The sequence below is a fragment of the Cibotium barometz genome, chromosome 21 (genome assembly GCF_041138505.1).
Source record: "Cibotium barometz isolate CiBa-2024 chromosome 21, ASM4113850v1, whole genome shotgun sequence".
NCBI lineage: Eukaryota > Viridiplantae > Streptophyta > Polypodiopsida > Cyatheales > Cibotiaceae > Cibotium > Cibotium barometz.
The window spans coordinates 30,118,580-30,190,668 of NC_141066.1; the positions used below are offsets into that span (position 1 = coordinate 30,118,580).

Genomic DNA, 72,089 nt, shown 5'->3' on the forward strand with positions numbered 1-72,089 from the left:
TATGCCACAGAGAGTCATATGTGATAAAGAGACTCAAGGGAAGCTCATGAAAGAATTTCATGAGAGTCTCTGGGCTGGACATCGAAGTGTGTGGGCCACCTTTATCAAAATATTCTTGTGATATGGCCCTTGTGAGTAGAGAGGTGGTGGTCTACGTGAGTGGAGCGATGGTGGTCGTCTACAGGCGCATACCAAAAGCATGGTGAGATACCAGTGGCTGACCGGTCAAGGAGGAAATAGAGGCTGCGTGGTTGTGTTTTTTTTGTGTGTGAGTGATGCGTCGGGGCGGGAGAATTCTGCAGTCCACGTACAGTTTTCGCCATCTTTTTTTTTATATGGAAGGGCGACGTTTTGGAGCCAAATGCCAAACTAGACCTTGAGTAAGGTTTCTTTTATGTTTGGACAAGTTCATGATGCTTATTTTGGATTAATCTCCTTGCTCAAAGGATCCACATTCAAGCTGAAATTTTTGTCATAAGCATCCACGTTTTTCTTCAACAAGAAATATTCTTCAACAATTTTCAAGCCTTCAAGCCATGGGATAATGTTATTTGTTGTGATGGTTTTGGAAATCATGTGACGATGTATATATATGCCATATGCTATCTTTTGCTTTGTGATTTGCTGGAATCTGTAAGGCAGGTATTCATGAAATCAAGAGATACCTTGAAATGATGGAGTTGGGAATATATGAAAAATGTGATGTGAATGGTCATTGGTCACATGTATATGAAAATCATTTGTAGATTGTGTTATGCCTACATGTGATTGGTTTGAGGCATTTGGAAAAAGAGTCAGAAGATCTATGCTTGATCTGGCCTTACTCTTGACACACAATTTATGTGCAATCATCAAGCTGAATGTGGGAATAAACTAAAGTGAATTGGCACATGTACATGTCAACAACAATGGTGATGTCTTATGCTCCTTGAAGAGCTATCTGTTTTGTTTCCTTGCTGGGATTTTGGAAGCTACGCTCACAGCCAGAAATCTCGCACTTCCCCAACGATACCGCACACGTCACGACACCGTGCTGGGGCCACGAATTTAACATAAACCCACCCACACCCATGCGTGCTTCCCCTTGGAGAGGGAGGGCTTGAACCCACAACCTCAGGACTACCTCCGGTCCTTAATCAATCAGTACGATTCTTTGTTTTTTGTTTGTTTGAGATAACTTGAATTGAACAACAACTCGGTGCCTCACGGTTTCGTCCGAGGTCAGGACTACCTCCGGTCCTTAATCAATCAGTACGATTCTTTGTTTTTTTTTGTTTGAGATAACTTGAATTGAACAACAACTGGGTGCGTCACTGTTTCGTCCGAGGAGATCCGATCTCGCACGACACCTGCACTGTCAGTTTGATAATTAACTCGCAACTCTCATCACAATAAACGAAACTGGCATCTCGATTCTCTATATAAGAACTAGTACCTAGCCTAGCTTCAACCCTGCACGAGCGCACACTTGGCCATTCCATTTAAGAATCGCAGTTAATATTGCCATCAATCAATCAGTACGATAGGAACACTAAGCTCCCCTTAATCAATCAGAACGATCCTTTCTTTCTTTTTTGTTCGAGATAACTTCGATAGGAACACTAAGCGTGCTGCGTGTCTCCTTGATCAATCAGTACGATTCTTTGTTTTTTTTTTGTTTGAGATAACTTGAATTGAACAACAACTCGGTGCCTCACGGTTTCGTCCGAGGAGATCCGATCCCGCACGACACCTGCACTGTCAGTTTGATAATTAACTCGCAACTCTCATCACAATAAACGCCTGCACTGATGTCAATTTGATCATCATTAACGCGCAACTCTCATCACAATAAACGAAACTGGCATCTCGATTCTCTATATAAGAACTAGTACCTAGCCTAGCTTCGACTCCCCCAGGCGCAGTGCCTCCTCAACATCGCACATTGCCTAGTTATTATCACACATCGCACATTGCCTAGTTATATAATATCAACAAGCAGTTATTATTTGCCGGCATGGCTAATCAAGCTGCGTCTGGGATATCGCGGGGGTTTAAGCCCCATGCACTTGTAATCGGAGGAGGGGTGAGTGGACTTACCACGGCCAAGGTCTTGCTCGAGAAGGGCTACAAGGTCTCCGTGATCGCCCATGAATATGCATCCATAAAGAAACCAATTACCTCCCAGATAGCAGGGGCCCTTTGGGAGTGGCCACCAGCTGTTTGCGGTAGATCAGAGGACGCCCCTGCTCCCTCCAGTTTTGAAATAATCACGCTGGTAGAAATCCAATTCTAACTTTACGCTTTACATGGCGCTGTTGCAGGCTCGCACAACACCGACCAGCAAAGTCTCGAAAGGTCGCAAGGTTGGTGCATGAAATCTTTCCACGAGTTCGAGAAAATGGAGAAGGACGCCACTCCCGGCGTCCGCATGTGCATGGCCAACTTCTTCTTCCAAGAGAGCATCGATGGTAACGACCTCGAAAACAGGAAGCGAGAAGGGATGAAGAAGCATGCCGTGCTGGAGTACAGGAAGTCTCTCGATATTGTGGAAGAGCTTGGCGTCAAGGAAGAATATGGGATTAAGGACGCGTATCAATACAAGGCGCCTGTTATTGACACTGATCAGTACATGGGCTGGCTGACCGAAGATGTGTCAAACAATGAGAATGCCCGTCTTTTCCAGCTGCTGAAGCCCTTGCGAAAAGAGCTGAGGGAAATGGAAAAAGGCTTGCTATCTCTGTACAAGGCGGACCTGATAATTAGGGCCTGGTCGCATTATGGATTTCATCCAGCCATCTAGCTCAAACAACCGGTGCCCCTTCCGGTTACCCCTCACCAGTACTGGTGCAGTTAATGCATTGATTTGACGTTGAAAAGCTGGATTTGACAGTTAAATAGCTGGATTTGACAGTTAAATAGCTGAACGAACTGCTTAAGTAGAGGGTAGGGATTTCGAGCAACTCAAATGGCTGGGCGGCTGCTCTGAAGCTGTCTTTTCACGTGCAATCATTTCACCTTTCTACTGCACCCAAATCACATCATTACCGGAAGGGGCACCGGTTGGTGGAGCTAGATAGCTGGATGAAATCCATAATGCGACCAGGCCCTTAACTGCACGGGCCTGGGGTCGAGAGAATTGGCAAAGGATGATTGTGTCTACGCACTTCGCGGAGCCGTTCTTCGGCGTGTGGCCGACGTCCTCGACGAGAAGATCAAAGGGAAAGAGGACGGCAACCTTCCTCAGGCGATGTGGCCGACGTCCTCGACGTAAAGATGCAACCGACATGGTATTCATCGTTCCTCGCAACGACAATATCGTGATTGTGGGTGGTATCACGGAGCCAAATCAAACGTCACTGGACATAGATGAGGTACTACGTCATAGTGTACTGGTTTTCCTTATAAGCTCCATGTTTGCGTGTGTTGCAGCCGTGCATTTATATAATCACTACTGCAGAAGACGAGCGCTAATTACAATATATTGTCAGAAAAATCATGCTCCTGTGAAAGATATGTGGGAAAGAAACGTCATGTTTTACCCTAAACTGGAGAAGACACCTCCTGATAACCTATACCCAATCGCAGTTGGACTTCGGCCTGCTCGACGCGGTGGCGTGCGGCTTGAGCACGAGGGTGGCACTCGCAATATTCACAACTACGGACATGGTGGTTCAGGTATATTATATTTATTAGTCAAATATAGTGTATATTAGTGATTCATACCGTAATTTCGAGCCCCTTCAACGTTCGTCATGTAAAGCCCCTAAGATTCAAGCTGACAGTCTGTTGCTTCCGCGATTTCAATCGGCTCTCTGATTTCCGAGGTCAGTTAGTGGCCATTTCAATCTCAACCCGCCGTGTAGCTGTGGTCTGTAGGCAATTACGTCCATGGATAAATCCCAACCACATTTTCGGATGCATTTGAAGAAGAAAGCGTGATTCATAATTTCCTATGCTAAGGTCATCACATTTTTTAACTCACATTTGGCTGCCAGGTTTCAGTTTCTCCTTCGGATGTGCAAATGAAGTTGCAGAGTTAGCAGATAACATCACCAGCAACAACGGTGGATAGCTACCATTCATTCTAGTACCTTGCATCCTTATATCGCCGGACTTGATGAATATTTGATCAATATGGTTTTGCCTTGCAGGGAATTACATCACGGAAAAGCTAAAGGCCATCGGTCAAGAATTGGAGGTGAGTAGTTTTTATATTAAAGATGTCGACACTGGGCTATGAATGTGATTTCTGGAGTCTGTGATTTTTTGACAGACACGATTCATAACGTGATTAACTTGCATTGCTGACCATGCACAGAATCTCAATAATAACCGGAAAAAGGAGTCCCTAAGGACCTAGGGTCTCCAGAGGGCATGAGCTATACAGCAATCAAAATTAAAAGATTGTCGTCATACTATCAGCTAGAAAATCTTTTCGAGGAGAATTAATTATCATGAGACTGAATCATCCACTTAAGAAGCCCCATATGTATTATATTTGATAGTTTTGTTATATGTATTATATTTGATAGTTTTGTTATTTGGTAATCTTGACACTACTATTAATAACACATGCTTTATATAGCTGGACATGGTGCTGTCTCTTTAAAATAATATCAATGCATAGATTCTCTTGGCACATGTTAGATTTTGTATGTTACCATCTAGTTATGTTAGCAGTCATCTCCTGTCATCTCCTGTCTGTACCATATTACTCAGCAGGGAGTGAAGGCCATTGTTGTGGGTGTGCCCACCCGTGTATGAGTTTTCTCTATTTTTCCCATTGTCCATTTTTCCCATGTATGATATAGTCTATGGTTATGTTAGCAGTCTGTACCATATTACTCAGTAGGGAGTGAGGGCCAATCGCCAGTGTATGAGTTTTATCAATTTCTCCCATTGTCCATTTTCCTAGTTGTGGGGGTGCTATTTTTCCTAGTTATAAAAGATGTCGATGTTGGGCTATGAATGTGATTTCTGCAGTAAGTGATTTTCTGACAGACACGATTCATAACGTGATTATCTTGCATTGCTGACAATGCACAGAATCTCAATAATAACCGGAAAAAAGGAGTCCCTAAGGTCTACAGAGGGCATGAGCTATAGCAATCAAAATTAAAAGATTGTCGTCATAATATCAGCTAGAAAATCTTTTCAAGGAGAATTAATTATCATGAGACTGAATCATCCGCTTAAGAAACCCCATATGTATTATATTTGATAGTTTTGTTATTTGGTAATTTTGACACTACTATTAATAACCCATGCTTTATATTGTTGGACATGATGCTGTCTCTTTAAAATATTATGAATGCATAGATTCTCTTGGCACATGTTAGATTTTGTATGTTACCCTCTATGTTATGTTAGCAGTCATCGCTTGTTTGTACCATATTACTCAGTAGGAAGTGAGGGCCATTGTTGTGGGTCTGTCCGCCCATGTAGAAGTTTTCTCCATTTTTCCCATTGTCCATTTTCCTAGTTATGGGGGTGTTATTTTTCCTTGTCAACCTATAGGTGTGGTTGGTAAGGTGGAGCCCGTTACTTTTTTTGTTGGTGGCCGACTTGTATTTTTGTTGGCTGCGCTGTGGTGGGCTTTCCAGAACCATATGGTTGATGTCTTGCCACATGTTGACAACAAGCAGGGACATTGTAGTTCTTGCATTCGTGGGAAGCAGTATAGGGAGTCTTTTCCGAAACATGCTACTAGGCTAGCTTTGAAACTTGTGGAGTTGGTACACAACACTGACTTGTGTAAACCTATGCAAACCCCATATTTGGGAGGATCCTTATATTTCATAATGCTTGTGGATGATTGTAACAAGTTTACATGGGTGTATTTTCTTTCACAAAAGGACCAAATCTTTGCTCAGTTCAAGGATTGGTATGTTTTGGTGGAAAAGGAATCTAGATTGCAAGTGAAGACTATTCGAGCTTACAAAGGAGGGGGGTTTTTTGCTAATGCTTTTGTGCGGAGCATGGCATGAAGTGGGAGTTGGCCAATATAGGGTCACCTTCTTCAAAGAATGGAGTGGTTGAGCGTAAGAACAGGACTATGGTGGAGATGGTGAGAACGATGTTGGAGCATCATGATCTTCCTCGTCCACTTTAGGAGAGACTGTGGCTACAGTTGTCCATATCCTCAACCGATCTCCAACGACTTCAGTGCCTACGATGCGTCCATTTGAGACTTATTTTGGTAGGAAACCAAGTGCCTCCCATTTTCGTGTTTTTGGAAGTGATGCCTATATTCACATAGCAAAGAAGCAAAGAGGAAAGCTTGACTCAAAGTCCCAGAAGCTTGTTTTTGTGAGATATAACTCTCCAAAGGCTACAAGTTATACAACCCGTAGTAGAATGAGGTTGTTGTCTCAGCAAAGATGTCTTTGATGAGCATGTTCCAACTTCCACTGTTGAGGAGCCACCACTTCTTGGAGAACTAGATGAGTATGAGAATAATTCCCACGCTATTATTCCAGCTAGCCATTCTCAATCAGTTGTAGAGGTTGAGCCTAAGGTTGGTCACAGCAACATGCAGGAAGCTTCGCGTTCTGTTCGGGTACCAAAGTGATTGTTGGATATCATTCGGGAGTCAAGTGTTACAGAGTATCCCTCCGAGTGCATCACGGAGGATGGACCTCGGAGATCACATAGAGTTCATGATAAAAGTTAGTTAGAGGAGCTTTTACAAGTGAACGATGCATTGATGTCTTGTATCATTCGGGACAAAGAGCCTACTTAAATTAAGGAAGCTCTTTCCCAGGAGACTTGAAGGAAAGCCATGCAAGTGGAACTTGAAGCCATAGAGAAGAATAGAACTTGGGAGTTGGTACCAAGGCCATCAAAACGATAAGTCATTGGTGTCAAGTGGGTCTACAAGACCAAGTATACATCTGATGGGTCCGTAGATAAGCACATGATCAGACTTGTGGCTAAGGGCTATGCTCAGCGGCCTAGCATTGATTATATGGACACTTTTGCCCCAACAACTAGGATGACTATGATTCGGACAATTCTTGCCGTTTTCTCTTGTCAGTAGTGGCCGGTGTATCAGATGGATGTGAAATCTGTGTTCCTGAATGGTGACTTGTAAGAGGAGGTATATGTTGAGAAACTTCTAGGCTTTGAGGTTTCAAGATCAAAAGGTATGGTTTAGAGGTTACGAAAGATCTTATATGGTCTTAAACAAGTTCCCAGGGCTTGAAACCAGAAGATTGATTCTTTCTTTCTTAGAAAGGAGTTCCGTTGCAAATCCAAACTTGTATCTCTTTTGGAAATGTGGTATGGTCACCTTGATTATTCTCTATGCGGATGATCTCATTCTCACTAATGGTCATATGGAGCACATCGTTGTGATAAAGGCTACCTTGTCATAGGAGTTTGAGATGACGGGTTTAGGCTTACTTCATTTCTTTTTGGGATTGGAGATTTGGTAGACCCAGAGGGGGTTCTTTGTTTCTCAACAACGATATGTTCATGAGTTGTTAGAGACCTTTGGGTTGGAGAACCGCAAGCCTACTTTATCTCCTATGGACCTGAATACCAAACATATTGTACATGATCCTTGTGAGCAAGTTGATGCCTCCTTGTATCAAAAACTTGTCGATTCATTGATTTGGTTGCTGATCACCAGATTGGACTTGAGTTTTTCAGTGGGATTGTTGAGCTCATTTATGCATACACCTTTAAAGACTCATTGGAACACAAGTTTACGGATCTTGCGGTATTTGCAAGGTACAAAGGATCTTGGACTCTTTTATAACACTCGAGGAGAAACGAAGGACCGAGTCAGTCTTCGAGGTTGGAGTGACTCTGATTGGGGAGATCTAGACATGAGAACAAAGGTTACTTCTTGGGAAGATTGGGTTTCCACAAAAGGACCCCACGATCATCCAGTGCAACAACCAGAGTTGTATAGCTATTTCTCGGAACCCGTTCTTCCATGCCCAAACCAAGCACATAGAGATACAATATCACTGTTCATACAAAGATTTTGGCTGGTGACATCTTGCTAGTCCTTTGTTCGACAGAGGAGGACAATGCAAGGGACCTCTTCACAAAGCCTTTACCTTAGCAGATGCTCCGTTAGCACTCCAACTCACTGGGGTTGGCTCCACATCCAAGAGCTGAGAGGGGATGTTAGCATTCATCTCTTGTCTGTACCATATTACTATGTAGGGAGTGGGCCATTGTTGTGGGTGTGCCCGCCTGTGTATGAGTTTTCTCCATTTTTTTCAGTGTCCATTTTCCTAGTTGTTAGGGTGCTATTTTTCCCTCTCAGCCTGTAGGTGTGGCTAGTCAGGTCGAGCTAATTACTTTTTTTGTTGGCTGACTTGTATTTTCTATTAGCCGACTTTTATTTTTGCTAGCAGACTAGATATTCTCCAATCGTGGACTCTTCAAGGACTTTCAACCTGCTTTTGTATTGGCCGACCAACAACCCCAACCCATATATATGTGGGCCTTGTTCCTCCACTTGTTTTTGTACCAAATTCAGGTGTGTATAATAGAGTTTATACAGCCTTCTCCTCTCTTGCATTTCTGTACTTTCTAATCTCAATATTTTGTCTCATTTCCTCTACTCATTTTGACATGTTATTCCTTCTCCAGCATTGTTTGGCTTTGAAGATGTGATTTATATTATCTACTTGTTTTTCTCTGAGAGAAGAATCTACATTACATTATTAATGGGTAAAAACGCATTCATAAAGTTGAAGGCGAACGAGTTCTTAGCAAAGGAGATTAAGAAATAACATTTAAGGCTTGTAGCCTCCATAGATACCCTTTGAAAGGTCATTAGCATTATTTATGATTAGTATGTTTCAATTCACTATTACTTATGCTATTCTAACAATCAATCTTATTTCTAGAAAGAAAATTTATAGGTATTCTTTATTTATTTATTTATTTATATTTTTTTGTGTTTGATAGTGTGTGAGTTAGTTTCTCATGCTTCAAGTCTCTTCCTCTTATTGTATTTTTGTTCGATCTTTGGTGAGCCATGTACTTTCTATGCACTTTTTGTGTACCTTTTTCAAGCATCTTCCTTGTATATATTTTACATATTGTTTTTGCACACCTGTAAGAAAGCATATCTTAAAACACAACAATCTTTCAAAATCAATGAAGTGTGTTATCACCATCTATTTATTCCCACTCTATCATATCAAACCCACTTTTCAGATAAGGCAATTTTCCTCCATCCTCCTCTTGCTAGGACGCAGTGTCCTTAACTCTTCTCCCCGCAGCGGGCCACCCACCCCCCTCGTGTGAAGAGACTTACAGCAGCCCTTCTCCCCTTCAGCAAAACGTTTTTGTGTTAAGGACATCTCACAACCCCCCCATTTGTGTGGACTTTAGCAAGAGGTTTTTGCCTTGAGAGGGTTCATGCACTGTGGTCTTTTGCTCATACGGTGAGCAAACGATCTCAGAATTGAGATCTGACTAGAGCATTTTGACCTGCGACAGCGAGCCCTACAAGACGACGTCCAAGATGGCCCCTTCTCGAAAACGTTAGAATATTACCTCGAGAGGAGCGCACAATAATGAGATTAGAGAAGATGCTCCCGATGATGCGGCTCCAACCCTCCCTTTACAAGCTCCTCAAGAAAATGGTGGCCAGGTTAGCTTGGTTATCTTTTAAAGAAGAGTTTTTTTAAAGTATTAGTGTTAATAAATGTGTATCTTTTTCTTTTAATAATGACATAAAATTATATGAAGTTACGAATTGAGTGATGTTGTATTCAATGAATTGCATTGAAATTGTTATCTTTAAAGAGTGCAAGTTTTTCCTGGCTTCGATGCTAACTCCGTTCTGTGCTTGTGTAGCCGGGCGGCATCGTTAGCAAAGCCCAGGAATGGCCCAAGATATCCCTCATACCATTGGGAGAATAAGGTTCGCCGATTGAGGCAAGAGATTATGATGTTGTCTAGTTCTGAGGGCCCAGGCTAGTGCAGTGAATAAGCCCACCCTAGTGTGCAAACTGTTGAAATATACAAGTGAATAGGGTGTGTGCGGGAAACAAGCCCTTGGTTAGAGGCTGTAAAAGAGAATGTGTAAATGTGAAAGAACTGAAAAGGTGAGAAGAATCTACTCGGAGAGAATAAAGGGTAGCATGAGAAGATTTAGGAAGTGTGGAGATATTCTGGGAGAGGTGGAGAGAATCAAGCAAAAGAGGTGGAGTGAATCAAGGAAGCTGGTTTTTTATTATCCATGCGTACATTAAGCTATTTGTTAATTACTCACTAATCACATCTTAATTATCATCTAATCACTTTATTAATGATGTTGATTCTAGTATTTGATCCACCATAGCTCATCACGTTGCTGTAATTTTAACATGGTATCAAAGCCAAGCCTAGAATTCATCAAGTTTATGAGCCCATTATCTAGTTAACTAGGATTAGTAGATAATTAGAAAATAATCAAAATAATTACCTAGTTAACTAGGATTAGTAGATAATTAGAAAATAATCAAAATTTTAGTTATTTTTCAACTAGCCTCTGTACCCCCAGCTGGTGGAGGAGCTCTATCTCCTTGCACACTCAACATTAGGCCAAACCCTTCTAGCCACAAACAGCCATGATCCCCACAATTCAGCCCATCAAGACAAAACGTCAAACCGCGATGTAGAACTCCGGAAATTGGCTGATTAGTGGGCACCTTTTTTTTGCAGCAAATCAAAGATCTCTACTTCATCAAATCAAATCAGCCTAATTTCTCTTAGCCTCAGGGATTTTCAAGCATGCTCTACAAGATGGTGAAGTCAAAAATTGATTTGATCAAGTCTACAGTGAGATCCAAGCTCTTCATCAAATCTGCAGGTGACTTTGGTAAAACAGAGATTAAGCATTCAATGTTTGGTCAAATCTTGTGTTTCTTGGCTTAATCCTCTACTAGCCTAATTGCTATTGATGGCCTTGAAAGCATTTGAGCTCATTTGAATCTAAGGCCCCAGATCTGGACTCCTCGCATACTCTATTTTTTGCACACAAAACAGAGGATTAATTTGCTAATCAATGATTAATCAATGCTAATCACTGTATTTTGATGCAATTGAGGGTTCAAATTAACCATTAGGTATCTAATACAGATTCCTATAACTTCAGATTGCAATTCGGAGTTGGTTTGATACCCCAACCATTCCGTACAAATTGGTTACCCTTGATTTAATGTAATTTCTGGTAAAAATATGCTAATAAATTTATGGTAATCATCATTTTGCATTTAACCCTTAGTTAATGCCTGTAAATCTCACTCAAATTCAAGATTATTCACAACCAGAGTTGCATTTGGGAATGTACATAAGAATGAATGCTATACGCATTATATATTGGGCACATTGCATTAGTGTAAAAATGGGATCAGACACTGCCCTTGTCCAGAATAAGGCAAGAGGTAAGACCTCCCGCATAGATTTGGATTTGCATTGCATAATGACACAAGATAAACATCAAAAACCCAAAGGAACTGTCCGCAAAACATTTAAACATGCTGCTCACATGGAGCAAGAAGACCTGACGGACAAGCTCATGGCCCCAACCATGAAAGAAGAAGAACATCTCTTTCCAAGAAGAGGATCCACACTGAGAAGAAGATCTAAAGGAAGCATTGAAGGAAGACATGGACACAAGAAGAGAAGCTGCCACAAGAAGACTGAAAGAAGAGAAAGACATGGACGCGTGGAGAGAAACTGCCACGACAAGAAGACTGAAGACCAGAGAAGATGTGAGGCTCCAAAGAGTGAGGAGCCATGTGAAAATCTCAGAGAGAGAGAGAGAGAGAGAGAGACCCCACAACCCAATGTAACCTGCCCCAACAAAGTAAAACCACCTCTGAGCCACCGATGATGTAGGCCACATGGTAGATGTATGTGTGAGCACTTTAGTCAAGGTCGCAGGCACTTGTGGTAGCCTTGGACACATAGAGAGAGAGAGTGTCAACAAGGACTATGAGTTTAGGGACTTGAGGCACTGGTCGGGGACTATCAAGTAAGAGAGAAACTTGGTACAGGGTCCAGGTGTGCTAAGTTAACTTGAGGGGAGGTGTGCTAAACACTAGTCGCGGACTATCAAGTAAGAGGGAAACTTAGTATAGGGTCCAGGTGTTCTAGGAGTACTCACTTGAGGGGAGGTGTTGAAATATACAAGTGAATAGGGTGTGTGCGAGAACAAGCCCTTGGTTAGAGGCTATAAAAGAGAATGTGTAAATGTGAAAGAACCTGTGAAAAGATGAGAAGAATCTACTCGGAGAGAATAAAGGATAGCATGAGAAGATTTAGGAAGTGTGGAGATATTCTGGGAGAGGTGGAGAGAATCAAGCAAAAGAGGTGGAGTGAATCAAGGAGAAATCAGTGGGATTAGATGCTTGGATGTAAACTCTATAAATTGAGGCATTGGCCTAATGAGAATTTGTTGGTTTTTTATTATCCATGCCTACATTAAGCTATTTGTTAATTACTCACTAATCACTTCTTAAAGAGGTGGAGTGAATCAAGGAGAAATCAGTGGGATTAGATGCTTGGATGTAAACTCTATAAATTGAGGCATTGGCCTAATGAGAATTTGTTGGTTTTTGATTATCCATGCCTACATTAAACTATTTGTTAATTACTCACTAATCACATCTTAATTATCATCTAATCACTTTGTTAATGATGTTGATTCTAGTATTTGATGCACCATAGCTCATCACATTGCTGTAATTTTAACACAAACATCCCTCTGAGGAGCGGGAGGATCGAGCGATGGAGCCCGAGAGGGCGACAGGCCGGCTTCAGTCCTCACCACCAGCAGCAACGAGACCGACGATGAGGTGTATGGTCCCGTAGGGTTTTGCCCAGCATGTAGAGGCTGGAAGGCCGAATTCTAGATCATCGGCAGTATAAAGAAAAAGAATAAGAGAGCCAGTCTGGCTTATATGGAATTCATTCATGTATAAACTTTCTTTTATAAATCTTGTCTTTGGCATTATCGTATTATGGAAAAAGACTGTTTTAACAAATCTTGTGAAAAGGGCCTTGATTAAGGAACATGTTTATTTATGTTAACAGTGTGGTAGGATTAATTAGAAAACAAATTGACACGTGAGTAGGGTGGAAAGTGGGAGGATGGAATGCCCTGACGGCACCATCCTATGGACGGGTGGACCCGATTAGTCGGGTAGCTTTCCAATAGATTAAGTGAAAGCCCTACGCTAGATAAATAGGTTCTTGGGTAACTCTATTCTAGAAGACTAGGCCAGTGGTGGCTGTGCCTTGCATGGATGAGGAAAAAAGCATTGCCTCTAAAAATCAAGTCTAGTAGTTGCCCAATTTATGATTAATTACCCTATGGGTGATTTGATTTTTAGAAGATCACGCTTCCCCTGCGGGATAGGACTAGGTCTTACCTATGAATCGTATCCTTGAATCTCTACATGGTCAAGGTGTCGATGAATAGGAAATTTTCTCCAAGTTAAGACTTAGTGGACTATCTTAAGTGTTTCCCCTATTTTAGAAGGGGTCGGAACCTTACAATTGGTATCGGAGCCGATCTTAGCTCCTAGGATTTGCCATTTAAGAACTGTTTTGCAATGAATGTTTTACCTAACATAATGCTAATTAATAAAAACATCCTACTAAAGAAACAAGTTGAATTGATGTTTGAATGATTGTAGAAAGAGGAAGATGCCTACTCGAAGTTTCTAGTTTTCCAATGCATCTTCGAGACTGCTAGTCACTCCTCAAATTTCGAGTTCCGTGACACCATGGTGCACATACTAGAGAAGATGTTCCTCCCTCATTTCTCTCGTATTGAAAGAGGATGGGGTAGAGATTTTTGGAGTCGTGGGCCGAGATATTTCTTCATCCGAGCAGATCGAATTGGGAACCTTACCACCGACCTAAAGCGGATTCGTTAGATGGAAAAGTTGAAGATGATCCGTTTATTTTGGTTCGTCGGTACCCCCAGGGCCGACACCTCTGTGACTATAGATGGGATTTGCATACCTCAGGATCGCTGGGTGTATGTACTATTGTACATTTGTAACAAGTATATATGATGTTGGTGGGATGTAAATTTGCCTGCACACACACACACACATGCACACCAAGAATTAAGTTTGTTTATATCACATAGCCTCCAATTGACCATCAAACATAGAAACTTTAACAAAGAAAGAATATTCAATGTAACTTTAAGTTGTAAGAAAGACTAGGTGATAGAATTAAAAAGATCACCATCTATATTGAATCAAAATTCTTGAACAATGGGTGAACCATAAATCTAAAAGCTTAAGAAAGCCTTACAATCTGAATAATGATTGAACTATGAGTATCAAGGCCAATCTTCCCCCTCTGAAGTGCAAGCATCTCCTCCTTGGTGATCTTCTTGTAGTGACCATCAAGGAGCAAAATATCTTGGAATTTTTGCAACCTCCTGAGGGCATTCATGTCATTCTTGTTGATATATCATAGGAGATCGCATGGACCATGCAGATACTCAGAGTCCTAGACTACAAAATCAACTAGGAGTTATTTATCAACTCCTTGCTCTACCTACCCCATGTCTGCTTCACTATAATTTACTAAAGCAACCAAGAAATAGTCTTCACGAATATTAAAATGATGCATAATGTCTGTTAATAATATATAATCACATTGGTCTGCCATAGTAAAGCTAGGCAAAGAAGGAAGTGACAAGTCCCCCTGTTCATTCTCATTAGGTGGACTGGCTTCCAATGGGATTAAACTGATAGGTGCTGCTGCATCGACACCGACAAGGGATGTACTAGTGAGAAATGTTTCCTTTTCGGCATCTACCCTCTCCTCTACTGGATCAATAGCCACCTCTTCTTAAAATCCATCATCCTCGATTTGCACTTGACTGCTTGGTAAATCCGTTTTGTGGGGCTCAAAGTCTTCTCAGTAAGGAGATGCAAAAAACAAAGAAATCCATAATTGTATCAAAGAAGGTAACACTTCTTTGAGTGTAATGGGCATTTCTCCTTTACTCTACTGCCACAGTTGGGGATCTTTTCAAGACAACGATTAAGCCTTCTTTTCATGGCAAATTAGATGGATGAACATATTGTTCACCACCATCAGACATCGTGATGTTGCCTGAAACTATCTATTCATAACCTTGTTCCCGATCACCGACGAGAACAATCCTATAAATCTTGATAATGTTCTCAAAAAAAGGAAATTCTACATTGAACACTAAAGATGATTTAGGATCACGGTGGTGGGCATGTGTATTGTAGGAACATATACAGTTTTCTGCGCAAGACTCTTCCATCTCGTCATCCAATTCCAAGAGAACGTCCAACTCATTTGCCAACATGCCTAAAGAAACATTTCAATGGATTAGGACAAGCACTCTTAATATACAAGGGGTCAGTACCAAACGATAAGGGGCTTAGGCAATGCATGCAAGAACCTTGTCGCTTTGGTACTGACCACAAAACAAAAGAAAACAAAAAGGGGTCAGTATCAAGCGATTATGAGCTTACGCGATGCCCTGAAGTTGTGGGAGACATTACCTACTGGGTCAAAGATTCACTTTGATGAGAAAGATCATTAGAGCTTAAAGTGGATCGGATCCATATCGCTTGGTACTAACTTCCCTTGGGACATGTTGCTCTCACGAGGTTAATACCAAGCGACAAAGAGTCTCGTTTGGCATCCTAGGCCCCATATCTCTTGGTATTGACCATCTTTTATGACGCGAGTCTCTTATCTCACGGGGTCAGTACCAAGTGACGCAAGTCTCGTTGGCATCCTTCAGGCCCCATATCGCTTGGTACTGACCCCTTGCAGTCATTTTGCTCATAGGGTCAATACCAAGCGATAAGAGGCTCGTTGGCATCCTCTTGCAGGCCCCATATTGCTTGGTACTGACTTCCCTTTGGGTCATGTTGGTCATGGACTATACAATAAGATCTTGTTAGATAGCGGGGGTCACTACCAAGAGATTAGTTTTTATGAGCAGACATCCCGCTTGTCTGTTATCGCTTGGTACTGGCTCTGAATAATTTTTCGGTTGTCAGACCAAGCGAACTGCCCAAAGGGTAGATACAAGTGAAAGATTTACAAAGTCGTTTCAAGTGTGCAAGGTAGGAGGAGAAGATATCAAGCACACACGGCAATTCTGTGAGAGCTTTGAGAGATTGAGCAACATATAAAACCTGCAATATCCAAGTTACCATTTCAGAGGCTTGTGCATGAAATTTGTGAACATTGGAGTGCTAGCATGTGATGGCAAGCATTTGCAATTTTGTGTCTCTAGGAAATTACTGAAGATTGGCTCATTGAGTTTTTTGAAGATGCATATTTCCTTGCTCATTGCCCATGCCCATAGACTTACAATAATTCCTAGGGATTTCGATACACTACGTAGATTGAGGTATAGATATGACCATTTATTAGCACCTATTTCTATTTGTGATCATCGCATGCTGGAGATCCTTACAGTCCCGCCCCTCCATCCTCGTGCAAGGCCAATTAAGAACACCCATGCTGGTCACGATAGGGACACCCACTCTCGGACTCAAAGAAGAGCAAAAGCACAAGACCAACCGCAGCAAGATGCCGCACAACTAGAACCTCAGACACAACCAGAATCGGAGGCACAACCAATATCATAATGGTATAAAACATTGGTATCATATAGCCATCCCAAGTTCTCCTTCCGGTATTTACTCAATATCATACCAGTGTTCAACCGATATAATATCGGTGGCTAGAAAATTTTCTAAATACAAAGTACATTAGAGGAGACCATAATCTTAAGCCAGTATGATAGCAGTGTTTAACCGATAGCTGGTCTTTTTCCCCTATTGGTGGTAGTGTTAGTTGTATACAACTATCATTCCACAACCGGTATCATATTGGTTTGGGAGCAGTATGATACTGGTGAAAAGCCTGTTAAGCTTGTTTTTGCTATAGCCTAAGTGTATACATCTTATTTTCCATCAAGTATCTTACTAGTTTAACACCAATCTCTTATTGGTTTTACACCGGTTTTCTTGGATTTGTTTATTACCACCCCACGTCGAAAATCATTTAGAACCATGTCCTACCTTGTGAGGGAGGATGGTTTCTTTTTATTTGCTAGATTTTCTAGTCCTAAACATACCAAGTAGTCCAAGAGCTATGGGTTGACTGACCGAAAATCTAACAGTCAGACAATACACATAGACACATGATAAAAGAAGGAAACAACGCACATGTATACAAGGATGATAGAATCATAGAAGAGTAGGGAATTTGGCATTTTTTGTATACTGATTGGAAATATCTAATCTAGTATCTCAATCTATACTAAAGGAATATGTAATTTAAAAGCACACCAAATCAGCACAAGTGTTGGAGCACGGGTTGTTGTTGTTACCTGAGATTGATCGAGAAGGTGTGTCGGATGCTTCACATAAGATTTTCTACCAAGGTGCTTGCGACATACATCCTTTTTGTTGGGTGAAACACGAGTATGGCTTAACCAAAAATTGAAAACAAGCTCTTTCACCTCATCACTGATTATGCCTACTGCATAGGCTTGTCGTCGATGGCATGAAGATAACGGGAAAATACCATCAGTAGAGGTTTGCAAACGCTCTCTAGCTCCATAGAAATTACATCTTTGTATGTTCAACTGCCTTGAAGCATCTGCAATGTTAAGAGAGGATGTATTTGTGCCGGTGCCATTCATTGCACCATGACTTGTATTGTGCTCTGGTTCTTCTTATACCTTATACTTCATCCTTGCACGTTGTTCTTGCTTCCTTTGTGCATGATAATCCTTGATTGCATTGGCAGAAAACTTTATGTGTCACTAGAAACCCTCTACATAGGCTAAACGTCTACATTTGTCTCTAAATGCTCTACTCTATCCTTATGCTTGTGTAGCCATCATATGTGACCCGGTGTGAAAACGGATTAGGAGGAGTTAAAAATGTTATGGCCCATTTTCGATCCCAAACACATTCACAAGAGGAAGAAAGAAGAAAACTCAACATATCATGGGAATCTTACCACTATGCCACAATGGATCTTATTTTAGAGAGTCTATATCATATTCCTCTTGATCTGTTGTCACACTAGCTTGGCTGTAGTTCCTTGGGTAGCCACACACTCCTATCTCACACCTATGGCTACACAAACATAAGGATATATACAAAGCTATAAGTGTTCACACATACTTAAATTGTGGCCAATTAGCTCATAAGTGGCCAATTTCGTATATAATGCATTATATCAAAAATATATAAATGAAATAAATTGGTAAGGGAGTCATCCTAGCTTGCTTCCACCATAGGCTCTTGAAGAGAGAATCACCATGAGACCATTACAATGCATGTCCAAGTTGTATATTTGGGCATCATTGCTTTATAGTAGCTTGATTGTATATCCTTTTGGTGTGTCTATCTTTGCTCTTCGATGTAGAATATTGATGGTGACATCAGTTAATCTTAAAATGGGTTAACATTTTCCCCTTCCTAATGTTGATTATGTCCTCGTGATCAAGTAGAAGACTTTGTTATGGGGAGAATTGAGAAGCTTGATGGTGTTGAGTGAATGCCCCCAATACTTGATACTGAGTAAGTTTTCAATGGGTCTTGGGCATTCAATTGATTAAGAAGCTTATTAGTACTAAGTGCTTAATGGGTATTGAGCATTCACTCAGTTGAGAAGCTTAATGGTGTTGACTTTCAATACTAAGTGAATATTCAATGTTAGTGCTCCTCCAAGGGGAAGTCTTGTTAGAAAATGAAGAAGTTAGTGATGGGGGATTCTGGAGGAACATAGACATAATAATTCGAATGAGTTTGAATCTCAATTTCTAATTGGATACATTAAATCAATGTAAGATAATAGCTTCATTTCTATATGATTATTTGACGAGGACCTGCCCTTGTCATTCTTCTGGATGCTTTCTCAGCTATAGTATTGTTGTCCCAGTTGAATGATGCAATCAGTTTGTCATTTTGGACCAAGTCGTGGGTTAGCCGACATGGTTGACCTACATCTATGTCAACCTTGGGTACTATATATAGACTATTTTGGCCATCTTAGTTATCGAGTTCATTACATTCAAGCACTCTTGTAAGCAAGATATCCTCCATCTCGAATCTATCTAGATTGCCATTAAAGCTCCTTACCCAAAGCACAAGGGTGGGTAGTCGACATCATTATTTTGTAATCAAGTTTTTACAAGCGGTAATATTGTTTACTCTTCACTTCTTTCTGCAATTTAGTGTGTTGTATTGTGTCAATCTAGCTTCCACTATACTATGTATTTTCACATGGTATCAAATGATAGGCTCTAGGCAAAGCTTGTCTTTGGCAGTTAAGGCAAATTTGGAGAGATGGCCCAACCTGCAAATAACGTAGGTAGTTGCCCGTGCCTACCCTCCATCTTTTGGTGATGGGAAGTTGGATGGGAATAAATTTTACTCTTTGGAAGTTCAATATTAGGTCCATTCTTGATTCATATGAGTTGTGGGAAACTGTAACAAGTGTTGATACAAAGTCGGGTCCTACTCCGGATCCAGCATCTACACCACTACAAACCATACCGCCTGATTCTAGTGTGGAGAAAAAGGAATGCAAATACGTTATGCACAAACATCACCATCATTGATGATGACCTTGATTGAACACACTACCATAGCTTTTGAAGCATAGCTAGTTCTAACGAACCAACATGAGATGAGAAATCAGACAAGTATTCAAAACCTTAAGGATCAGCTTTTGCATCAAAAAGACATTTTGAGAGAAGCAGTAGAGAAATTCATAGGGCATACATGAAGAATCTATAACATCAGATAGCAATGGTGGGGATCATTAAGACTAGTGAAGAACTGGCACGCGGTACATCAAAGTGTTGTCCTCAAGTATGATAGTTTTGTGACCTCACTCACTAAGCATGCAGGTGCGTAACCTGCCTCTTACTTTTGAGGAGTTCACAACGCAATGCTAGTGGAGGAGGAGATGCGCTTTAAATCCAAAGATGGTAGTGATGTGGCATTCTTCACAAATGCAAAGAAAGACAAGGGGAAGGCCTCTGGTAATAACCCCAATGCTTTCTGAAAAGACGAAGAAATCTAAGGCAAAGCGTTTCTTTTACAACAAGCCGAGTCACATGGTCAAATCATGTAGATAAATAAGAAAAATGGCACTTTGAAGCCTTGGAAGAAGTTCGAGAGCAGTGCTGAAGCGGAAGCTGAGCTGTTTACAACAATAGAAAAAGTATGTACAAAAGCAAAACATTCCTCAGTATCCATGGATCATTTGACAGTGGAGCATCCCGACATATGACCACTCAAAAGGGCTAGTATACATCCTTCAAGTCACATCCTAGTATCAGTCGAAAATGATGTCAAATCCCCAGCCATGGATTTAGGTACCATTTCTTTTTTTTTCTAGTAATGGTGATACTAAGAAGTTCTTCGATGTCCTTTATGTGCTAGCTATGGGTTCAGGTACCATTTCTTTTGTTTTTAGTAATGGTGATACGAAGAAGTTGTCCAATGTCCTTTATGTGCTAGTCTTAGACATCAAGATGAATATTGAATGCCACCTATGCATGCATGAGGTGGAGCCACACATGCATGGAAAATACCTTGATCAAGAGGAATATTGAACGCCACCTATGCATGCATGACGTGGAGCCACACATGCATGGAAAATACCTCGATCAAGGTATTTCTTATTATCACCTATGCATCATGCATGCACATGCATTTGGGCAATACCTTGAACAAGGTATTTGCCCTAAGTTTGAGCTTATTACCTTTATCAAACTATTACACATTGTACATTTTGAAGTCTTTTCAAAAGGGTTGTTGCCTAAGCCACCATGAAAGATGAAAGCTTCTTTACCTTTAAAACTGAAACCAAAAATCCTTACCTTTAAAAGTTTATGCATAGACACCCATGCCTTGTGGAAGCATGCTTAGATTAATGCTATTCAAAATGCTAATTAATATAATGATTAACACTAATTACATGAGTTTATTACTTAACTACAAATACACAAGATAAGGTAAAATGATTTGATCTACAAGACAAGGCAAAATGATTTAATCTACATGAATGAATATACACAATAAAAAAAGGAAAACAGAAAGGTTGCATCCTACTATGCCTTAATGCTACTAATGCAAGAACAAAAGGTCACATGCTACCCCAATACTTGCACATAAATGAGATCTGCACATTGGAGTTCTTATTCATCCAATTCTTGCGTCTGCTTTCCTGGCTTGGACTTTTGAGGTTTGGCACCCAATGTCTGAATGACGACAATGAACCACCATTTTTTAGGTTCCTAGTGTTGGTTGTTGGTTGTTCAACCATAACTTTTCAAATCCAAAAATATTAGCATAAAAGTATTAAACATCTTCATATTGTGCCCAATAGATGTCTCACCTATGGGCCACTTCTAGATACCTATTGGGCTATTAAATATGCTCTAACCCAATCCAACTCTACCTTTGAACTTGTTAACGTAAGAATCATGCCCATGTATGTGGCACTCACAACCGGTAATGCACATGGCATCGCTTTATGCTTATCTTGGAGCATGAGGTAACATGGTTCACCTTTGGTTCACTTTCAATCAAGTCTAACTATAGGATCAGCTTGCTCCCTTCTAACTTTCTCGACAATCACTACATAACTGTTTCTTTTCTCATTCCCCACTAAAGTGACCTTAGAGAATGCAAATTCATGAACCTCATAAAATAATAAGTATTTTAAAGAGAGAAAAGAGCATCTCATATTCAAGATCTTGAAAATTTATTTAAGACTCTTGGTGTTCCCACCAACCATGGGACCTACTATTTCTCAAAAGTTATTTCTTGCACTTGTGTTGACTTTCTAGAAACTGACAATAGCACCTCTTCTTGTTCTTCCACTAGATAACTTCACAGCTTTGAAGCTCTCCATCTTGTGACGAAACCCCCATTGCTGGGAAGCTCCCTCCTCTACTTAGTTTCAACCATTAAAAAGCTGCCAACAAGTCCCCCCCATGCCTTCAGGTAAGTAGCGTCGTGTTATTCCTCATCCTGCCTATATCGAGCTTTGTATTCTTCATCAAAATTTTGATTAAGCTACTAAATCTCACTAATCACATGACTTAATTACTTAATTGAAAATACACAAACAACAAGGCATAATGAAATAATCTACTATATTTTTTTATAAATGAATATATACAAGGAAATAAGCAGTTTTGCAAGAGATCTGGCTACATCCTACTATGCATTAAACCTATGGATGCATGAACAAGTCAATACTTGTGCATGGCTCGGATCTACACATTGGGTGTGAGGACTTCTGAGCCTATTAGTGATTTATAAGACATGATTAAAGATATAACACTGAAAGTAAGATGCTTAGAACAGAAAGCTATGTGTTATTGCATTGGGACATGAGGCCTTGTTAAATAGCACCTGAAGAGGTACAAATGAAGAGGCACATCCTTGATGAAAGGGTGTGACTTTTGAATGAATAGTTGTGTCCTTTCGACATAAAGATGTGTCCTTTGGAGGATACTTCCGAAAGCAACTCACGGTGCTCGCTGAAGCTCCCGCCCCCTCCCTGCTCGCGTTGCCTGCACATCTGCGCCCTTCGCCTCCCTGCCTGCTCGCCCCCTCGCCTCCCTGCCTGCTCGCCCCCTCGCCTCCCCTCGCTCCTCGCGCCTTCCCTTTCCCCCCCCGCCTGCCTTCGCTGCTGCGCCCCCTCCCTCGCTGCATTGCCCGCCGCCTCCATTAGCCCCCCCCGCCTACCTTCACTGCTGTGCCCCCTCCCCAGCTGCTCTGCCCGCCGCCTTCCTCACCTTCGCGCCCCCCCCTTCCTTCGCACCTTCCTCCCCTCTGCAGCGTCCCGTCCCCCCCCTCCGCCAGCTCGCTCTCCTCCCCTCCCTCTTGCGCGTAGCTCCCGCTCCCCCCCCTTGGGTTTCTCCTTCGTCTTTCCCCCCCCCCTCCTTTTTCTTGCTTCCGCCCCCAGGGGGTTTGGTTTTCTTTTTTTTCTCCGTCTTCCGCCTCTCTGTGTGCAGCTCATTTCTAGCAGGATCTCCGCCTTCGTCGCTCGCAGCTTTAGACTCTGATGGAGGCTCCTCCCGCCCCGCCTCAGAGGGACTCATCCGCAGCCCCCTCGCCTGCTCCTGAGGACACCCCCATCAGGCTTTCTCTTTCGCCAGAAGAGGAAGCGAGCCTCACCGCAGAGGTGGAACGCCTCCAGGCTCATTCCACCATCTGCCGTATAGTCGGCACTCACCCCAGCAGCAGAGGGGAGATCCGGGATCTTCTTCAGGCCCGCCTTCTTGCAGATGTGGGCAAGATCCTGGACGTACAGCTACTAGGCCGTGGACATTACCAGATCGAGTTCGAGGCCGCCCAGAGCGTTGCCAAGGTCCTTGCCATGAGTCCCCTTGACATCAAGGGTGCTCGGGCTTTCTTCAGACCTTGGCAGCATGGATTTGACCCAGCAGCGATGGCGGAGCAGGGAGAGCGCCTTTTCCATGTTACAGTTTGCTTCCCTGGACTCCGTCGGGAGTATCTTCCGCTCCTCTCTAGGCTAGGAGCATTGGTGGGCTCGGTACTAGAGACTGGCCCCTCAGCAGCTTCAGTGGTGGCCAGAGCAGCTGGGCTACTTTCGGTCAGAGTGTTGGTGTCTGACATCTCCTCCCTTCCTAAGGTCATTCAGCTACCTAGGATAGGGGGGGATGGATAGATCAGAGAATGGAGTTCTCGGGGCTCCCGAATCAGTGCTTCATTTGCAGGCAGGTCGGCCATCTGGCCAAGGCCTACCCTCGCAGGAGACCTCGACCCTCACCACAGCAGCAGGACACTGATGGCCCACCCACAGATGCGGCTCGGCAGACTGCCTCCGGGACACCTGCTCAGGCCATAGAGACCTCGGAGTGGCAGCCTCGACAGGGGCACCGCCGAGGGAGACAGCCACAGCAGCACGCCCAGAGACCGCTGCAGACAGCAGCAGCCACAGTCTCAGCCTCACTGGGTTCCCGTGAGGAACAGTTTTTCTCCCCTCCAGGAGGAGACCCCCACGAGCGACGATTGAGGACCAGGAGATGCCAGCACCCCCTCCTTCACCCCCCCACCCCCGCCCCCTCCCTCCGCCTCGCTTCCACCATCGCCTCCTCCCATCCCCACTCCGGTTTCGGCAGCAGCTCCCTCTCCACCCCCCTCGCCCCCCCTCTCCCCCTCCGCCCGCCTCACCTTCCCGGGAGGCCCTCGCAGTCCCCTAGCGTTCACCTGCAATCCCGAGGGCGCTGAGTACCGACCTCGCTCGAGCATCACAGAGGAGACCTACCATGCCGATTCGGGCTTCACGGATTTCATCTATCCGCAGTCGGCTGAGTCGCCTCGGCATTAGACAGCGCTCGGAGGCTTTTGATTATGCCTTCACACGGCTTTTTGGAGCAGAGGGCCCCCATGAGCCAGCACCCATCCGAGTTCATGTAGTGATACCTTTGGCCCGCGGGGAGGAGGCACTAGATTCAGCGGTGGCCTTCTCGTTCCCTCTATGTGGCCCTTGCGACCGGAAGTGGACTCTAGAGCTCGCTCTCAGCACTTTGAAGACTCAGGCAGTTGAGTTTTCTCATCATATGAGCGATCTAGAGGTGACAGATGTGATAGGCCGACTATGGGAGTTGGCTCATTTTTTCTTGGATCTCGGGAGTGTGGATACCTCAGGGATTCGTCATTTGGTCGTTCGCATAGTGGCAGACTTAGCACGCGACCCTGGATATGTGTGTATACACGAGGTTGCTCTGTCAGAGCGGGAGGCAGTCGCCATGGGCCACAGCCACTGGCGCCTGATCCGTGATTCTTGCAGTACACCGGGTGGGCAGATTCGCAGCCGCTCGGATGGGGACTACTCTCCATCCAAGCCGCTTGCGAAGACCCGCCGTACGGCTGAGACAGCATCCACCTCAGCAGGGCATCCATGAGGATCATCTCATGGAATGTACAGGGCCTTGGCGGAGCACATTTTATACGCTATCGTGGTTGCTTGAGGCAAGAGCTTCAGAGATGCCTGGTTGGTGGCAGCATTGATATTTTGATGATGCAGGAGCACCACTTGGGTGAGAGGAGGATCCGGAGATATGGTTCGGTGATGCCTGGTAGATGGGACACTTTTTGGTCTGCAGGGTTTGGTCCTTTGGGTGGACAGGGAGGAGTATGCATGGTCATTGCAGATGTATGGCGGCAGGCCATTGTGGATCGAGGGATCATTGTGCCTGGTAGAGCACAGTATGTCATTCTGAGAATGCATGATGAGCTATTGGGCATGCTCAACGTCTATGCACCCAATCATGCTAGTGCCAGAGCAGAGTTCTGGACCTAGGTTACGGATGCATTGCCAGAGGCCGCACATTGGTGTGTCGGGGGAGACTTCAACATGCTTGAGGACCCAGCCGATAGGGTGGGAGGCAGTCATGTTACAGTGCACGGCACGGAGCTTGCAGCTTGGGACCGGTTTTGCATGTCACTAAGGATCACTGATGCATGGCAGCATGGGACTTTCTCCCGGTCTCAAGACAGTTTTAGTTTCTCTCGGTCGGATCGCCGGCGGCACAAGGAGGGACTAATCTATCACGGATTGATCGCTTCTATGTGGGCGACTGGTTAGGGGAGCGAGGGGGCTCCGTCGGCATTCTTGCTGGCACCTCATTTTCAGATCATGCGCCAGTTATCTTGACATTGGAGGAGAGGACACAGGAGCCTAGCTTGCAGTTGAGGATCCCAGAGAGGGTACTTACAGATCCCAGTCTCGTTGAGGACATTGAGAGGATCTGGCAGGATAGTCAGTGTTCTGACCAGGATGCAGCGGGCCAGTGTGCCCAGGGACTCATCGAGATTAGCTCTTTTCTGCACGCTACAGCTTTGACACGGCTGGGAGAGATTCGCGAGCGGGAGCATCAGCTGAGACGCAGCCTTGCTTCGCTACAGCGCCTTCAGGAGCAGCAACCTGCATGTGAGTGGGTGGTGAGCCAGGCACACCAGGAGGTTAGAGAGGCAGAGGAGCAGAGACATGAGTTTTACTATCGTCGTCAGGCCTCTCAGTGGACGCAGCTTGGTGATAGAGTGACTGGAGAGTTTTTTGAGATCACTGGACCCCACCATGCGCGAGCAGGAGTCCGTCAACTTGGTAGACCGGATGGATCGGTAGCTACTGAGCTCGGGGAGATCAGAGCCATTGCCACTGCATTCTATAGAGACCTGCTTTCAGCGGAGCCAGCCACTGAGGATCGAGATGCTTGCAGACAGACTGTGTGGGCCCATGTGCAGAGGAGGGTCACAGACCGTATGCGTACAGTTCTAGGAGTGCCTCTGTCAGAGATTGAGCTTGCCGAGGCCTTGAGGGTCCTGCCGCGACATAGTTGCCCAGGGGAGGACGGACTGACGCCGGCCTTTTTTATGCGCTATTGGGACCTTTTGGGGCCAGGCCTCCGCAGGGGCTTTCAGTATGTTTTGGACACTGGGGTGATGCCACAGAGCTTTTCAGAGGGCTTGATCTATCTTATCCCCAAGGGGGAGGGAGTATCAGATGATATTCAGCATTGGAGGCCTATTACGATCCTCAATACTATCTACAAGGTCTTAGCAAAGGCCTTGAGTTTGAGTAGGACACATGCATGGTCTTAGTAGCATCTGCAGCATCATCCCCATCAATCCACTTTAAAATAAGTAGCATCAATATCATCTACAAAAGTATCAACAAAGCACAAAGGAGCATCTTGTAGCTCACCTTGATCACATTCAGCACCCACAATATCCACAGAACCCCTTGCCACTTCTAAAATACATTCAGATGCCTACTTCATATCACCATCTTCCTCTAGCTCCTTCTCTGAAAACACAAAGTCAGAATCCTTCAAACCTATGCCTGCTTCCCGCATATGAACATCAATAGTCACCCCAAAGACTCCAGGAGCATCAACACATGCATCCTCCGTTACTAACTCAAATAGACTTTGATCCAAATCTATCTCCTCATCTAATCCATTCAAAGACTCTATCACTTCCATAATAGCTCCAGCCATATTCACATCTTCAAACCGACTCAGGGGTTGCTCTTAATTCCAATCAACTCCTAGAATCCCCAGCACAATCATATTCAAATTCCCTACCTGATCAGTCAGCCTTTGTACCTCTTGATGCAGACCCTCCTGCCTTCTACATGACTCGACAAACCTGGGAGTTTCCACACAACTTTCACTCTGTACATGCATAACCATGGGCAAGGCTTTCACCTCAGACCTGCTTGCTTTCCTCTCCTTTCTTGCCAGCTACTCCTTCCTCACTCTCTTTCTCCACTGCTCAGTTGGTGATCCTGACTGCCCTATCATATTTGTCAGGATCTTTCAGCTCCACTTTCACCCTAATGCTCTCATGCAACACACCAATGAACCTGTCTTTTTTTAGAAAATCAGGTGGCACCTAATTCTCACCCAAAGCTTTTAGAAGATTTCTCCAAACAGCCTCAAACCTGCCAACCAAATCAAACATGTCTTCATCCCCTCCCTGATTCGGCTTATGAAGCTCTCTCCATAACTCTTCTGGGCTGTCAGTTCTCCCATACTTCCTCTTCAAAGCTCTCTTCAACCTGTCCTAGCTTTCCCTGTCAACATCCATGGCCTCAAATTCAAACCATTCCCTAGCTTCATCTTCTAACAACAAGTCTACCATCCTCAACTTATAGGCATCATCATCTCTGCCATTGCCCAAAGCCACCAATTCAATCCTTCTAAGAAACTAAGCAACATTCTCATTCTTCTCACCTTTGAACACATCATATCCAAAACCAGCCATAGGTCCTGAGTCAGTCAACAAGTAAATTCTAACTTGCTAAACAAAGCCTTTAACATGAGCCTTTTGATCCTCAGTGGGGGCATCACTGAGACCCCTCCCTACGGGAGGATCAACTTATGTAGCAACGACTCTCAGCAACGGATATCTTGGCTCTTGCAACGATGAAGAATGCAGCGAAATGCGATATGTCGTGTGAATTGCAGAATTCCGCGAATCATCGAGTCTTTGAACGCAACTTGCGCCCGCGGCTCGTCCAAGGGCATGCTTGCCTGAGCGTCCTCACGACCCCCACGCCCCCGCCCCCTGCCTCCTCCTGGGAGCGGGGGGCCCACGGCGGAGCTAGCCATCCGTACGCACGTCCCCCTCCCGTCCCACGGGGCGACGGCGGGGCGACCGTGTCGCGATCGGCTGAAATGCATCGATGGTACCGCGTGGCGAGGTGCCGCAAGGGTGGTCCGCTCCCCCGCTCCCCCTCCCCCTCCCCCCTGCGTGCCGGCGGGAGGATCGGCATTTATGCTTACTTTGATGCTTATGCACACACTCTTATTCTATTTAGCAGAGTTCTTCAGAGATGATGTGCCATGTTCATGGATTTGAGCTCAAGGTGTCATGCTTTTAAGGGTACATCAGCATGTAGCAGATGTTAGAGCTTCATCGACATATCTTTTTGATGGGCAGTGTTCTACCCCGCGTCTACTTTGTGCTAGTGGAGTGTTGACATACTTGTGAAGACATGTTTTATGTTTTCATTTTATATTATCATGGGTGGATGGCATTGTATTCGATGGGTTCCCAGCCCTAGCATGTTGCCATAAAATGGTTGCACTATACTTGCACTAGATACATGTTATGTGCATGACACTGGCATGGCCCTATACTTGTGGGCACGAGTCGTTGGATTGGGAATCCGACCCACTGGGTGTGCTAGGTGTTAGCCCATGTGCGTGCACTCCATGTGATCCACCCTTAACCGCCATAACCTTTACCTACCCTAACGATCACCCTTCACTATTAACAAGCTGCAGGCTCTTCAGCAGGAAGTTCTTCACGCTGGGAAGGAGATATCATCAGAGGACATGGCCATAATGTTGCTGTCGCACTTGCCCTCTCAGTACTCAGCATTTTACTCATCTTTGATTACCAGTGGCAGGCTCAGCACCATTACGTGGGAGGAGCTTGTGCCCATGGTCCTGGACCAGGAGGAAAAATTCACGAACCCTCCTCACGGTGGAGGTTCGGAGGCCTTAACTGGCCAACGGTTGAAAGGCCGTAACACGGGCAAAGGGAAGGCTTCGTCGGCGAAGTCTTCTGAGAAGAAGTCCGTTTTACTGACCGCGAGAAACTAAAGGCAGAGAGGACCTGTAATGATTGTGGCGAGAAAGGCCACTATTGGAGGCAGTGTCCCAAGCGGAAGACCGAGAAGGGTGAAGATTCCTCAACAGCAATCATGAAGACTCCGGCTTTTGTGCACCTGGAGGTGGTGGACACCGATGTTTCATTTTCTTCAGGCAGGGAGGAGATTGGAGGACTCTCCGCAACAACGGATACTCGGGAGTGGATTCTAGATAGTGGTGCTTCCAGGCACACGACTCCTTCCCGCTCTGGTTTCCAGGATCTCTGCAAGTATTCTGGTCACATTCTTACTGGGGATACATCCACTATCCCAGTTCACAGTGAGGGCAGGATGGAGATAGTTCCCGATGGCAAAGGGGGGAAGCATTCCTCCCAGGTGTTGTGTGTTCCATCACTTGGTTTTCATCTGTTGTCAGTGCATCAGGTTTGCAAGACTGGCATACGGGTGGAGTTTGATGAGCATTTTGTTGCTCTCCGAGACAAAGCAATAGGCCAAGTGGTTTGGGAAGGCGGAGTGGAGAATGGAGTTTACAAGCTTTCAGCACTCTCTCTCCCAGGTTGTCAAATCCCCACGGATCCCCTCGTGATCAATCTTGGTTTGAAACTCGAATCCTGCAACAAACAAACAACAAACAAGCAAGGGGGTGCAGGCCTGACTCACCTCCCAACCATGACAGCTGTGGGCGAGCCCACAGTCTTGGCTGTCCCCACCGAGCCACGAGCTGAGCTAACTAGGTTGACGTACCGACCAATCTCCTCCTCGCGACGTCCCATACCGCCACGAAGCTGCCCTCGCGGGCCTCGAGACTGCTGTCGGCCTCGGCTGCATAAAGCAGGTGCACGTCTGCACTAGATCCAGGCTCCAAGACCATAGAGCTCTCACAAACTCACGAGACTCTCTATATACAATAACTAACCTTGGCCACCCTTTTTATAGGCTCTTGGCCAGTCATCGGGCGTCCACACTTGGCCGCCCGCTCGTCCATACTTGGGTGCCCGCCCGTTAGTATATTCCTAACTCAACTCGTCAATCAGCCTGCCTAGTTCCAAGCTTCCCCAAGCCTCGAAACTAGTCTTGCATGCGTATAGCACACGGTAGATACCCACTGTGCACATGACATACTCCCCTTCCTCTCAGAGCTCACTCCTGAGCTCACTAAAAAGCCAGGGTAATCTCTCTGAAGAGAAGTCAATGTCTCCCATGTAGCGTCCTTCTCAACACGATCCTTCCACTTGATCTTGTATTCCGTGATAAGTCCTAGACATCTATGATTTCTTGAGGAGTAACTAACTGATCTGCTCCACCCAGTACTTCCTTAAGTCTACTGACATGAAATACAGGATGAACTTTCACATGAGAAGGCAAATCCAATTCATATGCAACTGAACCAATCCGTCGTGTAACACGAAATGGTCCACAGTATCTAGGGGCACCATCGTTCCTTCAAAGAACTCTCTGGGTGAACGATGTCTATTAGAATAAAACCTGTCTCGGTCTTGAGCACTTCTAATAGATTCCTTCGCAACTTGTAACATTTCCTGCATATCTTGCAAAAAATTACGTGCTGCATCATACTGAAGTCCTGAGAATCCTACTGTAACAGGTGATCTTGGTTGAAAACCGTACATAAGCAAGAAAGGACTAAACCCTGTACTCGTATGCTTAGTACTGTTATATGCAAATTCTAACATAGGAAGATAATCCTCCCATGAACTCTGTCTTTTGGATACATATGCTCGAAGAATATTCTCCAAAATCTAATTCACTCTTTCAGTCTGGCCATCAGATTGAGGATGATCTGAGGAACTCAAATTCAAAGTTGTTTCCAACTTCTCAAAAACAAGTTTCCAAAAATCACTCGTAAACTTAGAGTCCATATCACTGACTATGTCCTGCGGTAACCCGTACAGTCTAAACAATTGCTCGATAAACTGTCGAGCTAATTGCGTAGCTGTAATAGTCTTCCGGGTCGGTAAAAATCTAGCCATTTTTGTCAAGCGATCTACCACAACCCAAATAGAATCGTGGCCTTGATGTGTTCTTGGCAATCCGGTAATAAAATCCATGGAAATACTTTCCCATTTATTACCTGGGATTTGCAAAGGATGCAACAATCCAGCCTGTCTAAAGCGTTCAGCTTTATTTGCCTGACAAATCTGACACTTGAGAACATAATCTTCTACATACCCTTTCATTTTCGGCCAATAAAAAGTGTGTTTCACTAAAGATAGCGTCCTGTGTACCCCAGGGTGTCCAGCAGAAGGGGCGTCGTGACACTCCCTCAGAATCTTGGACCTAATGTCCGGGATCTGTGGTACACAAATTTTGTCATTACGGAATAGCAAACCATTCCGAATCATCCACTGACCTCCTGCAGCCTGAATAGTAGACTGCTCAGTCACCGAGTCTTGGTCAATCAATGAGCTCCCGTCCTGGATCTTTTGCCAAAATGGACCAAAATAACTATCAGTCCTGCAAAGCCCTCTCAATGACTGAAATAAGTCAGTAGAAATCCCGGTGAACGACAAAGTATTCACCTCTCTAATCCGACTAAGCGCATCTGCAATATTATTCATGGACCCTTTCCGATAACGGATCTCAAAATCAAAATCTTGCATTAACTCTGCCCAACGAGCTTTCCTGCCTCTCAAATCATCCGCATCACACACATACTTGATTGACTGATGATCAGTCAATACCACAAACTTGGAGCCATATAAATAATGTCTCCAAACCTTGAGAGCATGAATCACAGCATAAAGCTCCTTCTCAAGGGTTGGCCAACGAGATTGAGTGTCGTCTAGCTTTTTACTTTCAAAAGCAACCGGTCTACCATCTTGAAATAAAGCAGCCCCGATAGCATAGTCACTGGCATCAGTTTCAAGAACATAAGGCCGACTAGGATCAGGCAATGCTAAGATAGATGCTTCCTTGACTTTATCTTTCAAAAGTCTGAAGGCCATATCCAAATCGTTATTCCAAGTGATAGGCTGATTGGACCGAAGTTACAAATGGCACTATCTTAGATATGCTTAGAGCCTATGTTTCCCAGCAACCTAGTGCATGGGATAAGTACATACACCTACTCCAATTTTCTTATAATAATACTCCTCATACTGCTACTGGTCGAGCACCATTTGAGATTATCTATGGAAGAGCATTGCCTATTCCGGCTACTAGACTCTCTCATAAGATTGAAGCAGCCGACCAATATGTTAGAGACTTTGATCGCATTCTATCTGAAGTGCGTGATTGTATTGCAAGAGCTCAAGAGAAGTATACATCTTAAGCAAATAGGAAACGTAAAGATTTTTCATTTCAAGAAGGTGATTATGTACTTTTGAGAATTGAAAAACGTCGATTAAAGAGTGTGAAAAAATTCCCTGCAGTGAAGCTAGCGCCTAGATATTATGGGCCATTTAAAATCCTTCAAAAGATTAATAATGTGGCCTATAGACTAGAGCTTCCATCTAATCGGAATATCCACAATTCTTTTCATATCCATCTCTTGAAACCTTTTCGAGGAACACTTCCTACTCATCCAACATATGAGGAACCACCTCTTATTGAAGGAGAGGAAGAAGTACTAGTTTCTGATGCTATCATTGACCAAGAGATAACAACAACAAGGACAGGTAATCAATACTTCAACTATCTTTTGACTTTTAAGAATCATCCATAAGAAGATGCTAAATGGATGCCTGAGAAATTTTTCCGAGTTTACCCTAAAATTCTTCATTCTTTTCAAACCCAGCAAATCCGCAATTGAGGACAATTGCAAACTCAAGCAAGAGGGATATCATGAGAATATATTTTAAGTCCTCTAGAAAAATACTATTTATCCCCTCTTGAGTAATTTGGGGACGCCTAGATTACTCTTGCGTCATGCCGGCTAGGTTAATATCGTGGGTGATACCACTATAAATATTAATACGTGCGGTATATGACGTATGTTTGAGGCCACCTATGATTATTTCAGCTAGGTTTGTATGGCAGTGTGATTCCTAGGGTACTTACGCCTGGTAGTCATGAGTTGGTGATGATTTGTGCCTGTTTAATATTTGTGAGATTAATTTAATAATTAATTGGGCTTATATTTTCAGGTGATGAAGACTATGGGAATTGAAGAGTTTACTTTGGAAGAAATGTCTTGGTTCATCACATTTCATTTTGGCAAGCATAGTAGCTTGTAACTTTATCAAATGATTTTTCCATTTTGAACTTTAGGAAAGATACATTTATTTATGTGGAATTTATTAAAGCCTATGGCTTTACCCTAGTCCCAATTTGACACTCTATTTTTGTTAAAGAAGAGTGCCGTGCTCTCTAAAAAGCACATCTTGTATATTTTGGGAGCTATGGCCTAATTTTGGTGAAAAAGAAAGCTAATAAAGAAATACTCTTGTGTGGGGAGAGGCCACGTACAAGAGGGGGAAAGACTGCACCCAATATGGTCTTTTTGGAGCTAAGTATTTTTGTTTAAGTGTTTAATTTTTCAATTGATTTGATTTAGTTGAAGCTTACAAGCAATGGTTTTTATGATTGAATTAATTCTCTACTTTTCCACAATCAATTCCTAGAATAAGATTCCGGTTTCATTTTGAAAAACTTATAGGCATGTTATCCAGGTCCCACCTTTTTAGTATTCAAAAAATGGGAGTTGGGAAATTCCCAAACTCACGAATATAGTGTTCTTGAAAAAGGGGAGGGGGGAGAGGTACTATAGACCACGAGGTCTTAGAGACCCTTGTCAGGTGGCATCCATAGCCATCGTGCATTGAAGAGTGCGCACACAAATCTTGATCGAGGGGCTCCACAGTTGAACTCAAAATAGCATAATTCATGATGAATCTTTATAAAAAAATAGAGATTTTTAGGAAATATCTCATAATTAAGATTAGTAGCATTTGAATTGGGGATTTCAAATTTGGAGCTTGTAATTAGGTCAAATCCTGTATGAGGAGAGATTATAGATTTTGATTGTGATTCTAAGTGTGGTTGAGATTAATATTGTGAAAGCTCGAGGGTGTTCATAGGATTGAGGTCAGAATCGAATGCTTTTTTTCATGAGGATGAGCAAATCGACATACATCTAATATTTTTTTGTATTAAATTTTTAATTCTTTTCATGGCCTAGTATTTTTTTAATTGTGTTAGCATTCTCATTTAATAAAACACTCTCTCTCTCTCTCTCTCTCTCTCTCTCTCTCTCTCTCTCTCCACAATAATACACAATAATGTTTTCATATGGCTAGATACTTAGTGGGTAGCTTTTTTTACCTCAACTCATGTGTAGCAACCTATTTCCCATGGCTCCTACCACTTAATATTATCTAGTGGGTAGCTTCTTTTACCTCAACTCATGTGTAGCAACCTATTTTCCATGGTTCCTACCATCAATCATAGGTGAAGGCTTAAAAATCGATCTCTCATATGATCAATAAACCCTTCAATTGTTTGGTAAATACGTGTGGCCCTCATCATATTCATCGTAACCTAAATATACTTGAGTTGCACCATTCTATATCATGATCCTTGAGAGAAAAACGAGTAAGAACTGGAGCTTGGCATCCGTGCATGCAACCAAGAAGAAGAAAGATAATTTCAATCAAAGAGGAAAGAGAAGAAGTAATAAAGGTAGAAAAGAAGAAACGAGAGCTTGTCATCCATGCATGCAACCAGAAAGCAGCAAGAGAGGGGAGATAAGAAGCAATAGAGGATCCACAAGAAGAAACTCACACTATGCAGGACTCATTTTCAATAAAACACACATATATGTATAACCATTTGCAATCATAACATGAAAGAATACACAACATCAATAGAATGTTTGTGTATGATTTTTTTTTCAATTTTCCATCAGGGATTTTACACATTTTCCTCAAGATAGGAGAGAGGATCATCCTATAAGAACCCATGTAAGCCTATATACTTATATTTGTTGACTTCTATATTCACCTACAATTGGTTATTTATCTAGTAACATATATGTTTGAATTTCAAATTTAAAACCGTCTCTAATATGATTAGATTAAACAGCTATTTGTTAAATTCCCTCATATATATATATATATATACATATGAAGCATGAGTTTCAAAACTTAGAAAATTAAGTCTTATGTGAAAAATTGGTCATAGACAAGGTCTATCTAATACATCTAGATGTACATGTGTATCTGCAAGGATTAAGAGCTACATACATATATTTTTAATATAAGACTTGTCCATAACTTAACCAGGTTATAAATTTTCTTGGGCATTGTTATGTTACAGAGCTGCGGTTGATTGCTGTTCATTTGATTTTTGGTCTTCATCGTCAGGTTCGTTGTTAAACAATTTGTTTAAAGTGTTCTTTTTGTCCCTTTTGCATATATCAGCCCAAGTGTTGTTCAATTCCTCAAAAGAATCTTTTAGCCCCTTGAGTTTCTTGGTATAATAGTCTGCAAGGCCAAAAAAAAATAAAAAAAAAATAAAAATGAATGTTAGCAAGACTAGACAACATGTTCTTAAGGAAAAACACTCGTCCTAGAGTGAGGAAGTGTGTACACTCAACTCTTCCGCCCTAGGGTAATACCATCATCTTTCAGAAAGGTCGTCAGCTTCTTCTACCTTCGCTTTTAAGAATCTCGTTCACAAGATTTGAAACTTCTTTTGCAGCACCAGCAGCAAGAAAAAAGCCTAGAGCAGTAGTATAAAAGAAAATCAAAAATTGCAGGTGACACAAAAGAAAGATTTATAGATCAGCTGGAGGCAATACGTGAGGAGAGCAACTCAAGCATGCATCTGCACCAATATAGTTGTTGTGGATAATGAACGGTCTGTGTTGATCCTTGCTCACCAGCTCAGCACCACGTCCTGCCCTCTCCAGTCGACGAGTCCCTACCGCCACAGGATAAAGAGAATCTAGGCAGGCCTTCTGCAAGCATGGGACACACTCCTCCCAGATGCATCGTTTCTCTATCATGTCCTGCTGCATGAATCAAACGACCCATCTAACAAGCACGTCGGCATGAAAGTTCTTATTATTCTACTGCCTCACCTTGTCGATCTCGTCCATGTCATCCTTAATTTCACTGGGCGTCATGATCTCTTTTATCATCATGCCCACACTCAGAATGTTACTGTTCTGAGGTGCTACGTAGAATGTTTCCTTCTCCTTGACAACACAGAGGATCTCGGTCCACTTCCGGGGCTGATGATGATGAGCAGCAATTCCAATGGGAGCAGGAAAGCGGTTGATGTACCTTAAGTGAGCAAGGCGTACTAGCGAGACATCTTTGTCATCTGTGGGGGCGTCTGCGCTATCACAGTCGACGATAACGTCAGCTTGGTATTTGCTTAATAACCAGTCCGCCTTAAGAGGACCTGTGGGCACTTTGGGCACCTGCAGAACAGATGCCCTGGCATGGTCAATCACTCTGTTTGTTATATGGCATAGGTATTGGTCGGCGTCGATCACAGGGACATTTAGGGTATACGCCACTGTCTTTTCTTGGTCTGAGAATTTACACATCTTCATTATTTCCTCTTTCTTTATCTCTACGTCTGCTACCTCCGACCAATCATCCACAATCGTTACTCTCTTTACCTCGTTCTTCTTCTTTTTGAACTCCTTTTGTAGTTCAATGATCTGATCCCTGTACTTATCCTCTACCACAAATGTGGCCTTGCACATCCTCACTCCTGGTGTGGAACCGTCTTTCGCCAGCTCCATGAACTCATCGTAAGCATCCAACCGCCACTTCTCTTCTTTGTCATCGCCTATTTATCAGTACACCATGAAAACACAAGGTTGGTTAACTTAGCTTGTTCCCAATCAAACTCTTAGGATTTTCTCAACTACTTGATAACTAGCGCAGCTTCATCCTCAATATGTCACGGTCTCGGATGACCCTGGGGGACCATGACTACACCGCATGGCAATCATTGATTCTGTGTTCTGACCGAATGTCATGTAAGATCAACTCCATCCATCATGCCATCATTAAATTGGGTCCTTAAGTGCGTGAGTACTAAACATAACCATATATCCACCAATGGAGAAGTGAAATGATTGTAAATTACTATGGGCAACTTGTAGTAGAAGATGAATTATGAATACCGTACCCATTTCAAAAGCTCCACACAGCTTAGGCTCTCACATTAAAAACGAAATTAAATGGCTCAAATGTAAATTAAAGATGCATGATGGCAAGGTTAAAAAGACATCAACTAGATTGTAGGCAATGACACAAGACAACAGAATGAATGCTCATAACAGGCAACAGCCCAAGCCTCTATAATAGAATTTGAAGGGCGCCCCTATATATTTTTTCTTTCCCTTTTGAAAGGCTTTGTTTTAACTTGCTTTTTTCTTTATGAAAAGATTGGAAGAGAATAATATAACTAAAATATCCAAAAACTTGAGTCTAATCCTGTTTTCACCCTTCTTGTTGGGAAGGTTTTGACCCCTTTGGAAGGGTATCTGTAACCTTCAAATTCTAGCCTTGTTCAGAATCCAAACATGAAAAATTAGTGATGTCAAAATACTCCAAACATGAAAAATTAGTGATGTCGAAATACTCCAAAGTATGGCTCTGCACAACTCTTTTTTTAAAATAAAAAAATTCATAGCTGCTCGGATCAAGGTGACGATTGATGGAAAAATTTTGTTGGAAGCCTCACCCCCGCGAGAGAGGACCGCTGTTGGGCAGTAGTGCCAGAAAGGAACTGCCAACTGCGAGAAGATTCGCTGCTTGTTCTCGGAGGCGTAATAATCCTTGGCGATCATGGTGACTGAAAACCCGTCTTGAAGCAACCGCAGGGCAGTGGTGAGACCATTCACCCCGCCCCCAATAACGAGTATGTGCGCCTTAGTAGCCTCTGCATCACCCATTTCTCTGTGTGTACAGAGCAGCAGATGCCTTATAATATGGTTTTGTGATCTATTGCATCTCAGCGCTGTTGGCTCAGATATATATATATATATATATATATATATATATAGGGCAAGCACGTACAACATCATGAAGAAGGCCGGCACATACAACATCATAGAAGCAGTTCCGTGCCAACACTAGTAAAAACAATAGACATCGAGGAAGAGTGTGAAAAACCAGAGTATAGATGTATAGTGCATTTTCCACGTGAAATCCAAAAAATATCTCATCGTAGATTCAAAGGTTTTAGAATTGGAACTTTTGGAAGAGGGTGAAATGTTTTTTCTTGCGCACACTACATAGAGGTCCCATTTTGCGTCGAATTTCAGCCATGCACGAGCCTACAATTTGAAAGACAACCCCAAAATTTTAATAATACTCCATTTATTGTGAAGTATACTACTGTTTTTTTGAACTCTATGTTTTTTTTAAGTGTAATTCTTTTAAAAAAAGTGAAGGACGTATCCGTAGGGCCCCCATCAACCTTCAAGTTCTAGGTGTATCGTGTGCCACTGTACGGATGCGTATGGACATAGTATATTGACTCTTGAGCACCACATTAACAATTACATAACATGTGGTTAGTTGAGGAGTAAATGTCTTGCACACCATATTAAAAAGTGGTTTGTCACTTGGTTGAGATGTTAAAGCCTTCAAAAACGGAGAAAAGGGAGGTGAGTGGGGCTAGGGCTGGCGAGTGGGGGAAGGGATTTATAGTATACTCAATACGGTTTTTTTCTTTTTCTTTTTGCTTTTAGAGATGGGCTAACATCAAAGTTGCTTTCTTAAGTTAAAAAAGTCTAACACCATCCAATTACACAAATTCTGTCTATTTAACTAAATGCACATTACGATTGTTTTAAATTATGAGTACACCAAAAAATATCTATTTTATTAAATATAAATTGAAAATATTTTTTAAAAAAGGGCCCTTCATATGTAGGGTTCATCTTTTTTCACCCTTCTATGTGAAGGGAAAATTTTCTTTGAAACACTTCTCTAGGAGTATGCCACTTGTCAACACACATCTATTGTAGGTCAAGTTCTATTCGGAAGAGATCTGCAATGTTCAAAATTGAAAATTGAATGGGGGGAGCATTTAGAGGATTGAGTACACCATATTCATAACATATGGTAGGTTGAGAAACCACTGCCTCTTGGACTGTGGACAAAATATGAACATGTGGTTGATGACTCGGTTGAGGAGTGAAAGCCTCGAAGGACAACTACTCCACAACTAGCACTTATTTACATGTAGTCGGTGACTCAGTTGAGGAGTTAAACTTTAAAGCCTTCAAGGGGCATTTACAACTACTCGGTTGAGGAGTTGAAGCCTTGAAGAGACATTTTCAAGACTCACACACCATGGGACTAGTTGATCCGTAACCATAGCATTTACAACTACTTGGTTGAGGAGTTGAAGCCTTGAAGAGACATTTTCAAGAGTCACGGACCACGAGAGTAGTTGATCCATGGTTATGGATCTACTGCGCCCATACCATTTACAACTACTCTATTGAGGAGTTGAATGGACGATGGGAGCAATTGGATCAACTACTCCCAATTGAGGAGTTGAATGGACCATGGGAGTAGTTGATCCATGGTTATGGATCAACTACTCCCATGGTCCATGACTCTTGAAAATGTCTCTTCAAGGCTTCAACTCCTCAACCGAATAGTTGTAAACAAGATGATCACTTTTCTTTTGGGTCAAGGATTTGAAGTGGGCAATGGACATACTACATAATCTAGGAGATTGATGTAACATTGTAGGCCCTATCCTCATATAGGTATTTTATAGGTTGAGGAGTTAAAGTGGATGTGGTGTAGGAGAGGTCCGGACTCCGTGCCAAGTTCAGGAGACGGAAAACTGGTGGTCACGAGTCCCTTGCCATGTAGTCGTTATAATCAATATATATATATATATATATATATATATATTAAATTGGCTAGAATTAGAAAGTACAGCACAACACACCCACGGGTTAGGTTAAATTTCGGGGAGCCACGATACGTGGCACCCTGCGGGCCCGATCACCCGGTCAGTGGTGGCTGATGACGGGCCCATCTGTAGACATGTGTCCATAAGATATTATGGACATGTGTGCATATCATGTGTGTGCTCGCGGTGCAGTGGATAGATGCTTCGCCTTCCGTGGCAAGGACCCAGGTTCGACACCTGCACTGTCAGTTTGATAATTAACTCGCAACTCTCATCACAATAAACGCCTGCACTGATGTCAATTTGATCATCATTAACGCGCAACTCTCATCACAATAAACGAAACTGGCATCTCGATTCTCTATATAAGAACTAGTACCTAGCCTAGCTTCGACTCCCCCAGGCGCAGTGCCTCCTCAACATCGCACATTGCCTAGTTATTATGACACATCGCACATTGCCTAGTTATATAATATCATCAAGCAGTTATTATTTGCCGGCATGGCTAATCAAGCTGCGTCTGGGATATCGCGGGGGTTTAAGCCCCATGCACTTGTAATCGGAGGAGGGGTGAGTGGTCTTACCACGGCCAAGGTCTTGCTCGAGAAGGGCTACAAGGTCTCCGTGATCGGCCATGAATATGCATCCATAAAGAAACCAATTACCTCCCAGATAGCAGGTGCCCTTTGGGAGTGGCCACCAGCTGTTTGCGGTAGATCAGAGGACGCCCCTGCTCCCTCCAGTTTTGAAATAATCACGCTGGTAGAAATCCAATTCTAACTTTACGCTTTACATGGCGCTGTTGCAGGCTCGCACAACACCGACCAGCAAAGTCTCGAAAGGTCGCAAGGTTGGTGCATGAAATCTTTCCACGAGTTCGAGAAAATGGAGAAGGACGCCACTCCCGGCGTCCGCATGTGCATGGCCAACTTCTTCTTCCAAGAGAGCATCGATGGTAACGACCTCGAAAACAGGAAGCGAGAAGGGATGAAGAAGCATGCCGTGCTGGAGTACAGGAAGTCTCTCGATATTGTGGAAGAGCTTGGCGTCAAGGAAGAATATGGGATTAAGGACGCGTATCAATACAAGGCGCCTGTTATTGACACTGATCAGTACATGGGCTGGCTGACCGAAGATGTGTCAAACAATGAGAATGCCCGTCTTTTCCAGCTGCTGAAGCCCTTGCGAAAAGAGCTGAGGGAAATGGAAAAAGGCTTGCTATCTCTGTACAAGGCGGACCTGATAATTAACTGCACGGGCCTGGGGTCGAGAGAATTGGCAAAGGATGATTGTGTCTACGCACTTCGCGGAGCCGTTCTTCGGCGTGTGGCCGACGTCCTCGACGAGAAGATCAAAGGGAAAGAGGACGGCAACCTTCCTCAGGCGATGTGCATCTCCCTGGCTGGACGTAAAGATGCAACCGACATGGTATTCATCGTTCCTCGCAACGACAATATCGTGATTGTGGGTGGTATCACGGAGCCAAATCAAACGTCACTGGACATAGATGAGGTACTACGTCATAGTGTACTGGTTTGCCTTACTCCATGTTTGCGTGTGTTGCCGTGCATTTATTTAATCACCACTGCAGAAGAAGAGCGCTAAAGCTAATTACAATATATTGTCAGAAAAATCATGCTCCTGTGAAAGATATGTGGGAAAGAAACGTCATGTTTTACCCTAAACTGGAGAAGACACCTCCTGATAACCTATACCCAATCGCAGTTGGACTTCGGCCTGCTCGACGCGGTGGCGTGCGGCTTGAGCACGAGGGTGGCACTCGCATTATTCACAACTACGGACATGGTGGTTCAGGTATATTATATTTATTAGTCAAATAGATAGTGTATATTAGTGACTCATACCGTAATTTCGAGCCCCTTCAACGTTCGTCATGTAAAGCCCCTAAAATTCAAGCTGACAGTCTGTTGCTTCCGCGATTTCAATCGGCTCTCTGATTTGATCCGAGGTCAGTCAGTGGCCATTTCAATCTCAACCCGCCGTGTAGCTGTGGTCTGTAGGCAATTACGTCCATGGATAAATCCCAACCACGCATTTGAAGAAGAAAGCGTGATTCATAATTTCCTATGCTAAGGTCATCACATTTTTTAACTCACATTTGGCTGCCAGGTTTCAGTTTCTCCTTCGGATGCGCAAATGAAGTTGCAGAGTTAGCAGATAACATCACCAGAAACAACGGTGGATAGCTACCACTGATTCTAGTACCTTGCATCCTTATATCGCCGGACTTGATGAATATTTGATCAATATGGTTTTGCCTTGCAGGGAATTACATCACGGAAAAGCTAAAGGCCATCGGTCAAGAATTGGAGGTGAGTAGTTTTTATATTAAAGATGTCGACACTGGGCTATGAATGTGATTTCTGGAGTCTGTGATTTTTTGACAGACACGATTCATAACGTGATTAACTTGCATTGCTGACCATGCACAGAATCTCAATAATAACCGGAAAAAGGAGTCCCTAAGGACCTAGGGTCTCCAGAGGGCATGAGCTATACAGCAATCAAAATTAAAAGATTGTCGTCATACTATCAGCTAGAAAATCTTTTCGAGGAGAATTAATTATCATGAGACTGAATCATCCACTTAAGAAGCCCCATATGTATTATATTTGATAGTTTTGTTATATGTATTATATTTGATAGTTTTGTTATTTGGTAATCTTGACACTACTATTAATAACACATGCTTTATATAGCTGGACATGGTGCTGTCTCTTTAAAATAATATCAATGCATAGATTCTCTTGGCACATGTTAGATTTTGTATGTTACCATCTAGTTATGTTAGCAGTCATCTCCTGTCTGTACCATATTACTCAGCAGGGAGTGAAGGCCATTGTTGTGGGTGTGCCCACCCGTGTATGAGTTTTCTCTATTTTTCCCATTGTCCATTTTTCCCATGTATGATATAGTCTATGGTTATGTTAGTAGTCTGTACCATATTACTCAGTAGGGAGTGAGGGCCATTCGCCTCTGTATGAGTTTTATCAATTTCTCCCATTGTCCATTTTCCTAGTTGTGGGGGTGCTATTTTTCCTAGTTATAAAAGATGTCGATGTTGGGCTATGAATGTGATTTCTGCAGTAAGTGATTTTTTGACAGACACGATTCATAACGTGATTATCTTGCATTGCTGACAATGCACAGAATCTCAATAATAACCGGAAAAAAGGAGTCCCTAAGGTCTACAGAGGGCATGAGCTATAGCAATCAAAATTAAAAGATTGTCGTCATAATATCACCTAGAAAATCTTTTCAAGGAGAATTAATTATCATGAGACTGAATCATCCACTTAAGAAACCCCATATGTATTATATTTGATAGTTTTGTTATTTGGTAATTTTGACACTACTATTAATAACCCATGCTTTATATTGTTGGACATGGTGCTGTCTCTTTAAAATATTATGAATGCATAGATTCTCTTGGCACATGTTAGATTTTGTATGTTACCCTCTATGTTATGTTAGCAGTCATCGCTTGTTTGTACCATATTACTCAGTAGGAAGTGAGGGCCATTGTTGTGGGTCTGTCTGCCCATGTAGAAGTTTTCTCCATTTTTCCCATTGTCCATTTTCCTAGTTATGGGGGTGTTATTTTTCCTTGTCAACCTATAGGTGTGGTTGGTAAGGTGGAGCCCGTTACTTTTTTTGTTGGTGGCCGACTTGTATTTTTGTTGGTTGCGCTGTGGTGGGCTTTCCATAACCATATGGTTGATGTCTTGCCAGATGTTGATAGCAAGCAGGGACATTGTAGTTCTTGCATTCGTGGGAAGCAGTATAGGGAGTCTTTTCCGAAACAGGCTACTAGGCTAGCTTTGAAACTTGTGGAGTTGGTACACAACACTGACTTGTGTAAACCTATGCAAACCCCATATTTGGGAGGATCCTTATATTTCATAATGCTTGTGGATGATTGTAACAAGTTTACATGGGTGTATTTTCTTTCACAAAAGGACCAAATCTTTGCTCAGTTCAAGGATTGGTATGTTTTGGTGGAAAAGGAATCTAGATTGCAAGTGAAGACTATTCGAGCTTACAAAGGAGGGGGGTTTTTTGCTAATGCTTTTGTGCGGAGCATGGCATGAAGTGGGAGTTGGCCAATACAGGGTCGCCTTCTTCAAAGACTGGAGTGGTTGAGCGTAAGAACAGGACTATGCTGGAGATGGTGAGAACGATGTTGGAGCATCATGATCTTCCTCGTCCACTTTAGGAGAGACTGTGGCTACAGTTGTCCATATCCTCAACCGATCTCCAACGACTTGAGTGCCTACGATGCATCCATTTGAGACTTATTTTGGTAGGAAACCAAGTGCCTCCCATTTTCGTGTTTTTGGAAGTGATGCCTATATTCACATAGCAAAGAAGCAAAGAGGAAAGCTTGACTCAAAGTCCCAGAAGCTTGTTTTTGTGAGATATAACTCTCCAAAGGCTACAAGTTATACAACCCGTAGTAGAATGAGGTTGTTGTCAGCAAAGATGTCTTTGCTGAGCATGTTCCAACTTCCACTGTTGAGGAGCCACCACTTCTTGGAGAACTACATGAGTATGAGAATAATTCCCACGCTATTGTTCCAGCTAGCCATTCTCAATCAGTTGTAGAGGTTGAGCCTAAGGTTGGCCACAGCAACATGCAGGAAGCTTCGCGTTCTGTTCGGGTACCAAAGTGATTGTTGGATACCATTCGGGAGTCAAGTGTTACAGAGTATCCCTCCGAGTGCATCACGGAGGATGGACCTCTCGGAGATCACATAGAGTTCATGATAAAAGTTAGTTAGAGGAGCTTTTACAAGTGAACGATGCATTGATGTCTTGTATCATTCGGGACAAAGAGTCTACTTAAATTAAGGAAGCTCTTTCCTAGGAGACTTGAAGGAAAGCCATGCAAGTGGAACTTGAAGCCATAGAGAAGAATAGAACTTGGGAGTTGGTACCAAGGCCATCAAAACGGTAAGTCATTGGTGTCAAGTGGGTCTACAAGACCAAGTATACATCCGATGGGTCCGTAGACAAGCACGTGATCAGACTTGTGGCTAAGGGCTATGCTCAGCGGCCTAGCATTGACTATATGGACACTTTTGCCCCAACAACTAGGATGACTATGATTCGGACAATTCTTGCCGTTTCCTCTTGTCAGTAGTGGCCAGTGTATCAGATGGATGTGAAATCTGTGTTCCTGAATGGTGACTTGTAAGAGGAGGTATATGTTGAGAAACTTCCAGGCTTTGAGGTTTCAAGATCAAAAGGTATGGTTTAGAGGTTACGAAAGATCTTATATGGTCTTAAACAAGTTCCCAGGGCTTGAAACCAGAAGATTGATTCTTTCTTTCTTAGAAAGGGTTTCCAAAGATCCGTTGCAAATCCAAACTTGTATCTCTTTTGGAAACATGGTATGGTCACCTTGATTATTCTCTATGCGGATGATCTCATTCTCACTAACGGTCATATGGAGCACATCGTTGTGATAAAGGCTGCCTTGTCATAGGAGTTTGAGATGACGGGTTTAGGCTTACTTCATTTCTTTTTGGGATTGGAGATTTGGCAGACCCAGAGGGGGTTCTTTGTTTCTCAACAACGATATGTTCATGAGTTGTTAGAGACCTTTGGGTTGGAGAACTGCAAGCCTACTTTATCTCCTATGGACCTGAATACCAAACATATTGTACATGATCCTTGTGAGCAAGTTGATGCCTCCTTGTATCAAAAACTTGTCAATTCATTGATTTGGTTGCTGATCACCAGATTGGACTTGAGTTTTCCAGTGGGATTGTTGAGCTCATTTATGCATACACCTTTAAAAACTCATTGGAACACAAGTTTACGGATCTTGTGGTATTTGCAAGGTACAAAGGATCTTGGACTCTTTTATAACACTCGAGGGGAAACGAAGGACCGAGTCAGTCTTCGAGGTTGGAGTAACTTTGATTGGGGAGATCTAGACATGAGAACAAAGGTTACTTCTTGGGAAGATTGGGTTTCCACAAAAGGACCCCACGATCATCAGTGCAACAACCAGAGTTGTATAGCTATTTCTCGGAACCCGTTCTTCTGGTGAGCCATGTACTTTCTATGCACTTTTTGTGTACCTTTTTCAAGCATCTTCCTTGTATATATTTTACATATTGTTTTTGCACACCTGTAAGAAAGCATATCTTGAAACACAATAATCTTTCAAAATCAATGAAGTGTGTTATCACCATCTATTTATTCCCACTCTATCATATCAAACTAAGTGTATTGAATATCATGCTTTTGAGATATTGACCAATGACTTAGAGTTGGACAATGATTTGTGATGAAATAATGATGTGCTATAGCCTATAGTATCTATTGAATTTGCTTGAACCTTTTTCTTCAATGGAGATGACCTAGGTAATTGTCACATGCATCCTGCACGTGGATGCCACATGGACATATTTCTACAGTAGGTACAGGACCTAGAGTGGAAAGTGGTGCCATGTGAGCCCCAGTCCGGGACGAATTAACCAAGGTTCCACTCTAAGCGTCCAAGGTCAGGTGTACAAGTCCCATGGTCTTGGTCAAGTGGTCAGGTGTACAAGTCCCATGGTCTTGGTCAAGTGTGCATTGTCCTCCACATGAAGTAGTGCCAGCCCGTACTCTAAGAATGATGTCAGGTGTCCTGAGTGTTTGGTTTGCAACTCTCTAGAATGATGCCAGGCATCTTTCTAGAAGCATGTAGTGCATGTAGAAGAAGGGAACAGCCCTTAAGGGTACCCTACGAAGGGATGTGTATTCCTTGAGTAGGCAAGGGGTAGGCCTTAGGCCACAAGCTCAGGTGTACAAGTCCCATGGTCTTGGTTAGGTGTGCATTGTCCTCCACATGAAGTAGTTCCAGCCCGTACTCTAAGAATGATGTCAAGTGTCCTAAGTGTTTGGTTTGCAACTCTCTGGAATGATGCAAGTGCCGGAATGATGGCAAGCATCTTTCTAGAAGCATGTAGTGCATGTAGAAGGGAGCTGTAACATACCCATCTTCACTAATAAAGAAATGTCCATGTAATAGATAAATTTATGAGTTTTTATGATATAAAAATCAATGATTTTATAAAATGAGTCATTTCTACTTAGAATCTTCAAATTTTGAGCCCAAATTTCGAATTTGCGCGTGATTTTACGCTAATATAAGATTTTACAGCATCCAAAACGGACACCGGATCAAGCTTATACGTAAATTTCAGTCATTTTTTGTTAAAACCTTTAAACCTTAATAAATGCACGACCGGGCGTCTGATTGACGAACGGTCTGCACCCCAATGACCAAGAGCATCTCGGACAAAAAAAAAAAATTCGCCCCTCGGAGCGGTCCGGCACGCAAATCGAGGCAGGCGCCCCAAATTTGGGGATCCTACCCCAAAATTTGGACCGTACACACTTACCAGGGTGCTTGTACAATGGTCGCACAAGAACCAAAGGACGGTCGCCCACTATGTGGTCCATACGTACCGCTACGTGGACACCTATGTTGCCCCTGACCCGATAAGGTACCTGCGTACCACTCCTTTCCTTGTTGTTAACCGACATCGTACCTTTCCCCCTGAGCCATGCAGGCCACTGATCCACAGACTTTGCTGGTACACCGTCCTTTCGTCCCTGCTTTGTACAGTGTCCACACCCATACCCCACAGTTATATAAACCCCGGGGGTGCTCCATGAGCAACACGCATTTCTGCGTAGCTTATGCTCTGCTGTGCCGCCATCCGTACCGCCTTCTGTCCCAATGCAGTGTACTTGCTATAGCACAGCCGCCCCTTGCAGCCACCCCTCTCCACACCCCCTCATTTGCCACTTTTCAGATAAGGCAATTTTCCTCCATCCTCCTCTTGCTAGGAGGCAGTGTCCTTAACTCTTCTCCCCGCGGCGCGGCCCAGCCACCCCCCCTCGTGTGAAGAGACTTACAGCAGCCCTTCTCCCCTTCAGCAAAACGTTTTTGTGTTGACATCTCACAACCTCCCCCATTTGTGTGGACTTTAGCAAGAGGTTTTTGCCTTGAGAGGGTTCATGCGCTGTGGTCTTTTGCTCATACGGTGAGCAAACGATCTCAGAATTGAGATCTGACTAGAGCATTTTGACCCGCGACGACAGCGAGCCCTACAAGACGACGTCCAAGATGGCCCCTTCCCGGAAACATCAGAATATTACCTCGAGAGGAGCGCACAACAAGGAGATTAGAGAAGATGCTCCCGATGATGCGGCTCCAACCCTCCCTTTACAAGCTCCTCAAGAAAATGGTGGCCAGGATAGCTTGGTTATCTTTTAAAGAAGAGTTTTTTTAAAATATTAGTGTTAATAAATGTGTATCTTTTCCTTTTAATAATGACATAAAATTGTATGAAGTTACGAATTGAGTGATGTTGTATTCAATCATTGAAATTGTTATCTTTAAAGAGTGCAAGTTTTTCCTGGCTTCGATGCTAACTCCGTTCCGTGCTTGTGTAGCTGGGCGGCGTCGTTAGCAAAGCCCAGGAATGGACCAAGGTATCCCTCATACCATTGGGAGAATAAGGTTCGCCGATTGAGGCGAGAGATTATGATGTTGTCTAGTTCTGAGAGGGCCCAGGCTAGTGCAGTGAATAAGCCCACCCTAGTGTGCAAACTGTTGAAATATACAAGTGAATAGGGTGTGTGCGGGAAACAAGCCCTTGGTTAGAGGCTGTAAAAGAGAATGTGTAAATGTGAAAGAACTGAAAAGGTGAGAAGAATCTACTGGGAGAGAATAAAGGGTAGCATGAGAAGATTTAGGAAGTGTGGAGATATTCTGGGAGAGGTGGAGAGAATCAAGCAAAAGAGGTGGAGTGAATCAAGGAGAAATCAGTGGGATGCTTGGATGTAAAATCTATAGATTGAGGCATTGGCCTAATGAGAATTTGCTGGTTTTTGATTATCCATGCGTACATTAAGCTATTTTTTAATTACTCACTAATCACATCTTAATTATCATCCCTAATCACTTTATTAATGATGTTGATTCTAGTATTTGATCCACCATAGCTCATCACGTTGCTGTAATTTTAACATGGTATCAAAGCCAAGCCTAGAATTCATCACGTTTATGAGCCCATTATCTAGTTAACTAGGATTAGTAGATAATTAGAAAATAATCAAAATTTTAGTTATTTTTCAACTAGCCTCTGTACCCCCAGGTGGTGGAGGAGCTCTATCTCCTTGCACACTCAACATTAGGCCAAACCCTTCTAGCCACAAACAACCATGATCCCCACAATTCAGCCCATCAAGAGAAAACATCAAACCGCCACGTAGAACTCCGGAAATTGGCTGATTAGTGGGAACCTTTTTTCTGCAGCAAATCAAAGATCTCTACTTCATCAAATCAAATCAGCCTAATTCCTCTTAGCCTCGGGGATTTTCAAGCATGCTCTACAAGATGGTGAAGTCAGAAATTGATTTGATCAAGTCTACAGTGAGATCCAAGCTCTTCATCAAATCTGCAGGTGACTTTGGTAAAACAGAGATTAAGCATTCAATGTTTGGTCAAATCTTGTGTTTCTTGGCTTAATCCTCTACTAGCCTAATTGCTATTGATGGCCTTGAAAGCATTTGAGCTCATTTGAAGTCTAAGGCCCCAGATCTGGACTCCTCGCATACTCTATTTTCTGCACACAAAACAGAGGATTAATTTGCTAATCAATAATTAATCAGTGCTAATCAATATATTTTGGTGCAATTGAGGGTTCAAATTAACCATTAGGTATCTGATACAGATTCCTATAACTTCAGATTACAATTCGGAGTTGGTTTGATACTCCAACCATTCCGTACAAATTGGTTACCCTTGATTTAATATAATTTCTGGTAAAAATATGCTGATAAATTTATGGTAATCATCATTTTGCATTTAATCCTTGGTTAATGGCTGTAAATCTCACTCAAATTCAAGATTATTCACAACCAGAGTTGCATTTGGGAATGTGCATAAGAATGAATGCTATACGCATTATGTATTGGGCACATTGCATTAGTGTAAAAATGGGATCAGACACTGCCCTTGTCCAGAATAAGGCAAGAGGTAAGACCTCCCGCATAGATTTGGGTTTGCATTGCATAATGACACAAGATAAACATCAAAAACCCAAAGGAACTATCAGCAAAACATTTAAACATGCTGCTCACATGGAGCAAGAAGACCTGACGGACAAGCTCATGGCCCCAACCATGAAAGAAGAAGAACATCTCTTTCCAAGAAGAGGATCCACACTGAGAAGAAGATCTAAAGGAAGCATTGAAGGAAGACATGGACACAAGAAAAGAAGCTGCCACAAGAAGACTGAAAGAAGAGGAAGACATGGACGCGTGGAGAGAAGCTGCCACGACAAGAAGACTGAAGACCAAAGAAGATGTGAGGCTCCAAAGAGTGAGGAGCCATGTGAAAATCTCTGAGAGAGAGAGAGAGAGAGAGAGAGAGAGAGACCCCACAACCCAATGTAACCTGCCCCAACAAAGTAACACCACCTCTGAGCCACCGATGATGTAGGCCACATGGTAGATGTATGTGTGAGCACTTTAGTCAAGGTCGCGGGCACTTGTAGCCTTGGACACATAGAGAGAGAGAGAGTGTCAAGGACTATGAGTTTAGGGACTTGAGGCACTGGTCGCAGACTATCAAGTAAGAGAGAAACTTGGTATAGGGTCCAGGTGTGCTAAGTTAACTTGAGGGGAGGTGTGCTAGACACTGGTCGTTGACTATCAAGTAAGAGGGAAACTTAGTATAGGGTCCAGGTGCTCTAGGAGTATTCACTTGAGGGGAGGTGTTGAAATATACAAGTGAATAGGGTGTGTGCGAGAACAAGCCCTTGGTTAGAGGCTATAAAAGAGAATGTGTAAATGTGAAAGAACCTGTGAAAAGATGAGAAGAATCTACTGGGAGAGAATAAAGGGTAGCATGAGAAGATTTAGGAAGTGTGGAGATATTCTGCGAGGTGGAGAGAATCAAGCAAAAGAGGTGGAGTGAATCAAGGAGAAATCAGTGGGATTAGATGCTTGGATGTGAACTCTATAAATTGAGGCATTGGCCTAATGAGAATTTGCTGGTTTTTTATTATCCATGCCTACATTAAGCTATTTGTTAATTACTCACTAATCACTTCTTAAAGAGGTGGAGTGAATCAAGGAGAAATCAGTGGGATTAGATGCTTGGATGTAAACTCTATAAATTGAGGCATTGGCCTAATGAGAATTTGCTGGTTTTTGATTATCCATGCCTACATTAAACTATTTGTTAATTACTCACTAATCACATCTTAATTATCATCTAATCACTTTGTTAATGATGTTGATTCTAGTATTTGATGCACCATAGCTCATCACATTGCTGTAATTTTAACACAAACATCCCTCTGAGGAGCGGGAGAATCGAGCGATGGAGCTCGAGAGGGCGACAGGCCAGCTTGAGTCCTCGCCAGCAGGCCGACGATGAGGTGTATGGTCCCGTAGGGTTTTGCCCAGCATGTAGAGGCTGGAAGGTCGAATTCTAGATCATCGGCAGTATAAAGAAAAAGAATAAGAGAGCCGGTCTGGCTTATATGGAATTCATTCATGTATAAACTTTCTTTTATAAATCTTGTCTTTGGCATTATTGTATTATGGAAAAAGACTGTTTTAACAAACCTTGTGAAAAGGGCCTTGATTAAGGAACATGTTTATTTATGTTAACAGTGTGGTAGGATTAATTAGAAAACAAATTGACACGTGAGTAGGGTGAAAAGTGGGAGGATGGAATGCCCCGACGGTACCATCCTACGGACGGGTGGACCCGATTAGTCGGGTAGCTTTCCAATAGATTAAGTGAAAGCCCTACGCTAGATAAATAGGTTCTTGGGTAACTCTATTCTCGAAGACTAGGCCAGTGGCTGTGCCTTGCATGGATAAGGAAAAAAGCGTTGCCTCTAAAAATCAAGTCTAGTAGTTGCCCAATTTATGATTAATTACCCTATGGGTGATTTGATTTTTAGAAGATCACGCTCCCCCTGCGGGATAGGACTAGGTCTTACCTATGAATCGTATCCTTGAATCTCTACATGGTCAAGGTGTCGATGAATAGGAAATTTTCTCCAAGTTAAGACTTAGTGGACTATCTTAAGTGTTTTCCCTATTTTAGAAGGGGAGAACCTTACAATTGGTATCGGAGCCGATCTTAGCTCCTAGGATTTGCCATTTAAGAACTGTTTTGCAATGAATGTTTTACCTAACATAATGCTAATTAATAAAAACATCCTACTAAAGAAACAAGTTGAATTGATGTTTGAATGATTGTAGGAAGAGGAAGATGCCTACTCGAAGTTTCTAGTTTTCCAATGCATCTTCGAGACTGCTAGTAGTCACTCCTCAAATTTCGAGTTCCGTGACACCATGGTGCACATACTAGAGAAGATGTTCCTCCCTCATTTCTCTCGTATTGAAAGAGGATGGGGTATAGATTTTTGGAGTCGTGGGCTGAGATATTTCTTCATCCGAGTAGATCGAATTGGGAACCTTACCACCGACCTAAAGCGGATTCGTTAGATTGAAAAGTTGAAGATGATCCATTTATTTTGGTTCGTCGGTACCCCAAGGCCAACACCTCTGTGACTATAGATGGGATTTACATACCTCAGGATCGCTGGGTGTATGTACTATTGTACATTTGTAACAAGTATATATGATGTTGGTGGGATGTAAATTTGCCTGCACACACACACACACACATGCACACCAAGAATTGAGTTTGTTTATATCACATAGCCTCCAATTGACCATCAAACACAGAAACTTTAACAAAGAAAGGATATTCAATGTAACTTTAAGTTGTAAGAAAGACTAGGTGATAGAATTAAAAAGATCACCATCTGTATTGAATCAAAATTCTTGAACAATGGGTGAACCATAAATCTAAAAGCTTAAGAAAGCCTTACAATCTGAATAATGATTGAACTATGAGTTTGGTAGCTTCACACAACATTGCTAAAAGATTACGAAGCTAGTTGCCCATGTGCTAACAAATCATTCTTGCTCAACTGCACTGACGTGTGATGGTGCCTCACTTTCATGTTGATTCGATTGATTCTGTTTGACCTTGAGTATTATAGCCTTTGGAATCTTGATTTTCTTTGGAAGTCGTCCACCCTTGGGCTTCCATGCCCAAATGATGCAGCTAGTGTCTTCCCACAGCGCTGAGGATCATTTATGTTCTCTCGCCAATACGTGTTCCAGTAATCCTTATAAACCTCCACATCACTTGCATTCTTCTTCTTTGAAATTGGTGCCCAATATTGTATCTGAACTTGTAGGTAGTTTATCGAGTTGTTGTTTTGATCAACATCACTTGTTGTCACTCCCAACTATATTGGGTAATTTGCATCACAAGGTTGTACAAGCACAAAATCTCCTTTAGACACATCAAGAGTCAGGTTGAACTCTTCAGCAGGTCTGTTGCACATTGGACCACAATAATGGTCCTCATTTACATCAAACCCTTCATCTACATTATCCTCCACTTGAAGGTTAAGAGGCTCAGCTTTTTCGCATACACTCCTTGGCCAAAAGTCATGAAATCCAATGTCTTCCCTTGCACTAGGGGTTTGCATGTTTAGCATAAGATTCTCCCAATAGGCAAGGACCGAATTGATCCACTTAGCATAATCACTTTGGTCTCCTTTTCTCTTGCAAGTGCTCTTTCCACCAATTGACATGTTTTTTTAAGCCCTCCACAACCTTCTCATTTTCCTTAACATACTCAAAGGGTGGCAATACTTTTGGAAAACCTTCAGGAAGCTTGGGTCCTCCCTGGTCATTTCTCTTCCATAACTCTATACTGCTTTCTGGTAACCAATCAACATTTTTGGAGTGTACTTTGTATTGCATCAAAGGTATTCCATCACTCATATAAAACCTGAATTGCAATGGCTTTGAATGTCCAATCAAGCTATCGGCTCCATCATGTAAGCATCCCTTGACAAAGCCTTTGAAGTCTGCCACCTTTTGTAGGAGAAAGGGTGCTGTGGATGCATGCTAACACACTCATTAAAGATCTTCATCAAATGTGAAAATGTGAAAATGGTTTGTTTTCTCGACTTCTCAGAGAAGCGACTAAACAATGCATCAATATCTTCATGAGTATGACCAACCATAAGAAAACCAAGCTGCACCATGTCAAACACTCCTCGTGCAACCAATAGGGATAGATAGGCAAATACATAACGATTCTTATTTTCAGAACCACAATTGTCAAGTTGCAAAAACAACAACGTCCTTGGCAATCTCTTGAAAAATGTCCTTAAATTTGATGGCATTAAACTTGAGGCATTGCCATTGCCCCTATCCTGCACATGTGTGTTAGTATGAAAGACTGACTGCATATGTGAAGAACAATTTCCCTCTGTATCCACATTTGTTTCTACATGTGTCTCTGCATTTGCATCCTCAATGCTCTGCTTGCAATATGCGTTTCTCTCCTTCAGCACTTCCATATGCTAATACAGGGCCATAGTAGACAAAACACAATTAAAAAGATGTGTTCGTGGTTCTACATCTGAGTTTTGTGAGCTTAAGTCACCATACATGTGTTTCTCTCCTCTTTCTAAGTTTCTTAAATATTTTGAGAGAGATGAAATTGTGAAGTTGGGATCACTTGGCTATAACCCCAAGGCAAAGTGACCATAAGCTGTTTGTCCATGTCCATGAGTGAGCATTCCTGTTAAGGATACTAGAAGCCTCTCAACCCCGTTGAGAGATTTAGGAACTAGTTTAATTTGTGGTATGGCAGTCTTGCTCTGGTCCATCTTATCATGTATAATACACAAATACATGTTTGGGTTCATTTCGGAAGAGCTCCTCCAAGCATAGCATAGATTTCTACAACTCATTTGCTGCGACATGTGTGCCCTTCTTTGTGCCATGTATCTGGCACGCTCCTCTTGAATTTTTTGTTGATTTCAACTTGCCCTTGATTTCCGTACAAATGTCCCATTTTGAGAAGGTGCTGGTTTTTGATAAACTAACTATCTTGAACTTTGTGTTCCACAATCTTGAGAATGATGGTTGTGACAGTGGCCGGTATTCGAATGAGACAAGTGTGTCATTCACTTCACGTAATATGTCCACTATTTGTACATTGCTGGTAGAACACGTTGGGTCTCGCGGGCTCCATGTATAGTTGTCCTTTACCTATGTGGCATTTGATCCGCATTATTATCTATGAAGCCCTATATGATTGATTTTGCCATCTCAACATGTGTCATGCCCTTCCGTATTATCCCATTGTTGCCATGATTGACATTACATGCACCATTCAAGAACTTCTTTCTGAGCCTATAGAACGTTGACTTACCAATGCCATGCATTACATACCATGCTTTACTACAAACCTTCTTCCCATCAAATGTGAACTCAAAGCACTCGTCATCTTGACCTTGTCTATAGGCCATGCCCATGCAATCCAGTACAAATGTGTATCGTGTACTATAGCTCTGTCCCCAAAAGTGTACCCTAGCTTGCATGATTTTGGATCTATCTCCAAATTGACAAGATCGCTTCTCGCAAACAATCAATGGTTGCAACGTTGTGAATGTTTGCAACATCACATTTTTTGCTAGCTCCATGGGTTTTATCGTAATTTTTCATTACCCTTACCCTATGGACATAGCTCCTTTTCTTATTTGTCCCTTCAATGATATCATAGTCAGTGATCATGGCATCATGGTGTCTGTCATCAGAACTATCGCCATCATTGCCCTCTACATCATCATCCTCTTTTTCATCACTTGAATTGTTTAGGCTGTCAATATTTTTTTGCATGAAGTGATCTTGAATACCCTCATCAATAGAAGAAGATTCTGTGTCCTTCACTAATGGTTCACCATTCTCAAATGTGAGTTGCCTGATTGGCCAACTAACCAAATTCAGACCTGAAACACAAGTTGAACTTGGACGCAAAGATCCTTCTATAATGACACCCAAGCTACTCTCCCCTAGTTCTCTACAATTTATAGCCTCGTATGGGTGGACCAACAATACTACTCTATTGCCAAGTTTTGTAGATCTGTTGTCATCCCCAAAGGATGACACTTTTCTCTTTCCAGCTCTCCCTATCTATAAAGTGATCTTCTTGATCAACAAGAAGTTCCGCAAAATTATCCTCTTTGGTATTAGTAATGTCTTTGTCCATAACAAGGTTGACCAATGGCCATTTGATGATGCTTCCAACTGCGTGAGACATTGTTCTTGCATCCATTGTGGTAAATGGAATGAGAAATGTGTCATCAAAGCTTTGTTGAGAACATGTATTGCTGCACATGTCTCACCAATGAATTGAAAACCATATGTTTGAGATGCATCAATGGAATGAATAACCTCGCGTGCCTTCCTTTGCAGAACCATCAATGAGAAACACTGAAGCACCTTGTTTTAGACCCTGCAATCCCTGAGAAAATCAAGATCTCAATAAGAAAGATTGAAGCGATGTTTTTACGGTAGTACACAAAACTATAAATGTAATTCAATTTCAACATGAGTTCAGGCTCCAACCAAAGTTTGAATCTCACCTATCAATGCTAGTTTGCTAGGAGGCTAAGCTCCATCTAAAGCTTGAGCCTTGCCTACATATGCTAGCTTGTTATAATAGGAGGCTCCATGAGCCTCACCATCATATGTTAGTTTGCTAGGAGGCTCCAGTTAAAGTTATCATCCTCACTTGCATAATATATTAGTTTGCATATGTTAGCTAGAAGGGTGGGCTCCTCCAACAAAAGTTTGAGCCTCACCCATGGATGCTAGTTCGCTTCTAGGAAGCTGAAAGTAAAGTTTGAACCTCACCCACAGATGCTAGTTTGCTTGGAGGCTCCAACCAAAGTTTGAGCCTCACCTTCATATGCTAGTTTGTTATTAAAGAGGTCCCAATTGAAGTGATAATCCTCACCTCATGTATATGCTAGTTTCCCAAGAGGTAGGCTTCATCACCCTCTGCATCTCGCCACACCGTTTCATTGGGATATTGAGTCAAGGTATGGTGTCAATTAGCCATAAATGTTTCATAGCTACAAAAGGCAAAGGTGAGTGGTTACAACAACAGCAAAGGCAAAGAGAAAGCAATAGAGAGAAATAATATGCTAGTGAAGAGAATGTGACATGGAAATGAGCAAATGGACATTGGATTTGAGACTCTTCTCCTTCGTGAGGCTCAAACTCAAGTTTGAGCCACTATGCATTATATAGATTTTAGTTGAATTTTTAATCGCATAGTTTATAAGTATATTTGGGTGTATGGGGAAAGAGGGAAGAAAAGAAGAAATCTCAAGCTCAAGCTCAAGCTCAAGGCTCAAACTTGAGTTTGAGCCTTATCTATTATACAAACAAGTAGGAATAGAGAGGGAAGCTAGGATAATCCCAGAGAACAAGTGGGGTGTGGGTGAAGAAGGGTATATAAACAAAAGTGAAACTAACTATAATCAAAAGACCTCGGACCTGGGCCTAGGCTTGGGATTGGGATTGGGATTGGGAGAAGAAATCGAAACCTTTTTTCTGTCTCTTTGGTTTCTTCTCCCAATCCCCCCTTCCCCCCGACTTTGAAATTCAAACTGCTGCTGCTCGCCCCGTCTCGAAGGCGCACTCTCCCGCCGTCTCCTCTCCTCGTCGCACGGCTGCTCTGCCGCCCGCCCCATCCTGAAGGCGCTCCCGTCGCACAGCTGCTGCCCACGCCGTCTCCTCTCCTTGTCGCCGCTGCTACCCACCCCGTCCCGAAGGCGCTCCTACCGTCTCCTCTCCTCGCCGCATGGCTGCTACCGCCCGCCCCATCCCGAAAAGGCGCTCCCGTCACACGGCTGCTGCCCCCGCTATCTCCTCTCCTCACCGCTGCTGCCCGCCCCGTCCTGAAGGCGCTCCCACTGTGCATGGCTGCTGCCCCCGTCGTCTCCTCTCCTCGTCGTCGCTGCTGCCCGCCCTGTCCCGAAGGCGCACTCGTGCTCCCGCCGCACGGCTGCTCTGCCACCCGCCCCGTCCCGAAGGCGCACCACCGCTCTTTCTCCCTCCTCGCACTGCTACCACCGCTCTTTCTCCCTCCTTGCACTGCTACCGCCCGCCCCGTCCCATCTCTCTCCTCGCCGCACGGCTGCTGCTGCCGCCTGCCCCGTCCCGTCTCTCTTGTTGCAGTGCTCTGCCACCCCCTTCGTTGCGACGCCCGCCCCTCTCGTTTGAAATTCCCCCCTTCCCCCCAACTTTGAAATTCAAATTTCCCCCTTCCCCCCCAACTTTGAAATTCGAATTTCCCCCCCTTCCCCCCCCAACCCTCTCGTTTGAAATTCCCCCCTTCCCCCCAACTTTGAAATTCGAATTTCCCCCCCTTCCCCCCCCAACCCTCTCGTTTGAAATTCCCCCCTTCCTCCCAACTTTGAAATTCGAATTTTCCCCTTCCCCCCCAACTTTGAAATTCGAATTTCCCCCTTCCCCCCCAACCACCTTAATTAGAAACAAAGTGCAAAGTGTCCGACCTCGCGTTTGAACCAAACCAAATGACCTGCAAACCCTAAACACGATTCTGCACCCAAAGCAATTCTGTGTGGTGAGCGTACAACAGTGCTCGTCATCGTAATCGCCATTGCGGACGCGATTCTGCACCCTGCACCCAAAGCGATTCTGTGTGGTGAGCGTACAGTGCTCGTCATCATAATCGCCATCGTGCATCGCTCAGCCCTACGTTTCAAACAGTTTCTTTTCCTCCCGCAACAATCGACATGTCTGTGTTGGTTCCGACCTCTGTTTCTTGCAAAACCATCACGCCCACACACCATCGGAGACTTCAAGTATCCGTCACGTCTATGCGACGTCGGAGACTTTCGTGCGCCCATCTGCGTTTCGTGTGTTCCCTCATCTAATTGAATACTTTATGCAACAAGTAAGTCCTTCTTTAATTGATTACAGTAATCAATATAAACGCTTACTTGATTGCACGCTAAGTGTGCTATTTGTCAATCGTTGCTCGTCATATGCACTTCTTGCTGCTCTCTTTTGTGTCTTCACATATGTCGAGAACCTGTAAAACTGATCTTTGTCACATTATATAATCTAAATGACAAGGGTTCCCTATATAAACATGGTATATGTGTCACATATCTGAGTGCACAACTTGGATATAGACTCCACCTTAAGTTCGAGCCTCCCCTACATAGAACTTATGTGTTAACGCTCGACCTAGATTGAGTCTTTGTTCTCCATGTTAGTGTACCCCGGCCTTAAGGCTAAAACTTGAGTTTGAGCCTTTGCTCTCCGTGCTAGTGCACCCCAGCCTTAAGGCTCGAACTTGAGTTTGAGCCTTTGCTCCTTTGCTCTCCATGCTAGTGCACCGGTCTTAAGACTCGAACTTGAGTTTGAGCCTTTGCTCTCCATGCTAGTGCACCCCGGCCTTAACGCTTGAACTTCAGATTGAGCCTTCGTTCTCCATGCTAGTGCACCCCGACCTTAAGGCTCAAACTTGAGTTTGAGCCTTTGCTCTCCATGCTAGTGCACCCCGGTCTTAAGGCTCGAACTTGAGTTTGAGCCTTTGCTCTCCATGCTAGTGCACCCCGGCCTTAAGGCTCGAACTTCAGATTGAGCCTTTGCTCTCCATGCTAGTGTACCCCGGTCTTAAGGCTCAAACTTGAGTTTGAGCCTTTGCTCTCCATGCTAGTGTACCCTGGCCTTAAGGCTCGAACTTCAAATTGAGCCTTCGTTCTCCATGCTAGTGTACCTCGACCTTAAGGCTCGAACTTCAAATTGAGCCTTCGTTCTCCATGCTAATGTACCCCGGCCTTAAGGCTCAAACTTGAGTTTGAGCCTTTGCTCTCCATTCTAGTACACCCCAGTCTTAAGGCTCGAACTTGAGTTTGAGCCTTTGCTCTCCATGCTAGTGCACCCCGGCCTTAAGGCTCGAACTTCAAATTGAGCCTTCGTTCTCCATGCCAGTGTACCCCGGCCTTAAGGCTCGAACTTGAGTTTGAGCCTTTGCTCTCCATGCTAGTGCACCCCGGCCCGGCCTTAAGGCTCGAACTTCAGATCGAGCCTTCGTTCTCCATGCTAGTGTACCCCGGTCCTTTAAGGCTCGAACTTGAGTTTGAGCCTTTGCTCTCCATGCTAGTGCACCCCGGTCTTAAGGCTCGATCTTCAGATTGAGCCTTCGTTCTCCATGCTTCTCCATGCTAGTGTACCCCAGCCTTAAGGCTCGAACTTGAGTTTGAGCCTTTGCTCTCCATGCTAGTACACCTCGGTGTTAAGACTCGACCTTCAAATTGAGCCTTTGTTCTCCATTCTAGTGAACACCGGCCTTAAGGCTCGAACTTGAGTTGGAGCCTTTGCTCTCGATGCTAGTGTACACCGGCCTTAAGGCTCGAACTTCAGATTGAGCCTTTGTTCTCCATGCTAGTGTACTCCGGTCTCAAGGCTCGAACTTGAGTTTGAGCCTTTGCTCTCCATGCTAGTGCACCCCTAGCATCTGAGTGCACAACTTGGATATAGAATCCAGCTTAAGTTCAAGCCTCCCATACATGGAACTTCGCATTAAGGCTCAAACTTGAGTTTGAGCCTTGCCTCTCTATGCTAGCGTACCCCTAGCATATGAGTGCACAACTTGGATCTAGGCTCTAGCTTAACTCGAGCTTCTGTATGGATTAAGTAAATGCAAGTGAGGCCCCCGCTATTCAAGAAAACTAAGTGAAGCATCAATAATTGTAGCATGCATTTTCTTAAGTTTGATAGGTTCTGATTTGATATGCAGCATTTAAATCCATTTTTTTCTAAGATTTTGAAACTTTTTTTGTGCTTCACAGGAATGGAAGCTAGCAGAGCGTCCGCTACCTCACAACCACATGGTGCACTAATCTTTACTCTGGATGCTCTCGAAACAACAACTCAAGCTAAAAGTGTCACTCCTAGAATTAAGGTGGATAAAACCTTCGAATTGAGTAACAAAGAAGGAGTAAAATGGTTTGTGGATAGCTACGATGCTAGTGCAAACTTCAAAAGAGTTCTCCAATTGTTTCTATCTCAAGGTGATACATCATATGGAGATATGGGGATTGTGGTAGGCACTAAGGATGATGTGGATGCAAGAGCAAATCCATGCTTCACATGCAAAATGTATTGCCAGAAGGAGAAACTACAAAAGCAAATAAGTTTTGCTTATCATTGGACACTTTTCACCCAGCAGACATGACTGGCAGTAAACTAGGAAAGGATAATTCTATTATAAAGCTAGGATTGAAGATCATTGACTTTTCCAATCAAGAAGACTCAGGGGTGGATAATGTGGAGGACCTGGTGAATGCGGTGAGGCATGCAAAGAAGGCTTTGGATTCACGAAAAAAGTCCATACCTGAAAAGGAGACAACAACCACTCAAGTTAGGAAAATTGTGGAGAAAAAAGACAGGGCCATAGTGAAGAGTGCACTTGAAGCATCTAGAAATGCTGGTGCAACTTCTTCAAAACATAAAAAGGAGGGTGACAAAATAAAAATCCTTGATGTAAGCACAATAACAGCTGAAGACATGGCAGGCTCTCAGGTGCAAGAAGAGGAGCAAGCACTTGCAAAGAAGAGAAAGGCAAAGCACTCTACAAAGGTTCAAGAAATCTCTTCAAAGAGGCAAAGGACAAAACCAGTAAGTGGTTCAAAGGAGATAGATGTGTCCGATGACGAGCTAATGAAGGTTGAGACTCCAAATAAGGGCAGCAAAGCAATGATCTCATTAGAAATAAAGAAGGGGTATTATCCCTTTGGTCTAAATGAGATCTTCAACATTGATGTGATGAAATGTTATCCTGCTCCTTCAAACTATGTGTATAGAAGGATAAATAAGGATTGGGTTCATATTTTGACCTAAGACTTTATTGAGGACCCAAAGCAAGAGGAGATACTTGCAATTTTGATGCCTTGTAATCGTGCTACGAAACAACCCCTTGATAAACTCACAAAAGAAGATATTCATAAAGTTGAATATTGGATTATCTCTGATCAACACTCCATTAGTGCTGCAAAAAGCTTGCAGGCTCTAAATATGGCTAAAGTGACCCCTCAACTGTGTCAACAATTTAGGTTCAGGAGATCAAAGATAATTATAAATTACCCGCCCAAGATTTCTCGTGACATTTCCAAGGATGCAAATTTATCTGTTGCAAAGTCAATGCAAAAGGAGCCATTCCTCGATCAACTTCTACAAGCTCGAGCACAATGGCATGCAAACGGTCATCCTAGTAAACCTTTGCCTCGTGTCAATCAACCCAAGATAGACGAGTCTTGGAAGGTACTCTTTTGATTCTTTGCTATATCTTGGTAAATCATAGACATACATTACTTCTTCTTTACTTTTCATAATATCTTTTACGGATCTATAGTTTCAAGTGTAGGAGTAGCATAAGAAAGATGCATGTGAGGCTTCTTCTCAAACTGCATAAACTTAATAGTTTGGTTTGAAATTGAACTTCAAGCCTTACCTCTCTGTGATGGTGTAGCACTTGCATATCTAATTGTGGCTCGAACTTAAGTTGGAGCCTCACTTGCAAGTGCTAGATTTGCATACGGAGGTGACGCTCAAACCTAAGATCGAGCATCACCATTATATACTAGTTTAGCAGTAGTGGCAAGTGAGGCTCAAACTCAAGTTTAAGCATAAGCTCCAAATAATTGAAAACCCATAGATGCATGATTCCTCCTAATATTTTGTGATATCTATAGTAAGGGGGCTAACTTCTTACTTTGCAACTTTGCAAGTCTTTGTGGAGACCACGGAGCACACACTACATAAGAATTTTGTCAAAAATGATTTACACTTGCTTCTATGTGATGATGATGTATGGCGGCAGAATTGGGTTAAGATCATGAGGCTATATGCAAAAGGCTTGCTACCAAATACAAAGGGCAAAACTCAAACTAAAGGTCTTGATCAAAATCCCAAAATTCCAACTTTGAAGAGTGGGCAAATTCAGCAGGCACTAGGAACAGTCACGCTAGGCCCAACATTGTTTAGGTGCATTTTAGGCCTTCAAAATAGTGCAGTTTTGGACATTCAAATAGCACTTCTTGACAAGAGAATATTTCTTAAGAAGGAAAAGTAAACCCATCAAAGAATGGATATGGAGGAGATGGCTTGGAAGCTAAAAACAGATCGAGTGCTCAAAGATGCAATAACCGCCTTCTATTTTGATCTGATAAGGGAAAAGATGACTTGGGAATAGGTGTGTGAGACATATAAGCTAGGAGTATGAGTATAATCAATTGAGGAGCTACAGCTAGTCCTTTGTTAGGGACGCTCTCAATCGTTCAAAAAAAAATCCTTCACTTCCAAAAAGTGTAGTAACTTTACTGAATCACCTATATAGAGCATCTATGGGTATTGTATCTCAACAAGAGTCTATTCGTTGGACAATTAGGGAGGTGGGTTTTGATATGACAAATATTATAGCCTTCTGTAGTGAAGAGCATGTACCATTTCAACTGGCAATCATGGACCTACATGGTACAAAGGAGCAGCTCTCGTCAGAATTCTCCTCCAAGTTGGCACTTGCTTTGAACACACTAAACTCACAATATGAATATATTCTTGTGTGTTTTGTTGATTTCATCACCATTAGAATGCTTATCAAAGGGATTTCTAGCCAGTCAATAAAGGTGCACTATGAATTTGGCGTGATCCACACACAAAAAGATGATGCCTGGACATCTGGAACATCTGGACATCTGGACTATGAATTTGGCGTGATCCACACACAAAAAGATGATGCCTGGGCATCTGGAACAGTTGAGATTGCAACTGTTATTCTTTTCATCAGCAAGGTTGACAAGTTTGAGGCCATTGATAAGGTTCTCACAAAAAATGTATTCATCTTAGGCTCTAGTGGCCAAAATAGAGAATTCATCGACAAAGGCTTTATTGACGGTCTCATCACAGGGTTTTGTCCTGAACACAGCTATGTTGTAGAGATATATTGTGGTGGAGTTGTGCTAGAGGAGAGCTTGCTAAAGAAGAGACGATGTATTTCTTTATGCAAAGATGATTTGGAAGCGATGGCATTAGAATCAAAGTGCTCTTCTCTTTTAGACGGTCACCCGTCCTTGTTGCAAGAGTGGTGTGGTGCAAGTGGCGGCACAAAAAAGCAAACACTAGATGATGCAGAAAAAGAGAACCTTCAAAATCTTCACATTGACGACTCGGCAAGTATAGAGGAGGAAGACGAAGGTGATGATATTGACAACAAAAATGACACAGATGATGATAAAGAAGTTGGGGATGCTATAGACTTTGAAGATGCAGGGCAAAGGAATGAAGGGAATGATGCTCTATTCAATAAGGATGCCGAGAAGACAATTTTGAAGATATTGCAAGGCATGAAAATGATGATGAAGGTGGGAATGGTGATGATATATTGGATACTGCAAAAGCCATGGAAGCTTCAAATGTTGGGGTTGCTATGGCCGTTGAGAAGATTAGGGATACAGATGTCAACAAGGCTTTCCATGCTCATAGCCCCCATCAAGCTCTCAACCAAAGAAAGGTAGAAAAGTGCATTGATAGTGCTTATGAATGTACAATGAATGGTGATCATTGAAAGGAGCTTATCAACAACTAATATTAACATAGGTCTTATTCAAAGTGTGGATTTGTTAAAATAATTATTAGTCTTTTGATTAATACATTCGCTTTTTTGGATTCACTTTTAACATTTTTCTATTAAAGTGAATATTTCTATTCTAATTATCCTTTATTTCATGCCAACGTCTGGTACAAATGATGATGCACACTTACTATTAAGAAATTACTCCATATCCTAGTGTAGCAGTGAGGCTCAAAATTAAGTTTGAGCCTAATACAAATGATGATGCACACTTACTATTAAGAAATTACACTTACTCCATATCCTAGTGTAGCGGTGAGGCTCAAACTTAAGTTTAAGCCGTACCTCCACTTATGTCCAACCTTGGGGATGTCTTCCAACACAAGGCACAATCTCAAGTTGAGCGATCTTTACTTTGCCCTTGTAAGTGAGGCTCAACAAACTCAAGTTTGACCCTTATGTGAAAGTCTTGGCAGGTAATATAGTTCCTAATTCATTATGGTACATCACTCAATGTTGAGTAATCTAAGTTTGGATACAAAGTATATGTGTAGATATAAAAATGACTAGTATTGTATTAGCCTTGGTGTATTATTTAAATCCTAAAAGTAATAGCATTTTATTTTAATCTTACAGATATATACAAAGAAGGGAAAGACGAAGATAACATTGCGATATTCCAGCAATTCAGCGGTATGATTGAGTACCTTCCAAGAAAGGCCAATCCAGTGGCCGATGCTTTGAGCAGGAAGGGACGAGTGACTTCGATTCAGACCACTAGACTCGATCTTGGTACAGGACTAGAGGACATGAAGCGCACGTACGTGGATTTTGAGGAGTTCGGTACTACACAGTGGGAACATGCATTGGATGCCACAGGACCATGCGACTTTCTAATACGTGATGGTTGGCTTTTCTACAAAGACTGACTCTGTGTCATGAAGTTGTTCAGGGTAGCTCTTCTCCATGATGCCCATGATGCCTTTACTGGTGGTCATAGGGGTGGACAAGCGATGCCCAAAGTTGTCTTTTAGGAGCTTCGGACATTTTTCCATCAGGTAGAAGATTAATGAGGTGTCTATGCAGTTAAAGTTACCTCGGAGTTGGACTATACACGATGTGTTTCACGTCAGTTAGTTAAAGCCATATGTAGGTCCAATCCCTTCAGAAGTTAAAGACGAGACGGAACCTGATATTGTTGATGAAGCAAAAGATATGGTTCCAGAACAGATCCTTCTGCACCGTTTCAAGCATGGCTCAAGCCAAAGACAAAGATAGTTCCTCATGAAGTTTCAAGACTGAGGGACCCACGAAGCCGTATGGTTTGACAAAGACTTTTTCGAAGACTACCCGGCATTATTGACGGATTATTTGGAGGCTATGCAGCTTTTGTCAAGTTAAGCAGAAGGGGATGTCACGTGCATCCCGCACTTGGATGCCACGTAGACATATCTATAAAGAAGGTGCAGGACCTGGGATGGTAAACTGGTCCCATGTCAAGTTAAGCACAAGGGGATGTCACGTGCATCCCGCACTTGGATGCCATGTAGACATATCTATACAGAAGGTGCAGGACCTGGGATGGTAAACTGGTCCCATGTCAAGTTAAGCAGAAGGGGATGTCATGTGCATCCCCGCACTTGGATGCCATGTAGACATATCTATACAGAAGGTGCAGGACCTGGGATGGTAAACTGGTCCCATGTGAGCCCAGTCCGGGACAAGTCAGCCATCCAGGGATCCATCTCAGTCATCTGAGAGGTCAGGTGTGCATTGTCCTTCACAGGAGTCCAAGGTTAGGTGTGCATTGTCCTGCACATGAAAAAGTGCCAGTCCGCGCTGTGAGTCTCCCTCCTCTGGAATGATGTCAGTGATTCTGTGTATCTGGTATGGTTATACACCGGATGCCAGATCATTGTATAGAAAGTTAGGATTTGCTTTTAGGAAAAGAGGCCAGCCCATAGGGCTACCCCAAGTCTTAGTGTGGACATGGGGATGGTGTGAAACCACCCCCACCATGATGTACCACCAGCCACGAGTAGACCATGGAGGACCGTAGGACAGCCCTAGGGATAGGCCAGGGATAGTCGATTGGTTATCCAGCCCTAGGAGGGGTGTAGGGCAAGTATGGGGCAACCCATACAGGCTGCCTTCAGAACAATGTGTAATCAGTGCCGAGCCTCCCAAGCAACAGGCATAGTGCCCATCCACTTTTATCCAAGTGCATAGTTGCCTAGCCAGGTATGAATGCATGTGTAGCATTTAATAATAATATTTGCTGTATTTTCCAGTCGTGCGCTAAATTTAGGACAGCCGACTACAGTATTGCAGGCCGACTGGTCATCCTAGAGTAGTATAAATAGGAGAGCCACAATTCATTTGTGTTCTCATATTTCACCAAGAGCCAAGGCAAACAAGGGCCAAACAAGCCAAGGAGTTGCTAAAGTAAAGGGGTGAAGGACTGCAGGTCAAGGACAGAGATTTCTCAACCAAGAAAGGTCAAGATTTTTGTATTTTCTTTTCAGATTTACATCATTCTAATAAAGCAAATAGACCATCCGTGGTGGGGCCCTATAGAGGGTATTTGGGACCCAATAATGTGTCCTCTCCATCTCTCCCTCTCTCTCTCTCTCTCTATTTTCTGCACATCTTCATTCAATTTTGTGCATGAATTCCGTCTCGCGAAAAGAGTGCTGATTTTTGAGCATTGAAGTTACCGATCTTCTCCGAAGCTTCCGCATGTTACACATGATTATCAATGCAGCATTTGTACAAAAGTAGCACCTTTTTTAGAAATATTTGTCGTACGTCATGACCCCATTGTGAGCCCTTAGTCCAGGGATAGTCAAGCACGAGCTATGTAGGTCAGTCTCTGAGTCTTAGAGGTCTTACAAGTGTCAGTCCTCTTCATGGTCTTTGTGAATGCCTCTTCTTTGGCTTGGAATGTTTTGTTAGCCTCATGAAGTTGTTGAGCATGTTGCCTTTCTTGTTCCTTAGCATGTGTGACTTCTTTTTGAAGTTGATCCTTTGCTTGCTCTACTTGTGCCTTCAGCTCCGTATTTTCCTTAATCTGTTACACAATTATTTGACTGAGTACATGGTTGTTGCCTTCTAAAACTCGGTATCTTGCCTCCTCTTCTTCTCTAGCCTTTAAGTTTTTGAGGATGACATCTTTATGGCCATTGCTGTTGCCATTTGTTCTTGGAGCATCTGGACATGGTCACTTGCTTCTTGGGCTTGTCTCCAGAGTGTTGCATTTTTGTCTTTGAGAATGTGAGTAGTTAACAAATGGTAGTGCCACACTCTTTGTTCTTGTTCACAGATGGAAACACTAGTTGAAGTTGCACCGTCTGAATCATGTAGTGGTAATTGTAGCAAGCCGTCCAAGCCCTCCATAGTCTTTGTCAAGAAGCGGTCATCATCCAGATTATGCAAGAAGGAATCCACCGAGATTTGGTCTTCATCATCCAGCTATTTGTCGCTTGTTTGCTGAGGCTTATTGCTTCTTCGGCTCTCTTTCTTTTTTCCACTTCTTGGCTTTCATTTGGGGCCTTCGGATGTAGTATATCTCTCTTAGGAGCTTTATCTGCAAGCACCAATTTCTGCTGATACATTCTGATCTGATATAATAGAATCATGAAGCGGTGATAGATTTTTAGTGCTTCTGAAGAGTGTGGACAAGGGAGAGTATGAGAACATTGTGGCAACCTTAAAGAATGTACCAAATTTGAAGCTGCATGAGATAGAAGGAGCTCTATAGAGCAAGAGAACAAGGTCAAAGAGAAGAAAGGATTGGAACCAATAACTGGAGAGGAAAAAGCATTCTACACCCGAGGAGGCCTTGCATGAGGACGAGGACGAGGAAGAGGCAGGGGGAGGAGGAAGGACCTTCACTTGCCACACAACTCCGAAAACCCAAGACACATGGCTAGACTGCTCTACAGCAAACCAAATGAAGAAGGATCGACATCGGCAAACTTCATGGAGACTCCTAAGGTAGAGGAGTCAGGACATCTTTTCTGAGAGAGAAAGAGAGAGAAACCCCACAACCCAATGTAACCTGCCCCAATAGAGTAAAACCACCTCTGAGCCACCGATGATGTAGGCCATGTGGTAGATGTATGTGTGAGCACTTTAGTCAAGGTCACGGGCAATTGTAGTAGCCTTGGACACATAGAGAGAGAGTGTCCAAGGACTATGAGTTAGGGACTTGAGGCACTAGTCGCAACCAAGTAAGAGGGAAGCTTGGTATAGGGTCTAGGTGTGCTAGAGTTATTCACTTGAGGGGAGGTGTTGAAATATGCAAGTGAATGGGTGTGTGCGGGAACAAGCCCTTAGCTAGAGATCATAAAAGGGAGTTAGTAATTGAGTGGGTAGCAGTGAAAAGATAAGAAGAATCTACTGATGTGGGAGAATCAAGGATAGCATGAGTGAATATAGAGGTGTGGAAAGATTCTAGGAAAAGGTACCCCCACATGTAGGGGAGGTGGCACAAATCAAGGAGAAATCAGTGGGATTAGATGCTTGGCATCTTGTGGATGTAAAACCTATAAATTGAGGCATTAGCCGAATGAGAAATTTTTGGTTTTTGAGTATCCATGCCTACATTATCCTATTGTTCACTAATCTTACCTTAATCACTTTCTAATCACATGCTTAATCATGTCTTGCCCCATATTTGATCCACCATATCCCACTCTTGCTTGCATTTCTAACTGTGAGACTATAAATTCTTTTAAGAACTATCTATATCATACATTACAAGCATGTATCATTTGAAGGCCTAGAAAAGCAAAAAAGCCCCAACCTGAACAGGGCGACTTTTGCCCAGATAGGAAGCCTGTTTGGGCAAAAGTTACCCTGTTCAGGTTGGGGCTTTTTTGCTTTTTGGACAAAAGTCACCCTGTTCAAGTTGGGACTTTTTTGCTTTTCTAGGCCTTCAAATGATACATGCTTGCAATGTATGATATAGATAGTTCTCAAAATATGCTTCGTGATGTCAGGGCCAGTGTGAAGGCACCACATTTTTTATTTTATCGGTAGTTCATCATGGGAAAAATGTATTTATCTATGGTTCACATTAATCAAACTCTCTCCTTCCATGTGTAAGAACTCTCTCATCATGTAAAAGGGTATCTTTTACGATCTTAATACTACATTGTAGAGCACTATATATCAACACGGCGACTTTTGCCCAGACAGCAAGCCTGTCTGGGCAAAAGTCACCCTGTTCAGGTTGGGGCTATTTTTTGTGTTTGGTGGCCTCCAATTGTCACATGTACAAGCATTCACATTCACATACACATAGGCCTTGCTATCAATTAGAGCTGGGCGTTGGCTAAATCAAACAGAACTACACACTCATTGTGGTCAGAGAGGACGAGGGGGGGGGACATCATGGGAAGTTGGCCCAAATTAATCACTACTGATACCACATGATAAACATGCATGCAATCCAATGTTATCCACAAATGGCTCTCTCTCTCTCTCTCTCTCTCTCTCCTTTCACAGTAGTACACTCTGGATTGTCCATTTTTTGATCTCACCCGCTCAGAGCAAAATCGCATCATCAGGATGAATATCATCAGAGTGGACACAGAGAGGACGTGGACTAGCCCCCTTGAGCCCTTAGGCATGAAAATGGCTCATTACAAGAGCCATTTTCTACACCTCTCACCAGATGATTTTATCACCCGCCTGGCGTACATGGATGTACACATGTCACATGGGATACATTGTGCCATTGGACAGATCCGGACCTTATCACACCAGTTGCGGATTTAGGCAGAGCAACATGTGCATCAGATCTTGGATGACCACATTTGTAGCTATGCTACTAGGAGGTAGATACAGAGGAACACTACATTTGCCGATGTATAGTCTATTATGAGATCCGAGGGAGATATAACTACCTCTTCCGACGAGAGGGTTTTGGGCCGTTACACAGGGTCATGGAGTTTGAGGATCAGAGATGCCTGGGATTGTTTCTACTTGAGCTCAGGAGACACAGAGAGACCCTCTTGGCAGACAGGAGACCGAGCCATGATGTACCTAGACAGAGGACCCTAACAGATTTCTTCGGCACTAGCACCAGCAACCCATCCCACACACCTCCTGATACCTCCTCCATTGGGCCATCAGGGCATCGACCACGCTCCCAGTTATCTTATGTCGTGCTCATTGGCCACACCCACCAGGATCCCGACCACGACATCCTCACCATCGCCAGATCAGAGCCATTATTTCTCGGCATTGGAGGCGCCTACCTCGCTTCTACGACCTCTCCATTCTAGATAGCCCCATGGCGGAGATACTTGATCTAAGGAGAGGGCAACACTTCAAACTGATCAGCATACATGGATCTACCTGATATACATTTTTCAGTATTTTCCAATATTTTCTACTCAATATCATCTCGGAGTCTTACAGTTCTGTTCTTATAACTGTAAGCCAATCAGTTTATTGGACTTTTTAGTCTCATTAAGTTGTTCTCTTTGATGAGACACCAACTTCAGATGTACTCGCAGTTTTGGTCTCATAGGCCATTATGGCCTCTTAGAGATGTTAATATATCATTTCATTTCATTTCTCTCTCATATCATGGCTGGATAGGACAGAACTACACACCCATTATGGTTAGAGAGGACAGGGGACATCATGGGAAGTTGGCCCAAATTAATCACCATTGATACCACAAACTAAACATGCATGCAATCCAGTGTTATCCATAATGGCTCTTTCTCTCTCTCATATCATGGAAACTTAAATTATTCAAACTTTACGTAGACATTATGTATAGAAAAACCCGCTCGTATTAATAAAAAGGAGTTACATTAATTGTCTTTAAACAAATTAGTAGTGTCGAACACAGTATCTACGATAATTTTCTAGGTGAACTCATAATGTTCTTGAGATGCCTAGCTACAGTCTTGTGCCTCTTCTTGCTAAGTGAAGGGGTCCCCGACAATATGGCATTGACGACACAATCCGGGTCCTTTTGACCACCAATACTCTCCACAAATGTAGTGTGTGCGAGCACTTTAGAAGCGTAACCCCCTTGGAAGGCAGCGTACGACGTTGCAGCTTTGTTGATGAGCACTATCTTGTTAGCATTTCTTGGAATCGTTGACAAGCATAGGACCTTGCTAAGTACTTTGAGGGCTAACATGTAGAAGCTTGCCACCATGGGGGTGAATGCATTGTGCACCACAACAAGGTGTTGAGGTGCAATACGACCCATGTAATGGGCCAACACAACATCTCTTTCAAAACCCTCGCATGTGCCACCTTTACGTTGAGCCCAAGCATCTATATATGCTGCACACAAGAAAGAGGATTCGTGGAATTCTAGTAGTATTATCAATTATATTTATTAGATTCATACATAATTTATCTTACCATGTGTTTGAAATCAGAGCTAACCACCTCAGCCTTGCAAATGTCATTGAAGGACTTGTGTTCCTCC

General features: G+C 43.0%; 3 protein-coding genes and 1 non-coding gene across 6 annotated transcripts; 3 read left to right on the forward strand and 1 right to left on the reverse strand.

Annotated features, from left to right (window-relative positions):
• Positions 1 to 1,976: 1,976 nt before the first annotated feature.
• LOC147627052 (uncharacterized) lies at positions 1,977 to 2,782 on the forward strand. The gene is made up of 2 exons (XM_086815234.1): positions 1,977 to 2,207; positions 2,304 to 2,782. The coding sequence occupies exons 1-2, from the start codon at positions 1,997 to 1,999 to the stop codon at positions 2,780 to 2,782; spliced, it is 690 nt and encodes a 229-aa protein (XP_086671360.1). The 5' UTR covers positions 1,977 to 1,996.
• Positions 2,783 to 3,252: 470 nt separating this feature from the next.
• LOC147627053 (uncharacterized) lies at positions 3,253 to 4,610 on the forward strand. 3 transcript variants are annotated; one of them, XR_015268519.1, is made up of 4 exons: positions 3,253 to 3,353; positions 3,471 to 3,657; positions 3,978 to 4,180; positions 4,301 to 4,610. XR_015268519.1 is itself a non-coding variant. In XM_086816145.1 (4 exons), the coding sequence occupies exons 1-4, from the start codon at positions 3,267 to 3,269 to the stop codon at positions 4,220 to 4,222; spliced, it is 432 nt and encodes a 143-aa protein (XP_086672271.1). In that variant the 5' UTR covers positions 3,253 to 3,266; the 3' UTR covers positions 4,223 to 4,610. The 3 variants fall into 3 exon arrangements, 1 of the variants encoding a protein (XP_086672271.1); XM_086816145.1 differs by having other exon boundaries at positions 3,978 to 4,046; positions 4,134 to 4,610; XR_015268520.1 differs by lacking the exon at positions 3,253 to 3,353 and having other exon boundaries at positions 3,640 to 3,657; positions 3,978 to 4,046; positions 4,134 to 4,180.
• Positions 4,611 to 27,929: 23,319 nt separating this feature from the next.
• Positions 27,930 to 28,082, forward strand: LOC147627054 (5.8S ribosomal RNA). The gene has a single exon (XR_015268552.1). It is a non-coding gene; the product is annotated as a 5.8S ribosomal RNA (ribosomal RNA).
• Positions 28,083 to 35,424: 7,342 nt separating this feature from the next.
• On the reverse strand, positions 35,425 to 38,045 carry LOC147627055 (uncharacterized). Its single transcript, XM_086815236.1, has 5 exons — positions 37,822 to 38,045; positions 36,197 to 36,918; positions 35,947 to 36,124; positions 35,767 to 35,835; positions 35,425 to 35,597 (listed from the first exon to the last, which is right to left on the reverse strand). Exons 1-5 carry the CDS (start codon positions 38,030 to 38,032, stop codon positions 35,425 to 35,427), a joined length of 1,353 nt encoding a protein of 450 aa, XP_086671362.1. The 5' UTR covers positions 38,033 to 38,045.
• Between the last annotated feature and the right edge of the window lie 34,044 nt (positions 38,046 to 72,089).

Bases quoted from the DNA above. Each gene is read 5' to 3' on its own strand.
- LOC147627052 (XM_086815234.1), top strand. From the start codon at position 1,997: ATGGCTAATCAAGCTGCGTCTGGGATATCGCGGGGGTTTAAGCCCCAT. The intron at 2,208-2,303 runs GTAGATCAGAGG...GCGCTGTTGCAG, and splicing joins GTGGCCACCAGCTGTTTGCG to GCTCGCACAACACCGACCAG.
- LOC147627053 (XM_086816145.1), top strand. From the start codon at position 3,267: ATGGTATTCATCGTTCCTCGCAACGACAATATCGTGATTGTGGGTGGT. The intron at 3,658-3,977 runs GTATATTATATT...TTTGGCTGCCAG, and splicing joins CTACGGACATGGTGGTTCAG to GTTTCAGTTTCTCCTTCGGA. The intron at 4,047-4,133 runs GTGGATAGCTAC...TTTGCCTTGCAG, and splicing joins TAACATCACCAGCAACAACG to GGAATTACATCACGGAAAAG.
- LOC147627055 (XM_086815236.1), bottom strand. From the start codon at position 38,032: ATGGGTGATGCAGAGGCTACTAAGGCGCACATACTCGTTATTGGGGGC. The intron at 35,836-35,946 runs GTGCAGATGCAT...CTACTGCTCTAG, and splicing joins TATCCACAACAACTATATTG to GCTTTTTTCTTGCTGCTGGT. The intron at 35,598-35,766 runs GTAGAAGAAGCT...TTGGCCTTGCAG, and splicing joins CGAGATTCTTAAAAGCGAAG to ACTATTATACCAAGAAACTC.